Source organism: Perna viridis, chromosome 14 (assembly GCF_037379345.1).
Source record: "Perna viridis isolate PV_CMFRI_1.1 ecotype Kerala chromosome 14, ASM3737934v1, whole genome shotgun sequence".
In the NCBI taxonomy this organism is placed as follows: Eukaryota; Metazoa; Mollusca; class Bivalvia; order Mytilida; family Mytilidae; genus Perna; species Perna viridis.
The window spans coordinates 31,311,609-31,383,697 of NC_142458.1; the positions used below are offsets into that span (position 1 = coordinate 31,311,609).

Consider the following 72,089-nt stretch of genomic DNA (forward strand, 5'->3'; position numbering starts at 1 on the left):
TCAGTTCCTGAAATTTGGAAAATCACACAGTCAGTGACATTCAATGATACAATGTTATACTGTCATAGTGATGTATACCGTTAATCTTTCATCATTGATTAATTACCGTTATATTAGTGATTTGTAACAGACCATGTGCATGACAAATGATTTAAAAATTCCATAATGAAATAAAAGTATGATAAAGTAATCCTGTTATTGACAAAAGTAATCAAAGCACCGAAGGTGCTTAAACTTGGAAGTCGCCTTGCGTGCAACCTGCAAGATAGGTTACCGATGTTTATTTTTTAAGCAATGTGCTAGAGTGTCGGTCATGACTTGGACTAAGGTTTGAGAATGTTTTGGTGTTGAACCCATATTTCCCTTGCAACCTGCAGCAAAACAAAACAAAGCTGTACACAAATATCGTGAAAATAAAATTATTGCATTTGTTTACGTTCTTGAGACCTTAAACTTGAAAAAAAGCAGCTAATGATGTTGATTGTGACGCTTCTTGGTAAAATGATTTTCATTATAATACCATCCACGGGGCATAGTTAAAATCCAACACCACCCAAAGAGAGATAACTCCAATCAAATTGTATTGGCTTTTAACTAGACCGGTTCCCGGTCACAATATTCAGTAATCCCGGGAACCAGGATAGCTTTTAACTATCTTCTTTGAAATTACTATGCGACCAAGCGGCTAAAAATAGTTTGGCGTCTCGATTTACCAGTTCGACAATATTTTGCTGAAAATTAACGCTCAAAAATATTTGAAATATCATTCATTTGGATATCGGCGAAATATTTAAAGTTTAAAAGAGAATCACGCATTAACTTGAAGACAGCATTTCCGTCCGTGAAGTTATCTGCCGTGAAAATTGCAGTCCTGATAAGGACAGGTCAATTGTAAAATACATTTGTACCCTATTCTGCGATACATACATGTACATACATACATTCATTGAGACGCTAAACGCTCACCAAACGCACGATAAACGAACATTCCAAATGGGTACATACTGAAGTTTGTAACTTGTACCCTTATATCCGTACAAGTGTTCCCCGCACCCAAATACTGTTTTGTATACTTCGTCATTATTATCAATTTAGATCGAAGATCAGAATCGCCAGAGCCTTTAGATTAAGACGCATAAGAAACCATTTAATGCTTAGCTAGACTAAAAACCCTGCGAGATTATAAATAGTCATCGCTCACAGAAATAAAAAGAGCAATGCTGAGTGCTAATTGGAATGGTTGTCGTCAGAAATTCCGTGCAGGGCCTGCCGGATCCATATACTAGTATTTACAATAACGGGGCAGTTGTTCCGATCAAGAAACTTATATAAAGGAAGAGGTTCCCAGCGGTAGGCAAGGACTACACTCCCTGTTTCAGGCTAATATTTGTCGCTCATTTTTTGCTAAACTTTGAAAAAAAAGGTAGCACAACCCCCGAAACCACCCTGATCTATTACCCACTGCATCGTGTATTTTTATTACGGTTACTTCCCGTGACATCGGAAGTCCCGAGATGGCAAATAAAAATGAAACTTTGCTTATAGACGATGGCATAGGAATTTCGATAATACATTTCTCAGGAATGGTATTAGTCTGTGGTCTGGTGATATTGCTTTTTTGTAATGATAATTCTATTTGGCTATTCGGCCATGTGATATAATGGTAGAGCTGTAGGTGCTTCAGGGCCTTAGAAGTGCATGGCGAGTGTTTCCTGTACCAGACATAATTGTTGAAATTTTATTCTAAGACTTTGGTGTTTATGTTAATGTACGTGCATGTCTCTGGAATTAGGTGCCCAGAAACCAAGAGCTTTCACATGACATACAGGTGTCTATGTGATAACTTGTAAGACTTGAACTATATAGCTTATCAACCGAGAAATGTAGCCAGTTAAGAGGGACACGTATCTAAGGGCACGGTTTATTTCAATGATTGTGACTTAAGTTTAAATGATTTGACAGGCAGTTTCGACCTGAAGATCTTTTAATTAAATTATGAATTGAAAATTTAGAAACTGGGAAAAGCCAACTAGTAGTCTGTAGTTCAGTTATGCAGTATGTTTGGTGTTTTGTATTAATTCATCTAGGTGTTCCACGTAAACCATCATCGAACCTGAATATTTCACAAACTGCTACGATGCATCACGAATTTTGTTGTGTGTTTATTAAATGTCCTTCGATCGTAATCAGAATGGCGACTTTAAAAATAAATCAGTTAGTCCAATATTTAATCATTTACAACAATAAGCCTGTGTTTAGATACGTTTGAATTAGATCCCTGTACTATCCTTTTGTTCCTGCTTTTATCCCATATTTTTGCAATTAGACGGCTATTTGAGGCGTAAAAATTCAAGTGGTCGATATAAATTGATTCAGTACATGAGTACTTTGATTACTTGATATTTCCAGTTGAAAATTTGTACACATTTAAAATATGATATTATGACTACTAGAATCATTTTTTTTAAAGTTGTTTATCGAAAACTTGATTTTTTTTCGATTTTCAGTTTTCAAAAGTACCGAAATGTGTAACCCAAAATTCCCATAACGAAAATCAGTCCGGTATTTTTGTTATATGATAACATAAAATCGACAGAATATAAAAATATCATAAATGTTTTCAACAAGTTTTAATTTCATTTAAAGCATCATTTAGAACTTTAAGACCAAGTGTCAGTAAAAAATCTTTGGTACGGGCCGGTACGGGTACGGGTTACACATTTCGGGGTGTACACTCCCAGCATGCATTTAAACGCACGATAGAGGACTGCTGAAAAATAATATTATCAACAAATGAAAGTAGAAAAAAATAGAGAATTATTAAAGATATAAAGCATTATAACAGCCAAAAAAAGCTAAAAAAATAAAATAACAGTTGATTGAAGGAAATAATGAATGTACAAAAATAAACAAACGCTTCTATCGTGTGTTTATCGTGTATTTATAAGCGAACGCAAAATGAAGTGTATACAAACGATAAACGATGCACGAATGCTAAAATAGAAATGTGAAAGAATCAGGATGTGATACTATCTTTTCTAACTTCTATTTATTTTGATAAATTTTAGTTTGTTTGAAGTTTTTTAGAACTGTCAAATTGTGATGCAAATTTTTGGTCGTTCCCTCCGTGGGACTCGAACTCGAATTATATATATGTATATTCAATTTCATTGTGTAAATAATGGTTTGTAGTTTTGAATTAACAAAATTTAATTGCATCCTGTACTTTCAAAATTTTAAAATAATCTGGCAACTTAAAGTGGGTTTTCAAAATTCTATAGTTAATCGCTTTACGCGACTCGAAAAAAGTAGAGTACCTATCTTAGCTTGTATATATTGGTCTTGTAGTCGCTATTTCAGAGTACATATTAGGTTTTGAATATCAAAATTTATCTCATTTTCCCATACACATGAAAACCCTGTTTCATCAAACAATTTCTTTACATACTGCAACCAAATAAAACTATTATTATTATATCTAGTATACAGTTTAGAAGTAACTTACAAAATTTTATGTGAACTCTTTCAAGGATATCAGATTTTCGATAACCCCATATTTTGCACTCATAGAGAAATTTTGGTTTAATCATCCTATCGAACATGTCTAATTGGACTTTAATTGGTAATTTGTAGAATTATAACCAAGAGAAAACGGACAGCCGGACCCCTTGGACGTTTTTAGTGGAAACAGAATTTTATTGAACTTTAAGTGCTGGACATTGTTTATTTTATCGTTTTAAGATTTCCTTCGTATCTATAGTGTCTATAATAATTGATTGACATTTATTTATTTGTAATTGACTTTGGTCGCTTAATTGTTCTTTAATCACCTGTTAATCTTTATGTTTGTCATTGAGCTGAGAAACCGACCCAAGCAAATTTGCCAATATAGCAATTATCGCTAAATGATGTAATACCTAAAATATTCGGAATGTTGTGTTAGTGTTTTATGATCCTCTGTAAAAATATGGAATACGTTTTTTTTTTGTCTAGTTGAATCGAGGAGTCTGTCCCTGACTTCCAAACTGTACACCTGTATTTTCACCAGATGTAAATGAAGTTGTATATAGTGAACTAGGACTTTGCAATTACAGCATCTCATGCCGTAAACAGTCAATTCTAGACCATATGCATAAAGACTGTGTAACCCGCCAATTCAAAGGGTTATAAAATCATCCTAGTAATACCTTATACATTGTTTTTGATGATTTATTCGCTAATTGTTTTTTAGTCATCTCAAAATTACATGTTCTTGTAAAAGTGGTACCCAAATAATTAAAATCTGAAACAATCTCTATTCTATATATTTTTTTTATTTTACCAGCAGATATTTGTAGAGTAGACATTTGCTATGATTTCTCTGAATTAATGAACAGTAAAGATAAATTCATTCTTGTTGGGTTAGCTAAATTCTGTAAAATTGTAGTGTCAGTTTTCAAATGATGTTTACCTTCCCATTTATTCAGGGCAATTATCCGGGTGAGCGAGTCATGCTCTGTAGGGCCCCTAGTTTTCTATAAAACTTGTAAAATGCAACGGGAGTCTTCTGTATGTGCACGTTTCTCAGTGAAAATAAAGAAGCCGAAAGGACCGAATAAATCTAAACCAAAGCATTCTCTCGGAATGTTACATTCCAGTGAGAAAACGGCATAACCATAGATAAGTTAGAAGCATGCAAAGAACATATACAGACTGTAACAGTCTTACGTAGAAAGGGCGTGCTACACACCTGAATGGCTATCTATAAAAGAAGCGAAACACCGCGCCGATGAACTCGCTGAAATACTAAATGCCGACTGAATTAACCAATCATCACAGTATACAAACCTGGGCGCCTGAAATGTCTTTTTGACGTTTATTCTGTACACTTTTTGACGTTTTTGCGTTTGACGGCGTGATTCGAAGGGACTGTGAGGTAAGTTTTATCACATTGTAGCTTTATATTTACAATCATTCTCTTTGAAAATTTTCATGAACACCTGTTAGTGATTGACAGTAAACAAATTGCAACTTTAAACGTCAATAACTACGTTTCTTTTTGATTTAGAGCCAAATAAAAAGAACAGCACTTCAATCAATCACTAACAGGTGTTCATGAAAATTTTCAAAGAGAATGATTGTAAATATAAAGCTACAATGTGATAAAACTTACCTCACAGTCCCTTCGAATCACGCCGTCAAACGCAAAAACGTCAAAAAGTGTACAGAATAAACGTCAAAAAGACATTTCAGGCGCCCAGGTTTGTATGCTGTGATCATTGCGACGATTGTTACTCGTTATTAACTCGATCTCGTTCTCAAATACATCAAGCATTTATAAAATACGGAGACTCAACGGTTAAAACTCCGAGTACTACTAAGGGTTTTTTCAACGTCCTTGTCTACCCTGTCGGATCTCGCACGGACTCCGAGTAACTAACTAAGGTTTTTTTACGGCCTTGATTACCCTGTCGGGTCTCGCACAGACGACCCAATTTGGTGGGCGTTAAATAATTTTCCTATTTATTTAAATTAAATGTTTACGGACTCCGAGCTCAGCACATTACTATTTATATCTATGACGAAATCATATGATAATTGCAAAACCGTGTGTACATGTAAACAGATTAAAGTCACTTCCATTACAAAAATATTTCTTTCAACCCTGCCATTTATTCATGTTTTTGTTAATTTTATGTTTGTTCATGCATTATTTCTTATTTCTTATATTGTTGTACTAGCATGTCTCATGCTAGGCCTTTAGTGAAATACAGCATTTCTTTATATCTATTTCTATTTCAAAGTTACTTCTTCGAGTAATCATAATTAGTGCCGTCAATATATATTGAACTCGACAAAAGCCGAGTTAAGTCGTTCGTGGTAAACTGGTTACCCATTTTCTTTAACCAGTTCAGACTTTAAATGATAAGTCTAGAGGCATTCCGATAACTGTTTACATGTCGCCAACCAACAAGCACATTGTTTTGCTGAAATAACACACCACGAACAAACCTTAGAAAGAGTGGAGACCCGATGCTACGCAGCTAAATAACAGATATGGGTGTTAATTATCAACTTACGGCTTTAGTGGTTTTATTCGGCTTAACAGTTTGTCACGCTGCATGCACCAATAATGCGAGTAAGATTCTAAAATATATTAAATTAACGCAGCGATGGAAAAACGTTATGATTTTCTCCAGTTTTGAGTATTCCCACTGATCTGGACAGTGCAATGAATGTCTGTTTTAAGTACTGTATAAGAGCTGGGGCATCCAATACAATTTCGGAATCCCGGGTAACACTAACAGTGTCCAATTCCAACGCTTATGACGTGTTCTGCTCAATGATCTCAACAGTATGAATCCAGGTCCCATTCCCATAAATCCTGTTCACACTAATACTTATTTGCCTGATTACTTTTTGGCCTTGAGTCTGTTCATTCTATTCTATGGTTTAAGTAAGAATATCTTGCACATTTATTGGGATCCCGAATAACAGAGAAGTACATATATTTATTAAAACTTTTTGTTGTTGTTGCCCAGTCTATAAGGAAAGTTGAAGGCATATTTACAGTAATCATAATAGAAAAGTAGCTAAACACTGTGTGCTTTGTAATTTTTGTCGCAGCATATTATTACACTCCTCGAGGTGTAGGTTTTCCACACACATGATACTTGAACCCAAGGAAAACGCTCATCTAACGCGCAATAAACAAAAACTTCTATAATGTGTATATACAAATGCTCCTATAGTGCCTTTGAACGCACAATAAATGTAATTGTTAAATGATAATATCATGATTTTTTTTTCTTAACTTGTTGTCAATATAGTAACTAAACTTAGCTTTAAACATATTTTTATGATTTTAAATAGAGGAAGAATCTATAGATCACTGGCATTGAACTTGCCAGCACATGAAGAAATGAACTATATTTGAACTTGAAAAACATTTCATTTTGGTGATAATGAACTGCTATATGTCGTTTTATTGCTCATTTCTCAGAAAAAAAGGTGAATATGTGAGACTCCTACACCATTTGTGTCTGCGTTAAAAAGTTCAAACAATCTTGTCTTACATGTTGTAACTGCATAATGTTATTTGGGAAAAACTTTAAGATAACAGAACGTGTACATATGTATGACGTCACTGTATTCTGTTCCTATTATAATGCTCTCTGCTGACACCTGTTATTCTTTATACAGTAACTGATCACCAAATTCCTTAGAATTATGTGTTTCCAATATTGTCTTCCTTGCCTTTTCTTCAAATACTGTATAATCATTTATTTTCCTGGGGATAAAATTTCATGGTTTTGTGTAAGAAACTGATTTCATGGGGAAAAATTTTCGTGGATTCTCGATGAATTTAATTTTTTTTGTGAATGTATACTTCTGATTCAAACTCTCTGATTTGCCATGTCTTCTGTACAAACTGCACATTTCTTACTCTGTCTTGGCATTGTATATAGGATAGACTATTGAATTAAGTATTGTTTGCTGTTATCACTTTTTTATAGCCATTTTATTAATTAAATAATATGATGTTGTTTCCTTTCATCTCAGATATTTATGTTTCCTTCTGTTTCCAGTAATACACAAATCAGGAGTTTCACTAAAACAGTGACATGGGCACTGACACCATCACAATTAATAAAAACAATATTAAGATATATAAGTAGCTTATTTATTAAAGTTTTGACATCCATCTGTAAACAGTCAATCAAGGGGATCTAAACGATTACTGAGAATTGTTTTCACCTTTGTAAATGATCTTTGATCTACAGCTAATTAAATGACAAAGGGCTCGAGGACAGCTAAGTACTGCTGTTATTGTGCATTACACCTTCTACCACACATTTGGGTGAAGTAAATTATGGCCACATGTTTTGAGGGAATAAATAAGTGCATTTGAATTCAGAATAATGTTTTATTTGAAATTTAAATATATATTTGGAGATAAATTTTTGTGGGGACTTAGTTTTGTGGATTTGTTCTACCCACGAAATAAGCAAAATTAAATTCCCTTGGAAAATTTCTGCTTTTATGGTATTCTATACATATATTTATAAATATAGGGTGAACAGACCCCAATAATGAATGGACTTAGGACGAAAGGACCCAGGGCAAACACATAAGGCAAATGGACCGAATACCCAGTAGTACAGATTACAACTTTACCCATCAGTTATCATTTACATTAATTAAACATTAGTTTCTATATCTGGTAATTATTTTTGCTTGGCAGAGCCACACACACAGTAAAACCAATCATTTATTCACTAAACTGTATTAATCCTCTTTAGTCTTGAGTTTTCTCAGGCCCTGGAGCCAAACAGTTTTTCACTTGGATATTTTAATAAGTTTGACCCAACACATTATTTTTAGATTGCATTTTTTACACTTCATCATTTCAAGTCCTGTTTTTTGTTTACAGCTGAGATAGCAAACAACAGAGTAGAAATAAAGTTTTACAGACTTCAAGTCAGTGAGGTAAAATTACAATCATCAGAAACTATGAAGATGTGAGATAAGTACTGTCATTGATTTTATTGTTAATCAATTAATCAGTTTATCTTTGATTTTGGAAAATGTTAATTACTTGAAAATAATCAATTATTAGAGATAAATACCATAATTTGGAATATTTATATTAGAACTTTAATTTATATCTTTATCATTCATAACATTCTTAAATCAATAGACATTTTTACACTTGTTGACACCATTGACGAAAATAATATATTTTCCGGTTGTTTTTGTACTAAATTCTCCTTCAACTCAAAGACTTATGACATCACAACTTACAATTACATTGATTCATTGATGTCAAAAGATTATTCTCTGACAAATCTGGGGTCATTCTCTGACAAATCTGGGGTCGTTCTCTGACAAATCTGGGGTCATTCTCTGACAAATCTGGGGTCATTCTCAGCAAATTGACAAATGTGAATTGATTTATTTGATGTAAATTTTCTCAAAGCTTCTGTTATATCAAGATTGATATTTTTATATCTAAAAAGGTTTCTAGAGCTTATTACAAGGACCTTTTTTTGTGCAAATTTATATTGGTTTTATGAAGCTCCAGTTATAATTGATTAATTGTTTTGTTTCAATAATACATGTAGGTTATAAAAAAAAATTTTTGATTTCCAGACATTAGTCACCATTTTAAATCTATTGTCCAGCATTAAATTAAAAAAAAAAATATTTAGCAGATGAATTTTCAACTAGGCCATCTTTATCCTTAATGTGTTTACTGTATAAATAGATTTTATTATACCGATTGGGCAACAAACTGCCATGTCTATGAAGAGAAAAAATTAAGGTGACTTCAGTGTTTTTATTTAAAGAGCTCTTTAAAATGTTTCAATAAGGTCAAAGTATTAGGATGACTTCTTACACTAGACTGAATTATTGATTGCCTAAAAATAACCTTTTTGTAGTAATTTTTAATGTTTACCTAAAAACCAGAACAGACAGAAACTTTAAGTGTCATGCAGTCTTTGTAAGAATCAGGCAGTGGGTAAAACATGGTATGAAAAACCCCACAATTTTGAAAGTTTAATTTGACTATTTGCACCATCATAATCAAGAAAAAAAAAACAAGATATTCCATTTCACATTGGAAAATTTAGTTGAAATTTCATTGAAATGCACTGAAACTTTATCATTTCAAGGGTAGATAACTCTGTCAAAAACCTCCTTTTTCTAACATTTTACTGAAAAATTTCTGAGCAAATCCAGTGATGCTGATCTCAAATAATGGTAATGTCAAATAAAGAATGCATCCTAGTGTGAAATTTTATTTTCAGGGTTTTCAACCTGCATGTTTCAGATTTTTCCAATTTTGTCGGATTCTTACAAAAATTTACACTTAATTGATAAAATGATCTTATGCTGTGGCCCCAAAATTGTCCAAAAATATAAATATTTTTCTGCTTGATAGGGAAATCAAAGAGAAATAGGATTTGAATAGTAATGAATAAAGCCTTGTATAATGACCAGTCAAAGAAAATAGATGTTAAATCAAGAGAAATAGGATTTTAAATGGTACACATAATAAAAAAAAAAAATCTTGGATAATGACAAAGAAAATACACACACCCTGATAGGGTAAACATGTTCTACTTTTTTAGATATAACTGCCATGTTGAACTTAGAATGTCACATTGAAGGTAGATAAAGAAGGTAAACTAGAAATGGTGAATAGTTTATCAAGTGATATAACAACCAGATGTCTAAATGTTTCAAGTAAGGTATTTACCAATCTAACTAGAACTAACCACATAATTATACAGGAATGTAGTGAACAAAATACAATAACTAGTTTAAATCAGATTTGGTATTCAAGCTCTTGAGAGTCTGTACATGTAATATAGAATTAAAAATAAAATTAAAATATATATTTGCAGTGGGACAGTGGATTAATGGAATCTAAATTCCATGCTTTGTTAGCTGAAGGTGCTAATAACTACTGTCAAAATAATCTGGCAGCATGTGGATTGGATAATTTAGGTTCAAGGTAAGTAAATTTACAATCAATATATAGTATTGACATTCAAGGTCCAGGATTTCAGGTTGGTGTGTTATAAAGAAAGAATAAATGAAAGTTTGCTTGGTAATGATGTGTTAAGTTTTTTTTTGTATAATTTTGGTGTGGTTGGGCAAGTGATGGATTTTCCATCTATAAATCTACACTTTAGATGTTTAAAAAGTAACTCAGGATTCTAGCAGAAATCAAAAGAATGTAATCCAGGGACAAAGACCAGACATGGAAAATAGACAAACATGACAAAGAACATAAAGTAACCAAAATCATATATACAAAGTAACAGAAGTAAAAGAGAAACTCAGACTCAATTAAAAACTCTGAGCATGGACTGGGTGCACCAGTAGGCTAAGCGTCTTCTGCTCATCTAGAAACACCTGCCGAATTGCTTATAAAATGTCAACTCTAGGGTAGACAAAAGAGTGAAGGAAAACTATGACACATTAAACAAATCATTCTCAGGGTGCAGATGGATACACCGTAACGAACTAATATCTCCTGAAGAAACATTATTGGATCACCTTTTTAATCCCCTTTACAGGAGGAACATAGTTATTGTCTTTTCTTTTCATCACTCCTTTTGTTATTTCTTTGGTCTTCAACTTTTTCATTTCAAAATGTTTTTCTGTAATTACGTTTGTATTGATCCATTCCATTATTTTGACAGAAGCTGTATATACAGATGTCATGTAGTGTGATATGATTCAGACATCAGCTTCCTAGTTGATTTCATTGTTTATATTTTGCACACATTTTTACTGGTATTAGGATTAGGGGGTGGGGTTATTTATTGAGCTTTGCTTTCAGATTTCCTTGTTATATCAGGATTACATTGTTGATCATTTACCCTGAAAGCAAACCTCTTGTCCTGTGACAAAAAAAAAACATTTTTGAAATGTTGTGGTTGGCCATTTTCCTTGCTGTCTGTTTACACATTTTGTAAAATTATTTTTCAACATCTATATAGCAAGGGAAATGTTTTTATATTTGATATATTAATTTTGCATCGTAAATTGCAATGTGTTTTCAAGGGTTCCCTCACATTTACTTCCTATGTTCTATTAAAAATATAGAAATTGTCATATTTGTTAATTACAAGTAGAAAAATGCATAAAATAACAGCTATTGAAGTTTTAGGCTCTTTTTCAGTGCAAGAAAACATTTTTTTGTCTCTACCTCTAAAGTTGTTTTAATTATAGAGGCCATGTATTATGGTGGGAACAACAGGATTGATTGGCTGCTATGATTGGAGTCATACAAATGTATATTTTGGATGTAATAAGTTGCTTAGATGTTCAGAGTACTATTTAAACAGAGTTCAAGTCTTTTTAATTGTGAAATGTGCAATATTAACTTGTTCTCCAACTTTTATTTCTATATTTGTTTCAGTTTCAAGGATGCTAACATAGGCAAGGTAGATAACTCTCCTGTGGATGATGAAAAAGATATGTTGTATGAGTTTTACATTGAATACCCAACAGGATCCAGTGTCAGTACCTCCAGCTCGTTACAGTGTGTTCTGTCCTCAACTGTTGTCAAAGGTATGTTTCTTTATAAATATTCAAATGTCATTCAGTGGGTGAAACATGGTATAAAAAAAATCAGCCATTTTGAAAGTTTAATTTGACTAATTGCATTATTAGAATAAAGAAAGAAAGACAAAATTTTCCTTTTCACTTAATGAGTGGATGGTATACTGTATGCACCTAATTTTTGCTGGGTTCTTATTTTGGCATATTTTAGCACTCTGTCATAAAACGGCAAAATAAATTCTGCAAAATATGTTTTCTGGGCTTAATTACTCAAACTTAGTGCAACTTTTAGCATGCTCCAAAATAAAAAAAAAAAAAAACACAAATTATTTCATATACCATTTTGCCCCAAAACTACTAAAATTTACAATAAGTATTGAAATCATTCCATTTGTTAGTCCATCTAAATGTATTGCAATAATTTGACTGCGTATGGATGATTGATTTGATTTGTTATATTTGCTACTTTATATGGGTGGGTTATGCATTGTTAGCCATTTCTGTAACTGTCCAATATCAACTTTTTTCAACTTTGTAAGCCAAACTTCAGGGGCAAACCCAGAAAGGAGTAAATTCAATTATGCTAGTTTTGACTCTGCTTATAGTGATTATTTTAGCTCATCCTTGAAAAAGGTAGATTGCCATATTTTTGTATTGAAAAGATGACTTTGCCAAGCTTATTTTCAGAGCCAAATTTGATATAAACTGAATTTACCCCTTTATAAGAGGGGGGGGTCTGACCAAGAACATTTAAAAGGGAGTTTGACATTGTAATTTTCTCCCCTTTGCCAAAATTTTGCATGAAAATGACAAAATTTGTCAGCAATTAGGGGGGAGGGGACTCCAAGCACAATCGTCATCCTTCACTTTCTTGTCAAGTTTAAGAAATTGTGGCAAAAATACCTCTGGAAATAAAATCCATGTACATAGCCAAAGCAAGAAAACAGGATATAGAGGCTACCTACATTCAGTTTCTACATGATGTTGGCTACAGAATGCAAAACTCATAGTCAGGAAAACAAGACAAAACATTAAAAACTACAGCACTTGCAATATGAACCCCCTTAAAAAACAGGAATAACATCTGGTTCTCAAGAATTTAAATTTTTAACATTGACAATCTTTTACAGCCATTGTCAAGCAGGTGAGAGATGAGGGAAACTACATCTCAGCACTTGGATGTGACAAATGCCATATTACGTATATTGGTGATGATTTTTATGGAATTCCTCCAGCATCACTAGAGAATAAGATCATCATCCCCATTGCTTTTGCTGTTTTGATTATTGTTATTATTGTTGCTGTTTGTCTGAAATCATGGGAGTAAGTATTCATTAACTATAGTTTTATGTTTGTCAGTCTGTTCACGTGCTTTGGATATTATCTTATTTGATGGAAGAAAGTCCCTTGAAAGACTTCATGAAAACAGCAATACTAGTCCTGACTAGTTTCATTAATCCTCTGGTGATTAAAATTAAATTTGGAAATAACATAAGTTTCTTCAAAAAAGGTGCCCAAAAAATGTTTGAGCCAAGGTGTTGACTTTCAAGGACGCTTACCCTACCGGTGCACCTGGTTCATGCTCCCAGTTTTTAGTGGAGTCCGAGTTGCTCATTTACTTTTGTTACTTTGTATGTATGATTTTAGTTACTTTATGTTCTTTGTTGTATATGTCTGTTTTCCATGTCTGGTCTTTGTCCCTGGATTACATTCTTTTGATTACTGCTATAGCCTTGGTTCCCTTGATTACTCTTTCAAGATAGCATTTTTTTTAAATTCCCAGAAACTACTTGTAACAGGTGATTATCACTTTTTCTGTCTGTTTGTTCACATTTCTATCTTAAAATGCTCATAGAAGGATTTTAATGAAATTTTATAGGAAAGTTGGATTACAAAATGGGAAAATCAAAGGAAGTGCAGCATCTAAAGGCTAAACAGCTCGAAGGATTTTTATGAAATTTTATAGAATAGTTGGGCACCATATGTAGACGTGCATGGAGGATATAATTATTGTCAGAATAATTCAAATGAGTTTTTTCCCTTTGATCATGAAAACTAAGCGTAAAAGTTTTAGCATGTATCAGTAATCTGAACCTTTGTTTTTTTATCTTGTTTACAGATTTTTCTTTATCTTTTGTCCATGACGAGATATACAAAATCTGTAGAAACATTGGAAGTGATTGTGATGTCACATTTAACTTTATTGGTTATTTTAGGGAATTTGAATTGGCTAGAATCCATTAAGAATTGCTAAATCCATATGCCCACATGCATACATTTTTTTCAGTCATAAACTTCTTCAAATATTGAAAGGCATGAATAATTAAAGAAAGACCGAAAGACGATTTTTTATAAATAAAGAAGATAGCTGTAACAGATTTTGAAATAGCTTCGGTGGCTGTGCATAAGTAAACTAAAGGTATATACTAGGCATCACCTAAAGATACATTTCCCATATTTGGAGGTGCCTGAATGTTCTTACAGAGAATCTTGGTCATGTTTGGTAGAATTTTAAATGAAAATGATGTAACATTCCAACAGTGTATAGTTAACAGATTTTTATGTGCTGAAAATAGTCCCAAATATGAATGTACATTAAATGAATAAATATGCCATGTCAAAGTGGATTACTACTAAAGCAGAAAAAAATATTTACTCTTATTTTGATACTGACATTATCATGTGAAATATCACAACTTTGGCTGATTATCTTCTCAAGATATTCTACTTGATATTATAAGTAATAATATCAAAAGTAACAATTATTATATAATTATCAAATGTATTTGTGTTGAATTACGTACAATATTTGCCATAGGATATAAAACCACAATAAATAAACCAAGCAATGTGTCTCTGTTGCCCAACACAACACGGACATAAAGATACTGGTGACCGTGCAGATGTACATGTACTTGACTCAATAGATGCAACTCCTTGAAAAGCGCTGAACAGATTTGGTTCAAATTTTGTAGAATCTTTAGTCTCCATATTTAGTTGATTATTTCGGACCGCAATTTTGAATCAACAAATTTTATAGGAGGTATGGGACTTAATTGAATCTGTACATGCTACACTGTATAAACAAATCGTGGACACAACTCTTCCAATATCACTCAACATATTTTGTTTAAACTGTGTAGGATTGTTAGTTACTGTATGTAGTTGATCATTATATGCTGGTTTTTTGATTTGAGAAATGTTACCTGACTTGTTGAATTTTAAGATGATACATTTTAGGAACACATTGTGGATGCAATCCTTTAAAACCACTCAATGGATTTTATTCAATTTTTTTAGAATTGCAAGTCACCATATTGCCCTGCATTTTAATTTGAACAATGTAACAGGAGTTATCAGACTTTTTTTTATGTGTACATGCTACACTATTGGAACACTTTGTGGATGCAACTCATTGGAGACTGCTATATGGATTTTGTTAAAATTTTGCTGGATCGATAGTCATAAAACATGTAAAATGCAGTTGATTATATTGCACTGCCATTTTGACAAGACAAATTTTACAAGAGTTATAGGAAGTAGTTGAATGTGTATATAACATATTATAGAAGAACATTGAGGATGCAACTCCTCAGAAAACACTCAACAGATTTTGTATCTTATTGCACTGTGATTTCAATTATACAAATTTTACAGGAATAGTGGGAATTTTGCACTTCATCTTTTTTTCGTGGCAGTAGGAGACAAATTGCTACGCTTCACCAGTGTTCTACCAATAATTTTTAAAGAGCACAGTGCTTACTTGGCATAGACAGCTCTTTTGACCTTCCTCCAAAATTATAGCATAGTGCCCATAGTACATTCTAACTGAAACAAATTGCTGATAGCACATTGCTAAGAAATCTTAGCACTGCAAAATAGAGCACTATAATGGGAGAACACTGTTCACAATCTTGTTGTTTATGATGTCTGCTTTCATTACAGAAAAAGGAGGGAAAAGGAAAGGAAATCAGCCATGAACAATATGCCAAAGAAGAAGAAAAGTCCATTAGAACCAGAGTATGTGATTTCTGGAGAGCCACAAAAAGTCACACCCCCTGTTGATGATAGAATGTAAGTTTCATTGTTTACTTTGTTTTGCAAATTAGCCATGTGTTGCTGAGCATTGGATAAAACATCATAGGACTAATACAAGTAAAATTAAAAAAAACTCATCTTTTTATGACAGATTTTGAATGAAATGTCTTTAGAATTTTATTGTTTTTGCTAAAAAAGATTTTCTAAAATTGTCCTGCAGTAAATTATCTATATATTAGATCACAAAATTTTATGCAATCAAAACTACTCAGCCATTTCACTAATACTGAAATATAACCTCTAATGCAGAAGGGAAAATTTCTTTTTGATTTTTTTGCTGGAATTGTAGTGATACACAGACCAAAGGAATTCCATTCACCAGGTGGCACTAAAATTTTAGTTAGATATCAGTGGAAATGATAACCATAACACAAGAAATAAAAACAAATGAAAAGATAAATTCTGAACTGATTCTTCAGACTAGTGCATATAAGGTTTTTTCTCCATGTGACCAGGAGCAGAGTAGTTTTGATTGAACTTAGTGTGAACTTTCTACATTTTTTTCCTGTTCAGATCATTCATGCATGTAGATTTAAATCAAAATTGATTTTCATGACTGACCATTCCACTTATCATGATGGTAATCAATTCAAATCTCAACATTGTTTTTAAAAAATTGTGACACATGTTTGAATTTGTTAAAAATTCATGTAAATGAAAGCATCTGCTTAGGCATGATTAGAAATAACTGTTTAAAAGCAATCCACATTAAAACACAATTCATAGACCTCCACATTACAGGTTACATTTTTGATTTTTGTCTTTTTCAATCCTAGGCTGTTTTCCATGTTGTCCTTCACATATATAAAAAATTGTGTAGCAATTTATTTCCTCTGTATAGACAAACTTGGTTTTCTCTAATGCTCAGAGTTGCACCATTTGATGTCTACTTTCACTTTCACTTTCTGTAGTACTAATACATGTATCTACACAATGTACTGAGTTTGCTTCCATATTGCTTTAAATGCATTACTCTTACAACATTGTATTGAAAAATTAAACTTGCAGGTGTAAACTTATGCGTGGAACTGGTTCAAATCAGAGGTCATAGGGAAAACCAAGTTTAGACTCATCTCTTGAACAGTTTAGCTCTAAAAAAATAAGCAACCAAAATTAGTCCAACTGTGTGCTAAGCACAACATGTCTTTTACTTTTTTGGTTCTTAGGTCATAAAACTGGACATTTAAAAAAAAATGAAAACTTTCTATTATTGCCCCTCTCCAATTTCACAGTCCGCTTTAAAATTTAATGATGGTTTTATTTTTAAATATCAAACATATGTACAAAAAAGATCAAATACAGTTTGGTTAGCATTAGGATTAGGATTAGGAAACAAGCATTAAGTTTTTATCAATCCATCTCCAGAAATTTTTATTTTTGCAGCCAGAACTAAATTATTAAATAGAAATATAAATGGGTGATATCTGAATTGTAACTATTGTGTTTCAGATATTAGTTGGGGATATGTTGGTATTCATGTCGTGTATTTGTTTGTGAAACATACTCCTTCGATGCACATGGTTTAATTTGGAGATTTGTTTCACCACTATAACTCTTTCAAAGAACAGTATAATGTATACATTAGTGTGTATTTCCATCTGTCAGTGTAAATGTGTTTAGGTTTCTTTTATTTTGTAAGCTTAGCTTGTTTACATTTTACTCCATAATAAAGTATTAAGTAATAGTCTTTGTAAGAATCATGCAAATTCTGTAATATGTGATGCACCTAAGATAAAAAGCTACACATTTGTTTTGTTATAAAGTTGCTTCTTAGTTCTGTATGATGAAATGTATAATAATCATCCCAATCTGTCTGCTCTTAGGAGATAATCTATTTTTTATGTTATTTACAGAGTTATCTCTCATAGTTTTGAATTCTACAGTACATTCTATATACATTTTTTATCTTCTAAGAACAAGGATTATATGAAAGCCACATGTTTACTATAACATTTTGAACAAAATATCTAAAAGAATATGTAGGCTTTCCAACAATGAATCACATTTGCATGATTCTTATCTGGAGTACTACTTAAACTCTAAAGTAAAAAGCTAACAAGTCTTTGTATGTACATAGGGGATATTTCATGATTTTAGGAAGTAGTTCCTATTTAAATTCCAAAGTTTTCTCTTGTGAAGATGAATTGTAACTACTGTATTCTGCCTTCCTTTGCCCTTATAAGAGACTGTCCATGTAGAAACCAGATAGATATTAGTGGCACAGGGTAAATTTTATACTACCAATTTGTTTGTTATATTATAATGTTAAACTCATTGTGATGACCGAAAGAACAAGATATTTTCTATATTGAAAGTGGATGACTTGAAATATATGTTTTAAGTTCCCTTTCAAATCAACTAAATTATGAGTTGATCAAAGAGTTTTTCCCCTTTATTCTAAAGTTTGTAGTCCTTTATATGCAATTTACTTCAATTTTTCATTCTAGTATTTACACTGCCTCGGTATTCCATGGACACTCTCCTAATGTGATATCTTAAGATAAAGATTTATGTTTATTTAAGTAGCAGTCTTTCTAAAAATCAGACAAGAGTTGATTCATGCATGTCGAAAACCCACCAATTCAGTTTTATTTTTTGTTCAGAAACTGTTATAGATCACATAACCAGACTTAGTTTTTTTGTTTGTGGGTTGTGCTTTTGAGATAAAATTTATATAGATTGTACATGAAATTAGTACTTTGCAAGAGTTATTGTTCTTGATTTGGTTTCATTTGGTTGATTTTAGTGGGAAGTTAAAGTGTAGTTTTCTCAAAAGTACAGATCTAAATACAGAAAGGACTATTGTCACATAAAAATATAGCATGTGTTGACCAAAAAAACATCATCTGATCCATGAGGTTTTCTTTACCATGAATCACCTTACCACAGGCAGTGTCTAAATTTTATATGGACAGGTACTTAAATACTTGTTTATTTAACTATTGATTTCCTTGTATATTGTAAATTATAGAACATTTTACAATCTGACAGTATTATTATTTGATAAAATTACAGTTGTGTAGTTATTTTATAAATATATATCTACACTAATATCTTACTTGAACCATAATTACTGTTTCTTATTTATAAATTTTACCAACACAATTACTACCAGCCTTCCCTAATAACTTCAACTAACACACGAAAAGTAAACAAGAACAAGCTGTTTTTTAAGCTGTAGTTTATATGTTGCCTAGCACGTGTTTAAACTAATGTTCTCATGATTTTGCTACAGGAACCAAACAAAAACAAGGTAAGATTTTGAATTATTAGAAATAATTTACAGTATCTGAACTGACTACTTATTCATTATATTCAATGAACATTGGATGATGTTGGGTATTTTAAGTGACTTTAAATACGGGATAGGCTACCGTAAACATACTAATTTCGCAGTATATTGATTTTTGCTGTTTTGGCAGTACACAGAAAATCACAAATATTTACTATCAACATTTCTAACACTATATAATGCTTATTATTTTTTTTTAAATCGTGAAAATTGATACTCGCCAATATGTTCATTCGGCAGAATCTGTGAAAAAGAAGCAATTTTGAAAGTTAAAAAGTTTACTTTATTTAAAAATAGTAAAAATATATTGGTTTGTTCACGTCTAGTACTTGGTGAACATGAAACAAAATATAGAAATGATACCTGTAAGTAGACCAGTTAATTAGAAAAAAAAACATCGCTTTAGGAATCGAACGTTTGACCGAAGATTTGTTTTAGTCAGCTATGGACAGAAAATAATTACAATGTAGATTTCAAAAAAATGTATTTTGAGCTCAACTGATCATAGGCCATGTGAGCTATTGCCATCACTTGCCGTCGTCGTTAACAATTTTTTCAAAACTCTTTTCCTCTGACATAACTTATGTAATTGAAACCAAACTTGATATGAATGTTCCTCGGGGTATCCTGCATATAACTTGTGTGGGGATTTTTGATTCGTCAAAAAACATGGCTGCTGTAACTAAAAATAGGACATAGGTGTCAGACAGTAGTTTTTCGCATATATTTCCAATATTGTTAAATTTAGTCAAATCCTGACACGAGTAAATGTGTTCAGCATGATAAGTGAAAACAATATTTTCGCACTTGTGTGAAAATACATTTTTAACTTAACATAAAATTTCCCCTTTCTTGACAAAAATGGTGTGTACCTAAAATGTTTCCTGTTATAGAATAGTCATGTGATATCAAATAGAATAGTAATGTGATATTAAATAGAATAGTAATGTGATATTAAAAATTATTTGCTGACTATTAGAGATCTATTGACCGTTGGTAGCAATCAGTTCAGATACTGTAGTTTTTAGATAGGCTAGATTAATGTATAATAGATAACAAAGCAGTGAACATTAGGAACTATTCTTGAGTTTGAATAATAAACGTTTTTGACTAATTGAACGGTTCTTGGAAAGGAGAAATATTAGTCAAGAAAGAGATGGAGGAAAAGACTGCATAGGGTGCAGACATTGATCAGTAAATAGTCAAGCTAAGAATCATGCAACATTTGATTCATGGTTGGAAAGCCTGCATATTTTTATTTTTGATATTTTGTTTAAAACATTATAGTAAGAAGAAATTAACATGAAGCTTTTTTATAAAACAGTTGGTCCTAGGATGTATGAATTAAACAGAATCTATTGTAGAATTCAAAGTTAAGGGGACAACTACAATAAAATACAGTAGAAATTATTGAAATTTCGATGAGAATTTTCTCAGGAGACCAGACTGATTGGAATGAAACATTATACGTTTCATCGTATAGGCCCATAAAGAAACTGAATAACACAAGTAAAAGTGTAACGTATTTTGGGTGTTTCACTTATTTCAGAACTTGCACGATTTTAACAAAGACTACTGAAATGAACAAGTGAATCTTAATAACATTTTAAAAAAACTGTTTTATATATTTTCAATAGAGTTTTTGTCCAGTCTAATGAGTCACTCTTTACAAAGTGAGAATTTTATTGTGAGATATATCTAGTGTTGCTTTGACTTTAATTTGTGTTGGTTGTTTTTGGTAGACTGAGCGCACTGGGTTCCATATTATATCGTGATTCATTTACATTTTGATCTTCAAATATATAATGCTTTACTAGTCCATTTCCAATATATAGCAGGTTAATGGTAAATCAAATATTCAGTAGACCACACTAGCTTAATTCAGTCCAGTTTAGGTTTAAATACGCTATTTATAAAATTAACAAAGACTGCAATAGACTACACTCCATAACAACTCATCAAAGTGTCATAATTGATTGCTATATAATTTTAGTTTCTGTATTTACTACTGAAACTAGTTTTTTTACGACAAACGTGATGTCTTTTAATACAGAATTGTCAACCTCTCCTTCATCTGTAGAAACATCTGCGTATGGAGTGTTCATATCACAACTCATACGTTATGTAAGAGCTTGCCGAAACTACGCAAGCTTTTTGTTTCGCGTTAGAATCTAACAAATAGGCTTCTGAAACAGGGTTATGTTGCTACAAGATTGAAATCATCATTTCAGAAGTTTTATGGTCGTCATCATGAACTCGTGGATCGGTATGGTGTATCCATCTGCACCATTAAAACTGATTTATTCAACGTGTCATAGTTTTCCTTTCATCGTTTGTCTACCCCGGACTTGACTTTTTATGAGCAATTCGGCGGGTGTTTCTAGAAAAGCAGAGGACGCTTACCCTACTGATGCACCTGGTCCATGCTCCCAGTTTTTAGTGGAGTCTAAGTTGCTCATTTGCTTTTGTTACTTTGTATGTATGATTTTAGTTACTTTATGTTCTTTGTTGTGTATGTCTGTTTTCCATGTCGGGTCTTTGTCCCTGGATTACATTCTTATGATTACCCTATAACCTTGGTTCCGTTGATTACTCTCTTACATTTTAACTTTGAATTTTAAAATGAAAATCTAGTTTTATATCTCGGCAAACGTGTCGAGGTTATATATAACACACCATTGGAAAGTTGCGTGTCCGCCCTTTTTAGAGGTATCAGTTGTTAAATTCTGTCACTGACTGAATGGAACAATTGATAGGTCTAATTTTAATTAGATTGATGTCTGTCAATCCCTTGACCGTTTCCAGATAACCTTTAAACAGCTCAGAGGGATCTTTTTCATACTTTATAAAGTTATCGAGTATCTTAAAAAAACAGTCAAGTTATTTACACAAAAGTTATGGCCAATTGTTTTGCAACGTGGCAGGATATCATTCAGTGTCCTATTAGACGCCCTATTTTTTCCCAACGCATCATTCACTTCCGGGAATAAGATATTCTCTACCATATACCAGTACATTCTGTACTTGTTTGCTGATTAAGCATGTTACATACTTGATCCTACTTTTTAAAAATCATCTATTAATTTTAAATGCATGTTGATATTGTAGTGCAATGCTACTTAAATAATACATTTTCTTATTTACCAGTTTGTTAGAGTTCTATGGAAAAAAGAATAAAAAAATATTGAATATGAACACGGTGAAGGGAGGCTGTTTCCATCTCGATTCATACTGATAATTTAGTAAATTGGCTTAGGGAAAGCATTACTCAATCTGCTCATTATATATATATTTTTTCCATCTCCTGCTTCTGAGCCAGGTAGACTCATACAACAGTTTCACACTTAATTTTTACTTATTGTCAAAATCTTTTTTTAAAAGAACATCGAATATTTATAGTATCTGAGCATTTGTGGTCAATATGGAACTTGAGTTGTTGCAATAGTTTGGAAGAGTTATGCCTACACTATTTTTCACTCATACATGTAATTGGAAATCAAATGAACAGTTTGGAAAATATTAAAATGATGTTACGCCTCCTTTTGATTGAATCAGTTACTATGAATATTGCACATGCCAGACTTTGATATATTCACCTTATCCAATCTTGTTATATACTGCTTTGTAATGTCTTTCAATGCATAAGTTTGATACATTTTGATGGAAAAAATTAACAATTACTAGTAATGGTAAATTGAGACAACACATGATGTAAAGTACTACAGAAGATAATGTTGACGCCGTTACCATGACTACTCTCTGAATATCATTTATTGACTTCTTAATTTACAAAAAGTCTTAAATGTTTTAAACACAATAAATATTTCATTATGACGTCATGACTGATAATCTATTTAACTGTCATGACTTTTTTTGTGAATTGAAGATTTTATTAATAAACGGTACTATTGTTATTGAAGAAGCGCTAAAGAAACATATATATAAATATTTACATTATTAATTCATATTCAGCACACCGTTTGGTCTACACTTATTTCAAAGGTAACAAGGGAAACAAAGTTTTTAAATAACAATATAGCACAGTCATCGTCGGCAGACATATAGTTGAAATTTTGTTGCAATTATTTGTTGGAAATAATAACAGAAAAAAAAACAAGTTCTTTCGGATCGATTGATTTAGAAAGTTCTTGTCCTTAAACAGATAGGAAATCAAACTGCACTTTATTAGAATTCGTTTATTACTAGTATGCTTATAATGTGTATATCCATGTCTAAATACAAATGCACTTCAAAACACAATAGCACATAGCAAAAATCAAATAAAAAAAATCGGAACCACTCACTAAATCATTTGAAATTTTTTTTGGGTTTCTTGGTGTAATGTAGATCTCACCGTGTTGTATTAAACAGTCATAGGTATGTACCCTAAAAGATTGATAGCTGCTTATAATGCTTGCAATGCATGTCTCTTGTCTTTCATTTAATGCACTGCTAAATGTTCATATTTTGATGGACCTATACAGATGAAATGTCGTAGATATAATTTGCATGTTTTATCTGTAGCATGTTGAGTATTGAATGAATCTGTGGAATACAGATTTTAGTTAGTGGAGGCAACTATATTTATGTAGAGCATGTTCTAGTTTTTTTTTTCATAGGACTCAATTTGGATGGAAATATTTTACATTTTCACTAAAGAGTAATGCGTTAATGCAATTAATTCTGTCGACACGTATGACATTGTATTATTTGTAGACGATGCATTTACGTAATTGACAATTTTAATGAAAAGACTTTTTCGGTTTTGACAACTCATGTAATGTATGCATTTACATTTAACTTAATACTAAAATTTAAGGAATAGTGTACTGCTGATTGATTGATTGATTGATTGTTGGGGTTTAACGTCCGAGCAGCAATATTTCAGCTATATTCAGACGATGAACATGAAATTGTTGATAAAATGAACATGAAATGATAAATGGAAAAAAAGGTGGGACACAAGGAGAATGGGGTCGACAAATTTTGATTGCCACTGGAAAAAGGGGGGATGGGTAAGGTCGGGCAATTTAGCCTCCTGTGGCGGAGCGCAAAGGTTCCTACTCCTATCGAATACCACAGCAGGGTTCTTTAACGTGCGAGGAACGTGGCATCTTTCCCAACACGGTGCACCACAATGGTTTGCGGTCAGGTTTTCCGTATTATAGCCTGACAACCCCAGCATGTAACACGCCAGGGATATCCCCATTCAACCACCTGGGGCACACATCCCAGTTGCTCTGTGGGCAGAGCGCCTAGCCCCCGGCTAGGTTTCTGAGCACTATTTAGTCGCTTTATACGACAAGCTTAGCGCTGCTGCAGGCCTATTCTTTTAACGTCCGGACCTGCACGGGGCGTGAACTGCTGAGATTAGTGATGGATATTTTTCCAATGTCGTAAATAGGAGAGGGATAGCTAGACAATTAACATTGAAGTATGGAGAGCAGTAACAATAATAAATGATGCAGTTGTAACCTGTAAGACGACCAAGTTGAACAAATTGATATTTTTAGGAAATAAAAGACCTAATGCCTTTTACAGTTTTACATCAACTAGGATGATTTTTTTCATAATGTAAGACGCGAAGACAATGAACTAAAAAAGATCCTTGCTTTGTATGATATTTGGTATTACTAGTTGACTTCCTGTCAAATGGAAATTGGGCTCTAAGTGCTTCTAAGGTCAGAAATAAGATTCGCAATGACTATTGTTTTGAGGATTCGACCTCTATTACTTTCGACTTGTTTTTATGACATTGGGAAAAAAGAACCACTCCTGACTTGCCAAACACTCGTTTAATTCGGTTTACCCTTCAGTAAAGATATACATATGATAAGCACAAATTTACAAGATTTAACTGTCATACTTTTTTAAATACTTATTTTTCGAAAGAATGATCGTTTAATTTTAAAACAAAAATGGACAACTGGTCGACAGTAAAAATGATATTCACGATACAACCCTTCATGATTATTGTTAAGTGCTGTCGAATCCTTCAATGCATTGTTTTCAAGTATGTTTATATGCATGACAGTCTGCACATTATGTACCAGTAGCGTACTATTCAAAATTGTACTTTAGTTTAGCTTGCTTTTATAGGACATTTTCGCAGATGGTGTTCAAATATATATATATTGAATAGACTGTCGTTTATCTATATGATCTTTTATCCATTTTGACATTTTTATACCGTTCACAATATTTTGCTATAAATACCAGAGTCTGATATAGTGATACAAATGTTCTTCATTAAGTGTACGTATTTGTAAGAGTCAGGGAAAAAAACAACTAAACAAACAAAACATGCATGTCAAAAACCCTCCGATCTTACGATATGATTTCACTTAAGGATGATTTCTCTTTATTAAAATACCGCTGTTTGATCTTTGTATCACTGGATTCGTTCACCGATATTTAAATTGAATGGTAGTATTTAAATGAGATGTTTTTTACAGAATTGTATGTCATTAAAATGATCATTATTACTCTATATACCAAAATGACATGGAAAGTCTCCCACTTCCTTGATTCCTTGATGTTTTACGCACTGCCTGATTGTTAACGAGATTGGTACTTAAATGTACTTACAAGGGTAGAACTTCCAGTTATTACCGTCGACTGTTAATATTTTAATGCAAGATCATTTATGTCTGTATTTAATTCAATTGAAAATTGTTTTATTTTTGGGAAATCATAAAAAAATTATGATTATAATTTTCGATGTTTGAGGGTTTTTTTTCTTTTTTATCTATGATCCACATAAGTTTCTTGATTATTAAGAATGTTTGTTGCTCATGTTCATCCATTTTTGTCAGATTTTTGAACTATTCTGGTTTTATCCATTTCTTGGCATACATGTTATTTTTTATACAGAGAAACTAAATCCTTAATTAAAGGATCTTGTATATTTTGTATGTACAATTCATGTTTATATGTACATATGGTCGCAATTCCGATTGATATTGATACACGTGCAAAGATTACACGTCTATCGTGTTACACTTTTACCTGTATTTTTCATACGAAACGATGATACATATTAAGTATATAAATAACTTGTCTCATTTTTACAGGAAGGACAACATGTACAGTGGCTCGACAACTGCTACTCCTAAGAAAAATTTAGAAAGATCTGGTGGAGCTAGCAATGATAGCGGACTGGAAGTCGAAACATATGAAACCAAAAACCGTGTGAGACACCAGGCTCTTGATCCATTAACTGGTGATGGAGAGGAAAAGAAGAAAAAGAGGAAGAAGGAAAAGAAAAGGTCAAAGAGGTCGAAGGTCGATGGAGTTCAAAATGAAGGTTACATGGCAGAAGATGAAGGGGCAGGGAAATTTGAAATGAAAACTGATCTCTGAAGTAGATAACTTCATCAAATATTTATTATTGACGGTGAATTTGACAGGCATATCTATTATTGTTCTGTATTTTAGTAGGAATGGAATGACTTCAGGGATATAAAAACTACTTGTATTTACAAGTTTAGTCAATAGCGAATCAATGTTATAACTGTTAGTTGCGTACTTAATACTTATTTTTTTAACTAACAGGATTTCAAAACGTTTTTTGTTTCCGAAAAAAAAACTTTTGATTTATTAATTATGCTATTACGATGAGGGTGTTATTACTATATTTTGTCATTTGATATTATTTAAAGTTTTTGTTGGAACACTTGTTAATTTGAATTTTTGTTTATAACTCCATGCCTTACTCAAATATCAGGAATCTATTTCTCCCGATCATTTGTAAATATAATAACAACGAATAAACTTCACAGTGGATGTTTAAGACGTTATACAATAGAAAGAAACAAAACCAAGAAAATACGAAGAAATAAATGCTTTCCTATGGGATATTGATAAATGCTTTCCTATGGGATATTGATAAATGCTTTCCTATGGGATATTGAATTTTGCTTTCCTGTGGGATATTGAATTTTGAACAGGGCATAGATTCATATATTGATTTGTGTACTTGTTGGTTATGAGTTTTATTATTCATTAGTCTGAGCATTCAAAATAATTCTGAAATCACCATAATAACTTCATGGCACATTTGTAAATATACAACGATGGCGCCTGTAATTTTACAATGTACGATGGAAATGGTATTAGACAATTTCTCGGAAATTAACAGAGAAAAAGGAAAGTATACAATCAAGATTTTTCATTCACTTGTTCAAACAATACATGTAAATCTTTTCGTTGTTGATAAGTATGGTTGATAATTATGTAAGTAGTTATTTTGTGATGTATGGTCACGTGTTTTATCGAGTCCAATATAGTGTGTTGTGTATCAATTATATGAAAATTTCTTTTGTTCATGTACATTTACATGAGTCTACACTGTATTTTTTTTGTTGTGGAAAAGAAATTTAAGGTATTCTCATAACGCTTATAGAGATGTTTACCTGAACTTCTCAGTTGCAGTATGTTAAGCAATTTCACGATTTAGAAAAGGTTTTGTTACTTACGCCAGCCGAAATCGGAAGTGTATAAAACTTGAGTACACTTAAGTTCCATCATCATAAACAAATTCTGTTATATATTTTGTGTTCTTTTTATTGTAATGTTATAATTTTATTCCATGTATTTATGATTGTGATTTTTTTCTAATTGAATTACTTTTTCACTACACTATATTTCAACATTCCGTCCAAAAAGGTTGCTTATAAGACACAAACATTTTCTTCCTTTTTGCTTTTGATCCACCTGTATATCAAATAGAAGGTAAAAGCCTCATATAAACCATATATTAGGAATGTTGTTTTGTGAATTGCAAGTATGTTTTGACAGGAATTGGCAAGTCTGCTTGCTACACTTTTTCATACCAATTCTGGTTATCCCATTTTTGCTTAGCAGTTTTATTTCCCAAGAAATGTTTCTTCTTACATGTAATAGGTCACATCTGATCTTATCATACATTTAACGGAAATCTTTGGTAAAAATTTGAATGAACAACCCATTCAGTTTGTTATTTAATGAAGAGTTAACTTTATAAGTAATCTCAGCAAATAAATGGATATAAAAAAAAAGTTATTTTTACTTATTTTCTTTAGAGCTATGCTGTGTAATATTTCATGATTAATTTGATAAAACCTTTAATTACATAGCAGAAGTAGTCCAAACATTTATACAAAAAATGCTGTGTTAGAAAAAACTACTCCTTTTCCTTGTAATATATTATTGTTGTTAAAGCCACTTTTGAAGAATGCTCTTTATATTGATTTTATTTGTTAGAACATTTTTATGTGTTTTTTCTACCACAGTTTTTATTGTCTTTTCAGTAAATAAAGCATGTTTTTCCTTTATGTTTAGCTTCTTTCGACATTTTCGACCGGTACAAAAAGAACATAGTGGACCAATATTCGTATTTTAGGCATATCCTATAATATTGGTGGCACTGGCTTAATTTTATTAAACTGAAATTTTAGTTCCAATGTAACGTGTATATCATCTACATGTCAAATGTTATAAAATCTATTTCATATCGACAAAGGATGGCTCAGAAATGATTTTAAAGTTCCATAACAAAGCAACAAAAATTTGCTCAAATCAAAGAGTTACCTTCCCTTTCTGCAATGAATTTCAATATTTTTTTTATTTAACTTATTTCACTTTAATAGTTGCACTTAATAAAAATAACAACTTACAACCTAGAGAAAGTATGCCTTTGTGGTATAAATGGATAAAATTTTGTTGAAAACACAATTTCACATGTGCCACCCTCTGCTTGGTTTTTTGTATGGACTCCTTCTTAATATCATCCAATCGCCATCTTATATGTACTAAAAAGACGTTAGCTATACACAAACACTAATACATTTTGTACACTAATAATTTACAACTACACCACACGAAGAATATACTATAAGCTTAAAAATAAAGTATTTGATGAATAAAATAAGAACAATCTATACCATGAGGGGAGTGGCTGGTAAGGTCAAACATGTTACATCAAGATGTACATCAGACGAATAAAACGTACGATACAAAATATTATCATGTACTAGTAGATCCATGGGCAGTACACTGCGATAGACTGAGGTTCTCATTGCCCAGTTTCCTTTTCTTGTACGACAAGAAACTGTTTGATACACGTGTATCGAATTTTAAAGGAGTAATCAAGGGAAGCAAGATTCTTGCAGAAATGCAAAAAATGTAATCCAAGGATAAAATCAAGGTATGTGAAAAAATTCTGTCTTAATACTGTACGTGTCGGTTAGAAGTTAAAGGGAAAGACCACCTTTGCATTAAGTTGGGTTCTTGTGATAAATCATACCCACGTAAACAAAAATAAATAACCATTAATGCAAAATGCGCTTTCGTAAAATGCTCAAGACTACGCAAAGTTCGCAATCTTTGAAATATATGTGGATAACCATCGTGCAAAACTATCCTATCTGAAGGACAATCATGAGCAGACTATCGGTTTTTACCGATAACTTCCGATTGGCTCGTGACGTCACTAAGTCGGTTTGGTACTGAAACAAGCACTGCAAATAATATGTAAACAAGTAATATTCCGTAAAATTTCTACGATCCTGTATATCTAATCTCCGAAACATGTTGTCTTGTCAAGCTTACGGTTACTCGAATGAAGACAGAGAAATATTCTAAAAGTTTTTTGACGGCAACACAAACATTCCTCTGAATAACAGTTAGATTTTCCTCATGCATACTCTAGTCTTCTAGCTGCAAATCCCGTTGTTCGTCAAAGTTGTCTGACATTTGCTTACATGTTGTGCCTCAATCTCTTCTTCTGTTTATTTTGTGTTGAAATTTTAGGGGAAAAGTCCCAAATTTGCGATTTCATCGGACATCGTAATCAATTACCTATTTACTTTCACTTTACAAACCGTCTTCGTGACGTCACAGCTCAACCGATCAGGATGGCGCCCATAGGCGTGGGAAATTCAAATTCCCTATTAATAAATCGCGATTAAGGAGTTAAGAAAAGGAACTTATGTTGTTTCAATTTAATTTTCATGAACATTTAACAGAATAATTTCGATATTTATGACTTGCACAGTAACATGGTCTTTTCCTTCAATACACCCATGACCTTGCCCAATTCATTTTATATATTAAAACGAACAGAAAAGACCCCACTGAAACTTTAATAAATTTTAGTACTACGGAAGGATAAGTATTTCTTGTTACTTGCAAGTTGAAGACTTGTGTGAAAAAAATACTTTCTAAAAATTGCAGATACGGTCATGTGAGAAACAAATACTTAATATCGGTCGATACATTTGTATACAGGTAAATAATAATAATAATAAACTCTGTTTATGTCATGTCATCATGCCATTAACGTTTAACATGTTTACGCTCACCCGTCCAAATGCTCTAGTTAAAAAAATAATTCCAGAGAATTATGAAAACCTTTGCCCATTTCCATGATACTTACACTCTACAATGGAATGGTAAGGATGTCACGAATTAATTTTGGCGTCAGTGTGTCTAATTTGAAGTCACATGCACTTTTAGATATACAATGTGGTTCGTAAAATTTTGCTCCTGCTGATTTTTAAATATCTCTTGTTTAAATAGAAGCTTTGATTTGAGATGGGAGGCCTGGAGCACTGCTGTTGTTAATGGTCCATTGGAATGCGCTCTTTAATATTGCATATAGACATCTAGTATTTTCCGGTCTATCAGTTTTTTTTTTAAGTTTTGGGGCTTATTCTTTTGGAAATGAAATGAATTCCCGTTTTCGGATCTCGGATGAAAAAAAAATCCTAGTGATACTGTGGTGAACTTTGTTCTATCTATATTAATAGAATAGGGATAGATATGGTGAAACGCAACACATGCACCATCGTATGACCCCTATAAACATAGCACATACGTACAGAGATCATCTTTAACACTTCTTCAAGATAAACTACAAAGTCAAACAATGACACGAAGACATATGAATGATCTCCTGACTGTGGACAACCTCGTGTCTACGGTTGGGTTAAACTAGTTTTAATTGGCCTTAACCATCCACCTTTATTCTTCCCCTTTTAATGTAAGGTCAGAAATTAACTGAAATAACAAATAAATACACCATTGAATTCAATCAGTAATATATTAGTATCCGATTCTCCTTCATGGAACACCTAAGCATACGACAAAATGGTTGGTTTTCAAGTGGGGTTGCGATTAGGGGTCGAATATCTGTTTTTGTGAAGACACGGTTCAAAGCATAGACAATGATTTGAAAATCGTACTCGTTACGAACAAATCTATCAAAGACAGATAATCCATCGGATTTTGTTTAAAAAAATGCTTTATTTACTATATTTCCATCATAACTTACTAGGTGGGCAACACCATTTTTAATTAAGAACCTGCAGGTGCTATTATATTTTTGTATCATTTTTTTTTTGTAATGGTGAAAAAAACTCAGTAAATCTTTTAGAAGTTTGTGCAAAAGCTTTTCTGTGAGGATACTGTAATGTTTATTGTAATTTGACACAATAAACCAGACGTGAAATATAAGTACCGTAGGAATATCATCACGTAGGAATATCATCACCTAAGAATAAGTACAGTAGGAACATCATCACCTGGGAATGTCATCACCGTAGGAATATCACCACCAAGGAATATCATTACCGTAGGAATATCATCACCGTAGGAATATCATCACCGTAGGAATATCAACAACGTAGGAATATCATCACCAAGGAATATCAATACCGTAGGAATATCATCACCGTAGGAATACCATAGGAATATCATCACCGTATGAATATCATCACCTAGGAGTATCATCACCGTAGGAATATCATAACCTAGGAATTGAAAATTAAATATAGGAAATCAAATCGTCTTTTTTGTCATTTATTTTTGTATGAAAGCTGTCATTTTCTAGTGTTATATCTAGTAAACAATTAACTTGTACTCTTTATGCTATTTCTTTTGGGTCGATATCTTGAAGATAGTTTTCGAAGTGAGAATTATAGGATCATAAAATCATCAATATATGTTTAATATCATTAAATTCACACACCATTTCATGGTTTGATTGATATTTAAAGAGTTTAATCATTAAGTAAGTATTCTCCATATATTCCATATTCCTTATACCACATAAAAATTAACTGAAAGGGAAAACGAAAGAAAACAAAAAGGCCAGAAATTCTTGATTTTGGACAGGGGCTAAAAAACCGGCGTAGCTAAAGTACTTTGGCATGATTTTTGGTACTCCAAAAACAGTTAACACCATTACCTCCATTACAAGTATCACAATAAATAATGGCTTATAATAGTAAATGTAGACTTTAACAATTCAGAAAAATTAGTAATAAAACAATTGCTAGAAGGATGAAATAAAATGTGATTTGAAAGGATTTTTATGATTTTTTTGGTATCCGGTATAAGGTTGGAACGGTCACATGATCAGTGTAACTTGTAGTACACAACAAAGCAGCTGATTTATTATGTTCTTTAGTTACTTCACCCTCTTTAGTATACGTGAATTGGAAAATTCTCGAGTAAGTTACGAAATGCTTCTGTATAATACAATGTCCGATTTCATGGTTTTTTGTTACAAAACTTTAAACAAAATACAAAAATTGCGTGGTTACATGTTTTCAGACACAAACTAAAAAAGTAAAACGTCATCAAAGAATGATATTTTGAAAGCATGATAAAGTGTTTTGTTGATTTCTTGTATAATCAAAGAGTAACCAAGGGAACCAAGGTTCTAGCGGTAATCAAAGAGTAATCAAGGAAACCAAATTTCTAGCGGTAATCAAAGAGTAATCAAGGGAACCAAGGTTATAGTGGTAATCAAAATCATGTAATCCAGGGACAAATACCAGACATGGAAAATAGACATACACAACAAAGAACACAAAATAACTAAAATAATACATACAAAGCAAAAAAAGCAAATGAGCAACTCGGACTCCATTGAAAACTTAGAGCATGAACCAGTGTACCGGTAGGGTAAGCGTCCTCTGTTTTTCTAGAAACACCCACCGAGTTGTCAAGTCTGGGAGAGACGACAGAGGAAAGGAAAACTATGACAAATCAGTTTTCATGGCGCAGATGGATACCCCTAACGATCCACGAGTTCATGATGACGACCATAAAACTTCTGTAGTGATGACTTCAATCTTGTAGCAACATAAACCTGTTCCAAAAGCCTACTTGTTCGAAGTATACCGTAATACAAATAGTCTGCGTAGTTTCTGCAAGCTCTTGCATAACGTATGAGTTGTGATATAAACACTCCATACGCAGGTGCTGAAGGGATGTTGTCACAGATGAAAGGAAAGTTGCCGATTCTGAATGAAAAGTCATCACGTTCGTCGGAAAGTTTGGTCAATAGTTTTCTCTTACCATCGATTTCTAAGTGTAGGTCAAAATATGAGGCTGACTTCACAGTGTCTGAAGTATCCTTTATCACCAGTTCTATGTGGTAGATGCGATGTGTCAAATCCCCGAAATTAGGATTGTTTAAAGATGATACATCAACTATTTAGTGGAAGCTGAAATTAAAAGATCTAGCTAAACGATATTTGTTTGGGAACAGATCAGCTATAAAGTCAGCCTCATAAGAGTGACGGAATAGGTCAGCAAGTAGAGGAACACAATTTATTTCCATTGAAATGCCGACCTTTTGTTGAAAAATGCGTCCACCACACTAGACAAAAAATCTTGTCGATTAAAAATTCTAGCATTTTAAAAACATCTTCTTGGAAGATGATTTGGAATTATCTTACAAAGCATAAGGAATCTCTGTCAAAAACTATATTTGTATCTAGGTGTACCATCTTTTTTGGAAAAACAACGATGTATTATGTTTTTAAGTCGGGATTTTAATTTAGTATGGGGAATATAAGTATTCAGTGTTTAAAGAATCTTAGGTTTTAATGCTATTATATTCTGATAAAAGTCTTAAACTGATGGTCTCCAGAAAGATCGTTATTATCTGTTCTCTTGATGCTTTTTGTAGCTTTGTTGTTTTAAAAAAGAGAGGAATCTGTGTTCTGGCATCGGTTCTGGCTTTATCGAAATTTTCCCCTCCTCTATTTGCTTTGCATGCTCCTTACAATCCATAAAACGTGATCGGAGTAAATACCTATCGCTGAAATCAAATTCGTTTAGTGTTATTTATTTATTTATTTATTTTTTGGTCATTCCAGTGACTGAAATTTATTAAGGAAAAACAAGACTAATCATTATCAATGCTTTATGCAAACTTCGTGGAATTCATTGACGTTCATATAGTAATAAATTATTTAAAATGTTCTGTTTCTATTCATTACTTGTCGCAGTTTCTGGCAAATATCACGAAATCATGCAACCATTTAAGAATAGAATATTAAAAAGTTGAAATTAGAAGCAATTAACATGGAGCTAAACCTTTCAAACTAATTTGTTAATTATAAGGACGAGACTATCATATCAAGCTTCATACTGGTTCTTGATGGTCTGCATTCCACACAAAAACTGATGGAACTTTTGTTGTACATATTGACAGCTTTAAATGGTATTCTGTGGTTTGTTTGTGCAGACTTAGAATTAGGCATTATTCAAAAAGAGACATTATATGGTGAACCTAAAATACTGACTCTAGACAAGTGTGGCATGAAATCATGCGCACGCCGCTGCTTATATCACAAGTCCTGCTTTGCGTTTAACTATTACACAAAGACATTGGTATGCGATCTTTTGAATAATGACGGCACCTCAAGTCACTCTAGTTTATCTGAAACTATTGCATCGGATATCTCTACTTGGAAGTTGGTAAGATCAATTTATATTTTGACTACTGTATTAACCGAAAACGCACTTTGATTTGCTTCTGTTTGTAATAACATTTTCTTAAAGGTAAGTCTGATACATTTTTTGTATGCTGAGTTGACGTATTATAATCATGTTGCAGAGGCAAATATTTGCAGGAATTTTGTAAGGAACATCAGGTATACCAATGTTTACACGCCACTGATAAGCTAGCCGTCGATAGCAGCCCACACTGACGTCTAGAAGTCAGTGAGGTTCATGCTATTGGTGTGGGTCCAAACAAACTCTTTTTTGTAAATTTGAAATTTGCAAATCTGAACATGCTGATGTCAGCCCCATACCTTTGTTTTACACCTAGAGATCGCTATTTACCAAATTATACGACAAACGCGATGACTGTTCATTCCGTATTGTCAAATTTCCTTCCATCTGTGGCACTATCCCTGCAGCACTTGTGCATGAGTTTTCATATCACAACCCGTACGTTATGACAAAGCTTGCGGTAACTACGAAGACTTTTTTGTATTGCGTTAGAATTCTTGCAATTAGGCTTCTAGTTCATGTTTATGATTCTACAAGTGTGAAGTCACCACTTTGGTTTTTGTCCTTGGATTACATTCTTTTGATTTCCGCTAGAAAATGTGTTCCTTTGATTATTCTTCCGCTTTTTTCTTTATATTTTACGTGCAGAAAATAAAAATAATAATACATAATATATCTGTATATACTGGGGCGCTTAGGGTTTGAAATATAACACATACGTTCTGTGTAACGAATTACTGCTTCCAATGCACAGTTACGAAATTATATTACTTCACAATAGTAAACTTCCCCTTTTTACATTCCACAATTGATCAATTCCTGTCGAGTCTTTGATCTGTGCACGGATTTTATTAAACGCGGATATTGTCAAATAATATTTTGAATCATTGGTAGAATTTCTTTAATATCATCACTACAGAGGTTTACGGTCGACATTACAATTTGATCACCGATATAAAGTTTCAACCTCCCAGATGAGACATATTTTAAATTAGATTAGACGTCTTACCAAATTGACCGTCCAAAGAACTTGACACCTTCTAGCCGTAGTAAAGTCATTCTTTTAATTACAAGTCGAATTTACTACGGTTCTCTTTTACAATTATCAATCGCACTTCATGAGAGAGAAATCAAGGGAACCAAGGTCATAGCGGTTATCAAAAGAATGTAATCCAGGGACAAAGACCATACATGGAAAACAGACATACACAACAAAGAACATAAAGTAACTAAAATCATACATACAAAGTAAAAAAAGCAATTGAGCAACTCGGACTCCACAAAAACTGGGAGCATGGACCAGGTGCACCGGTAGGGTAAGCGTCATCTGCTTTTCTAGAAACATCCGCCGAGTTTCTCATAAAAAATACATATGTTCCTAAGTAATGGACGTAGAAAATAATAACAGTGATAATACCTATACTGCTACCACTCCCTCCAAAAAAGAGATTGTAGAAAACCACAAATCTGTGCTATCCTCTTTTGGTCTCTCTACCAAAGACGATGATTGTGATTTACCGTCTATGTACTGGATTCCTAAACTTCACAAGAATCCATACAACATACAAACAACGTTTCATAGCTGGATCTTCAAAATGTACCACCAAACCTCTTTCAAAACTTTTAACGTCTATACTCACAACTGTCAAAGAGGGTCTGCGGTCCTACCACAACACTTGTTACTCCCGTAGTGGTATTAATTCAATGTGGATCCCGAAAAATTCGAAAGATCTTTTGGAGACAATCAGTTCAAGACTATTATCTGAATATAATAGCATTAAAACCTATGATTTTTCAACACTGTATACTTTATTCCCCATACTGAATTAAAATCCCGACTTAAAAACATTTTACATCGTTGTTTTTCCAAAAAAGATGGTACACCTAGATACAAATATATAGTTCTTGGTAGAGATTCCTCATACTTTGTAAGAAATAATTCCAAATCATCTTCCAAATATAAAGAGAAAGATGTTTACAAAATGCTGGAATTTTTAATGGATAACATATTTGTCCAGTGTGATGGACGTGTTTTTCAACAAATGGTCGGCATTCCAATGGGAACAAATTGTGTTCCTTTACTTGCTGACCTATTTCTTTACTCTTATGAGACTGACTTTATAGCTGATTTGATCAGAAAGAAAGAATATCGTTTGGCTAGATCTTTAAATCTCAGTTTCCGCTATATAGATGACGTACTATCTTTAAACAATCCTAATTTCGGGGATTTGATACATCGTATCAACCCAAAAGAACTTGAGATAAAGGATACTACAGATACTGTGAAGTCAGCCTCATATCTTGACCTACACTTAGAAATCGATCGTAAAGGAAAACTATTGACCAAACATTACGACAAACGTGATGACTTCATTCAGAATTGTCAACTTTCCTTTCATCTGTGGCAACATCCAATCGGCTCCTGCGTATGGAGTGTTCATATCACAACTCATACGCTATGCCAGAGCTTGCCGAAACTACGTAGACTTTTTGTATCGCGCTAGAACTCTAACAAATAGGCTTCTGGAACAGGGTTATGTTGCTACAAGATTGAAGTCATCACTACAGAAGTTTTATGGTCATGATCATGAACTCGTGGATCGTTATGATGTATCCATCAGCACCATGAACACTGATTTATTCAACGGGTCATAGTTTGCCTTTCCTCGTTTGTCTTCCCCGGACTTGACTTTTTATGAGCAACTCGGCGGGTGTTTCTAGAAAAGTAGAGGACGCTTACCCTACCGGTGCACCTGGTCCATGCTCCTAGTTTTTAGTGGAGTCCGAGTTGCTCATTTACTTTTGTTACTTTGTATGTATGATTTTAGTTTCTTTATGTTCTTTGTTGTGTGTGTCTGTTTTCCATGTCTGGTCTTTGTCCCTGGATTACATTTTTTTGATTACCGCTATAACCTTGGTTCCCTTGATTACTCTTTGACTTGTGCGTATGTGTCATATACATATAAAGATGTATTTTACAATGTTTCAGTGATAAATTTAATGTATTATTAAAACTATAAATGAAAACATTCCATTAAGGAATGTCCTAGATATTGACTTTAGCTGAACCTAAAAAACATCAAAAACAAAACGAAACAACAAGGAAAAAAACAATACCAAAAACGAAATCAGAGAAAACATGGAAATTCGCAATATTTTGGGTATTGATAGCCCTCAAGTAGGTCTAAAATCTCATACCAGTCCCAAGATGGACTAATAAACATTGGTCGACCACCGACTACGTAGTTGGTACACAAATGGTAAGTGGCCTTTTTCATATTTTCTCACCGAGAAAGGAATATTCGGAAACTCTAAATATTTTGTGAATTGATTATCCTTAAGTTGGATTCACTAATGGATCTTAATCCCAACATCCAAATTTTAAATTGTATATCAATAATAAGGGGTTCCATTTTTGATATGTTCTCATCGAAAAGGGAAGATAGAGAAATTTACTATATTTTGGGAATTATAAATCTTTAGGTAAACTTAAATACCAAACTAGTCCCTCGATGGGCTAGTAGACCTTGGCCCAACCACCGACTTCGTGTTTAAATGACTCGTGTTCTTTTTCCTCATGATACATCTTTAAGGTTTTCCGATAATTTGTTCTATATTTTTTTCTTTCCTGTCTAAGGTTCTACAAATATTGCTGATTTAGCTGCACAACCAGATAGAAAGGAGCAATTTACTTTTAAATGAATAATTATTAAAAAGTAATTTTTTTTCGAGATTCTCAAAAATTCAGTTATTATTTCATTGCAATGCACCTATAATAAAGATTTCAAGGGCAGATAACTCAGTCAATAACCTAAATAAACTATTTCACCACAAGTAAGTCACGTACATACACGGACACTATATAGTACCAATACATGTACCTTGTACACTGGATATGCCTATTAATATCGATTCGAATTCAATAATGTTAATTTAGCATGGAAGGTTTGATTTACCAATACAATAAAATAAATCTTTATTAGCGGCTTTTGATTGCACACTTTAATATTTACATATGTCATTCTCAACAAGACTTAATTTTTTGGGCCCATTGTTCATTACTCAGTTATAATATCAGAATAAATAAATAACGTAAATGAAATAGTCCAACAATATCGATGGAATAACTGTACAAAATCACGTAAATAAGTACATTATTAGTACAGTCAATTTAATAAAATGTTAACGGTCGCAAGTTAAGTTTCTCATATATAATTCAATGTTATAATTAGTAAGAACAGTTTGAACAACGTAAAGAAAGAACAAAAATTACATTGTTGATTAATGGAGACGTTTGTTATCAACAAAACCATTCTTACGTAGACACTTTCTTTAATTTAATTTTAATTATACACGAAACGAATCACGCGTGTTGAGAGCATTTTATTTTTTCAAATTATTAACAAAACGAACTGTTCAAACGATGCGTTTATGTTTTAAATTCTTAATGGAAGACAAATTCCGTATCATTAACTCATTCTATATCTTTGAATAATGAAATGAAACCCACGATAATTAAGAGTGAGACTTGCAAGTATATTTCCCGTTCTTCTGTGGAGACACTTCAAATGAGCCATTTCAAATACTTAACGACAACTTTATTGATGATGCACCATCATGTTGCTACTGGAACATGTAATAATGTAATAAAAAGACAAATACTGTGAAATAAAAGTAATAAAAAAGATAAAAAATACATCATATCTGCGCCTAAGCGTTACGTCATTATTGTAAAATTTATGCTTCAGGTTTGTTTCATTTTATTGCACTGGAAATCCTGAACGATTGATTTATATTTAGACTTTATTCGTTAATTAAATTTTTCAGTGAAATGAAATTTCATAAGACGAGCAGCAGTATAGCTCTTTTTGGAGTAAATATTCAACATTGCCCAATACTTACCTCTAACAAACACTTTTTTTATGTTGAGATAAAGATATATTATTAACAGGAACAAGAACTTGACTCACCGGTAGATTGGGTAAAAGTAGTCTTTGGTACAACGTAATATTCACAACCAAAAACACTGCATTAATGATCGATTTAAAGCAGTATTTAGAGGCGTAGTAGGGCAAAATGTCTCTCCTATCTGAATGAGAAATATGTTGTTGTCCCTACAAACAATGCGTCTCACAACATTGCTTTTGTATGTAGATCGCATTACTACGAATGAATATCATCTCCGGGCATCTGATGTCACGAGGCGGTAACCATAGGTAATACATCAGGATGGTTTCAGGGGTTATATACGACCCTTTTGTTAACAGATTGGCAAAAGGGCAAACGTGAGCGGCACCTAATAGCCTGGAACAGGACGTGACTGTATTCCCTGCCTGGAACCTATTTCTTTATAAAAGTTTCTTGATCGGAACCACTGCCACATTTTTATAAATACTTAGTGTATGGATCCGCCAGAGCCTGCATTAAATATCTGAAAACAGTTCTTCCCATTGGTACTCAGCATACCTCTTTATATTTCGTTTCTATGAACGATGACTATTTATAATCTCATAGGGTTTTCATGTCTAGTTAAACATCAAAAGGTTTATTATGCGTCTACAGGGATTTATATATTTAACATCTTGGCGTCTTTAACTAAGACTAAAACATTTATATGCAATTTGAAGATATCGACAGTGAACGATTGGTATAAACAGGTTAGATGTCTACTACTATTAACTGAATCATTGTCAATTCAAACCAAATTATTCAGCATATTTAGGTCGCAGTAAAAGTTATTTATTGTGTTTGTTGATTTGCGTATATAGCATCGAATTAATTAGGATGTATTTGAAATACATATAAAGTGGACGTAACTATCTGCATTTGAACCATAATGAGGTAAGCCAATGGGACTGTTTTCCTGCGGTAGTGCAAGATAATTGCAGATGCTGATAGGTTTAACAAATCTAAAGGCTCTGGCGACTGCTATATCAATTCTGATCTTCGATCTAAATTGATAACAGTAAAAACAAACAGTTTAGTTGACGCTAATACATGTACGCCTCCGTGGCACATTCATTTACTTGACATCTGCCTTTACAAAAGGTCTATGAAATATCCCACTATTTATCTAGTAAAAGTAGACAAGTGAGTGCAAAATTATATGAGTTACATATATCACAATATACATTTTAAAAAAACTTGTAATAATACTCGTTTCAATTTGCCCATGCATTATAAAATTGAATGTTTGAACTTATTAACAGCAAAACACAGTCATCCTAATCATCTGGGGTGTAAGCGGGTTGTTTCTATGGTTTACAAGCTATTCTTTTTTGAAGCGTTTGAAGTGGTAGATTCGATGAAATACCAAGATCAATTTTGTTTTAAATGAACGTGTGTATATTGGTGTCAGTCAGAAGCCTGTACACGGGAGTATATAGGTGAAAGATGTCTTTTCTTATATGATATAATTATTGACCTGTACTGAATTAGAAGGGACTTCGTGTGTGAACATGTACCTGTATAATGAATTGTCAATGTGTCGCTGATGCACATTTATATGTCAACAAAGACATAATATTACAATGTTTCTATAGTATTCTCTATCATATTACACATATGTTTTATTTCTAGCCCCGTGCAAGTCCGGGTGTCAAACGAATAAGACTGCAGCAGCGCTAAGCGTGTCGTAAAAGGCGACTAAATACATGTAGTGCTCAGGACCGCAGCCGGGGGATAGGGCGCGCTGTCCATAGATCTACGGGATTGTGTACCCCTGGCCTGTTACATGCTGGGGTTGTCTGGCTATAATACGGATAATCTGACCGCAAACCTTAGTGGTGCACCTTGTTGGGAAAGATGCCACGTTCCTCGCACGTTAAGGAACCTTTGCGCTCCGCCACAGGACGCTCAGTTGCTCACCCTACCCACCCCCGCTATTTCTAGTGACAATTAAAAATTTGTCGACCCTATTATCCTTTTGTCCCATCCTTTTTTTCATTTCGCCATTATAATCATTTGATGTTCATTTTATCATCCATGTGCATCGCCTAAATATAGCTGAAATATTGCTGATTGGGCGTTAAACCCCAATTATCAACTATTTATTTCTAATCTTAAGACGATCCTTACTGGCCCGGTGTTAATCCTAATATCATAAAAATTCTAATCAGGGTCTTTATTATTCCCTAAATTAATTAAGTTTTCAAAATTAACCATATATTACATGTATTTAGACATCCATTTGGTAGTTTAGCCGAACGTTTATATGTGACACGCGTGTGTATTGCGACTAGGTTGACATTACACAAAAACTGAATAGAATTATTCATGTAATATACTAGCGGTATATAGGTATATATAGTTCATATTTGGTATCAAGGTACTATTATTGAATCTAGTACTGCCTAAGTGAACCGAGGGCGAGAAGGTGAATAAAAACCTTAAAAACATGTAGATACGCTTGTAACAAATGATTTTAAGAAAACTAATAGGGTTCCGATTTGAATGAAGATTTAAGGCTCTCCCCGTACTCCAAAAATACATGTATAAAACTTACGCGCCATTTTAATTGTTCTTTATCATTCTATTAAAAGAAAAACAGCTCGAGTATAAACGTTGGAACCTTAACAATTAATTATTTTCTTTGTGTGAGATTTGCATCGGAGGCACGTTCTATATGCATAGCATGTATCGTATAATTCACATGTATAATTAATCAGCGCGCTGGGGTTTGCAATATGCAGCAGATAAATCACGCACAGAGTACAGTCAAACCTATATTAATTGATCCTGCAATGGAGAAAAAATTTGTGGTCACATATAAGACATATGGTATATATTCAAGTGATTAGATTGCACTACATAAAAATGTACGCGTAAGGAAAATACATTTTAAACACGCTCATCTGTTGACCTACTCTCAAACAGATAAAGTGGAGGACACGTTGGGTCTGGGAGATGGTCAAGGAGAAATTAAGGGGGACGGGGGTAAACACAGGGAAAAGGGGACGGTTATATTTGGCAATGAAAAACACCCATTTATATACATATGAATATATATATATATGCAATGCATTTTTGTAACCTATTTATATACCCTTGAGACGTTTAGGTCTCCCGCACGCACGCTAAACGCTCACCAAACGCACGATAAACGAACGCTTCTATCGTGCTTTAAAACGAACGCTCCTATCGTGCGTTTAAACAAACGCTCTCAGCGTGCGTTTAAATGCACGATAAACGAACGCTCCCAGCATTGTAAATTTAAATGCACGATAGACGAAAGATAATAATTTTGACAGATAATGAAGACAGAAAAAGATAGAAAATTAATGAAATTACAAAAAATAATAACAGCAAAAAATATAAAAATAACAGTTAAATCAAGGAAATAATCAAAGTAGAAAAAAATGAACGAACGCTTCTATCGTGCGTTTAAACGAACGCTTCTAACGTGCGTTTAAACGAACGCAAAACGATGTGTAAACGCACGATAAACGATGAACGAACACTAAATAGGAAACGTAAACGTCTCAAGAAGGTATATATATATGGCATTTACATGTATCTTCATATAACAGCAGGATGATGGTAATAACATAATTATGAAAACCCGAGGGGAACCTTTTAATTAGTTAAAAAATAATTTAAATACGGCATGATATTGCCTGTTTCAGACAAACTACACTTTTATGAAGCCCCTGCCTCTAGTATTTGAAAACGGTTAATATAAGTGAAAGGGACTGCATGTGTCTTACCAAAAGAGGTTTTATTTGACGAAGGGGTAAAACTTTGTAAATGAGGTAAAGTAGGTCATTGTATGTGTATTTTGTTATGGAAGCTTTATTTTTAATTTTTATCCATCAATACCTTCAGAAAGAAATATTGTCCTTTGCTGCTAACACCTTTTGTTTATAAACATCTGGATTATCTAAGATAGGTTTGGCCCCTTTAGACATAACATTGACATTATGTTTGTACTGGTTGCTTTCTTGTGAAGCCTATAGTTCACACTCTCTTCGATCTTTGTCATCTAATCATCGGATATCTTCTGCAAAAAAATGTTTGGAAGATGGAAAATCTTGAATCCATCAAATGAGTCATGCTGCTGAGTAAGTCTGGTTTGATACCAGAAGTAGCACATTCAACTTCAGCAACTATAGCATTGCAAACTAGAATATATGTCGACTTCGGTGTCAATGCTGACTAAACGACTGTTGCGTAGAAAATAAAGATAAAATTCCACACGTTTGGCGGGATCACGCGACAGAATGTACTTATTCCGATAAGTGCCACACATTTAGTAATGATAATTTGTAATCAATGATAAGTATACCTAATTCATTTGCAGTTAAATGATGTATGTTATCCAAATCCATGTCAGGAAAACGAAGAATGCACACAAACGGAGAATGAATATTTCTGTCGAAAAGATGGTAAATATCATGTCTAACGTTCAGTTTTTACTTTGATTTGTATAACAAAATCTGTATTGCTACGTCGTCCACGTCTTCCATACTCAAGACCTTCAGGAAGCCAAAATGTATTAAAAAAAAAACTCTTTCCAAGACGAATTTCACTGAATTTTCCTGTTAAGAAAAATAATTTTACATTTTGACTCACAGTTTTGCATGATTTTGTATCGTCAAATTAATCTACCGAGAGGGAAAAACCTGGCCAACATATGATATTTGATTTTCTTGTATTCAGTTATTAGTACTTCCTGTTTATTTGATTATAATTTTAATGAGATGTTATAATTTAATGAGATGTTACGCCTTGAAACAAGTGTACACCTATTGAATTCTGCAATATTGATATGGCTGATATTATTTTTCATTTATTATGTGTTACCCATATTGTCTCACCATACCAGTAATAAGTGTAATCAAAGCAACCAAGATTTTAGCGGAAATCAATAGAATATAATTCAGTAGACTAGACATGAAAAACAGACACATGCACCGAAGACTAAAGACTCGGAGCACGGACCAGGTGCATCAGTAGGGTAACCGTACTCTGCTTTTCTAGAAACACACGCCGAGTTCGGACTCCACTAAAAACTGAGAGCGTGGACCATGTTTTAAGTAGAAGGGCATTTTTCAGAAATTGCAGTCAAGTTAAATTAGGGGTCGTATACATAACATTCCTCATGTTCGATTCTAATGCTTTGATCAAATAATTTTCAGACAAATGGAATGTAAATGAATATTTATACGTTTATTATCCTTTTAATATCCAGACATTTTTGTAAAGGCGAAGTATGTTTAAATAGAGGAACGTGTAGTAGCGTATTGATATCATTTGTGTGTAGATGTGCTGACGGGTTAAAGGGGAGTTCTGCCAAAGCATGTTAAGTTCCTAAAAAAGTCGATAAGTGCAACTTTTGTTTAATTAATTTAATATATGGTATATCGGCAATCTCAAGCACAAGATTGAATTATGACGGTTTCCCTGACAAAAAGGATATTTTGCCTCTATTTTAGGTTTACAAAAAATGCTTAAATTTCATTAATAGTAGATGAATGATAAGGGAGCTAAATCGGTAAGAGAAACATTGTTGTTATTCAAATTCATAGTTTAGTGGTGAGTACAAGGTAAATGATTGAAATTACTTATACTCATGGGAAAGATATATAAAATTTAAACTATCACACTTCGTGTAACATACTAAGAAATTTTAGAAAGACATTCTGTGTGGATTTTTGCACGAGACACAGATATACGGATCAGCCCGTGCTTTAAAAATAAATACGAGTTATTTTCGGAATTTGCACATGATGAAAAACAAACTTTTCGATATCATGGGGTACATGATGATATTTCTAAATAAATCATGCATAAAACAAAAGAAAAAAGTAACCGAATATTTGCTGCATTAAGCTTCAGCATGTGATTCCCAACCTTGTAACCATAATGGTACATGCAAAGCTCTGTCCGACCTTCCTGGTTATTCATGCAGCTGTACAAAAGGTTATCATGGAAGAGACTGTGAGCGTGAGTATTCTTACTACTTGCATAGAATTAAATTTGATTTGTAACAAGCTTTCTGATTGTTTGTTTAGAAATGAATTTTCCAATAGGTTATACTCAACAACTTGGTTTGGGCAAGTTTACACTCTTTAAGTGTACAAAAAAACCAAAAAACCAAAAAACAAAACAAAAACAACAAAAACAACAAAAACAAAAACCAAAACAACACATAAAAAATACAGAAGAAAACAAAAATCCGGTGATGTTTTCCTGAATGGAAATCAATTATATGAATTCCATATTAACCGTATGATAATCTGCTGGCTCTATTTGATTATATATTCTTTGTTTTCTCTGAACGTAGATACTCCATGTTACTCCATACCATGCAAGAACAGTGGCACCTGTACCGTGAATGGCGAAAGCTTTAATTGTACTTGCACAAATGCTTACTTTGGGACGATCTGTACAGGTATTTATTATGTAAAGTTTGAAATATGTGTCAACGAAATAAAAGAAAATATTTTTAGCTTCTATATTCAAAACTTATCATAAAAAAGGCTGACTTTAAGAAAAATGAAATAAACATTTTTTACATTCGCTTCGAAACGTGAGATAGACTGTCTATTGCAGAGACTTAATAACTCTGAGCAAGTAAATATTTTAGTACTACTTGTTCTTAATGCACAATTCGAAGATGGGCCCTCTACTATGTTGAATTAAAAATGCGTTTATAAGTAACGGCTTCAGATTTTAAGCGTTTAAATTATCTTAAGTTTAACAACAATTTAAATTGTTGGCTAAAATGAAGACTGTTATGACCATGCACAGTAATATATAACATAAATAATGTCCAATTTTGCTTTACTGTCATATTTTGACCATATCAACACTTGAAATGTCATTTAAAAACACATTGCATCTAACTCAACACAAAAATGTGTTGAAGTATACAGTTTTAAAAGATCAGAGCAAATCTAGTGTTGACTAGGACACTTAATATTTAATCCAACGTTTTTATGCATTGAGTGGACATATTTTGTCTACCTCAATACAAAAGTTACAGAACGACAGAATAATGTAGTTGCAATACCGTGGTTTAAATGAAGAGGAATCCTCGGGAAAGCAATGTATCAATCAATAAGTTCATGGTGACGACCATTAACATTTTCAAATGCCTCATATTTTTGCGGCATTTTCATGCCTCTCTAGGTTTTGAGTATAACATTCTGGTTAAACAAACGTCTGAAGATTCATTGATTATTTCGATGAACTTCTGTATATGACTACGGATGACACAAACGTTAGGTGTAATACGAGTTTATACACTATGTAGCTAACAATACGATAATAAAATAAAATGAAATAAAATATATGGTATGTTTATCGGAGCTTTAAAATCCGAGTCTAATGCAAGCTTATAATAGGACGAAAGATAAATTCAGGAAAAACTTATAACGATAGATATGATTTCAAACAATTCATAAGAAAATATGACAATTACTGGATACAGTTAGCAACCAGGAAATAACACAAACGTACATAATATTATAAAAAAAACCACGCATTAAATAAGATGCTCCAGAAGTATGAGCAATTCAAGTCTAAAAGAGGCTTCATCTGTACTAAGTTTGATATTTTCTCATCGCAAGAATTATCACTACCTTGAATAGCATGAATAAGCCAAGTTGATTGTCAAATATGAATACTCAAAAGAATTTTCTACAATTGACATGTGGATCCCAATAGACCATGTAGTATAAAGGCTATATTCAAGTATACTACTAACCTTACTTATTAAAACAAAACTATGTCCTTTTTCTGTAGAAAGTATATGCGACACGAAGACAAGACCCTGTGGAATGTATGGATACTGCGAACCGCTGTCACGTACTTCCTACAGATGTGTCTGTAACGTAGGATTTTATGGAGATATCTGCCAATGTAATTTTGTCATAATGTAATATTTGTGATGAGACATTATAGCTTACAAACTGTCCATTTACGCCATATACCATTCTCTTTTCCATATTCCCATTGGAAAATCCCCTTCCAGATTCCCCATTCAAAAACCCCCTTCCACATTCCCCATTGGGATATCCCTTTCCTTCCATATTTTTTAAAAACCAATTATGATTATTTACAATTTCAAATTGAAATCTATATGTTCACATTCTTTAAACTTTCTATTTTTTATTCTTAAAGAAGTTTAATATACTGTTACATCAATAAATATTTAAAAAAAAATAAAATTCCTATCCACCCCTTTACACAGTCACATTCCCATTTCCCCTTGTATATGGTAATGCACAAAAAAATGACAATCAAACGGGTCATTCAGATCACTTGAAAAAGACGAGATTCATTTTAAAATATACAATTTAATAATTTCGTGCATGTTTTGAAATTGATTAGTGATGTACCATCAGCAAAAGGATGTTCTCTATGGATGTTCGGCAATTTTTTTTCAGATTTGCAGACTCCTTTGGTGAAATATATTTTGACCAGGTATCCCATTTTCCCCCCATAATTTCATAAAATTACACAGTAAAATGTCATCGGAGAACTTTCTATGAAATCCTTGTTATTATATCAGGGATATATTAGATAAAACCTATTTAGACAAAACATGTGAAAGATAAAAAAAAATCCCTTTCCTGCCAAAATACCAATCATATATATTGCACTACAGGATCTCAATCTAAAAAGAAATGTAAACAAAGAGAACTCGAACTGAAACTTTCAAGATAAAAAATCGAAATCCATCACGACGAGGTTCTAAAATGTGCAATACAAATGTGCAATACAAAGAATGAAGTCTCAGTGGTAAAGTATTTTGAAATTTATGATTCTGCAAATTTTGATAATCATGATATAAAAAAATGTTATATAATTTGGTTCAGACAAGTCTGACCACTTGTTTGGTGGATACCTTCGCGTAACTTTAGTCCACCATCTCTAGCATCGACCCACTTGTTATCAAAAACAGAAATACCAATCATATATATTACACATTTCAATTTACTGTACACATTTCATGGAGTAACATCTTTTTATCAGCATTATAAGAAAACATACAGGAGAATATTAACCCAAAATTTAATAGTATACAAGAAGAACTAAAAACTAACGAAACATCGTTTTAATTTTTCTCAACAATAATAGAGACCCTGTTAGATAATACTTGTTTTTCGTTACAGATTCCCCTTGCTCCTCTACTCCTTGTCACAACAAAGGAACGTGTACAGTGACAAGTTATTTATATAACTGTTCATGCCCTTCTCCTTTTTTTGGATCAAATTGCCAATGTAAGTTCTAAACAAAATTTAACGGCAGATCATGCCTTAGATATTAGAAAGTTTCATCAATATCAAATATAAAAAAATAATCTAACTGTTGTTTTTATAAATTCCGCAGACAGTGCCGATATAATATAATACTATGTTATGATTTGAGATGTGCACATTATTCAAACTGTTGCGGTGGTCAATAAAAGGACAACAGACACCTATACACAATAGGTAATTGAAACTATGTAAATGAGTGGAGCGTATCAAATGAAACTAAGAATTTGTATTTTAAACGTTTGTAATTCACATCTTGTCTCAAACCAGATACCGACAGATCACTGTATGACATTGCCATCGCCAAGGAGATAGATAAGCAGAAAAAAAAACGACAAATAGTTAGCAAAATAGTTTCTTTTCTTTGTACAGATGTTAATTGTACAACAGCAACTTGTAAATATGGTACATGTCACAACGGCCATGATGTTTGTGTTTGTAATCCAGGCTATACGGGGATTATGTGTGACAGTATGTAGAATTGTTAACTATACATTATGTTTATATAAACTGGGAACTTTATAACTGCATAGGTAAACTCTCATTTACGTCTACACTGCTCCAACTGATCAAATTGATAGAGGGAAGATAATGTAAACATATGGAAGGGTCTGAAAATTACCCAACGATGTTAGAACTGTCAAATTTGCGATGAAAATTCTTTATCATTCCCTCCGCGGGACTCGAACTCGTATATATCATTCTTAATTGTATAACATAAAGTTTAATATGACACATAACCATCCAGTTACATATACAAGTTTTGAAAAAAAATATTGGTTTTATCTTTTCTTAACAATCCTCGTTTTTATCAATTTAGATCGAACATCAGGATTGATATAGCAGTCGCCAGAACCTTACGTTATGTAATATATATAGTATCTGCAATTATTTTACACTACTGCAGGAAACTAGTCCCATTGGCACACGTCCTTCAGGTTCAAATGCAGAGAGTTCATGTGATCTCCTTGTTAGCTCACCTGGATGAAAACCATGTAAAGTATTGCCATCACTTGGCGTCCGTCGTCGTCGTCGTTAACAATTTTTCAGAACTCTTCTCCTCTGATAGTACTTGACCAATTAGAATCAAATTTTGTATAAATGTTTCTTGGATATCCTGCATAGAACTGATGGCCGCTGTTACAAATAAAGACCATAGGGGTCAGAAAATAATTTTCTGTTATTCAAAACCGTTAGATTTAGCAAAGTTTTGACATGGGGTAAAATGTTCAGCATGATAAGATCTATCTGTGGTCAAGTTTTCATTTAAATATGTTAGACCATGTTGGAGTTGTTTTTTTTTCAGTTTTCAGCCAATATAATAAAAAAAAATTTAATAGATAGAATAAAACTGTTAACTGCTGAAAGGAGATCCTAATGATAAGTCCATCCAAAGTCTCTTGAGTCAACATTGTTGGACAACTCCTTGTTAAGTGTATTGCCCTTGACAGACAATCTTTAACCAGGAGATCATTTTAGTTCCTGAGAGCCTGTTGTTACATTTATGTATGTAATTTTGATATATAAAACATAATTCTATGTTATGTTCGCCAATAAACAAACCGAATATTCAACTTTTATTGCAAACTGAATGTGCTGATTAGTTTGGGTTGTATAACAACTAATCAAAAATAGACCTCTAACATCTTATCAGTACATGTTTACCCGAGTAAACCAATCGTTCACTGTCGATATAATCAAGTTGCCTATACATTTTTAAACGTATGATAAATCATTTGACCTTTAGCTAGAAAAAAAAACCCTGCGAGATTATGAATAGTTATCATTCAAAGAAATGAAATATACTAGTAAATAGGAATGCTGAGTACCAATTGCAAGAGCTGTCTTCAGATATTTCATGCAGGTCCAGGCGGATCCAAATTTTTACCAAAAGGGGAGAGTGATTCAAGAAACGTATATAATGAAAGGGGTTCCGGGCTATTATGTGCGCCTCGTGACATCGGAAGCCCAGATATAACAAAGAAAAACGAAAATTGGCTTAGAAGATGGCATAGAAATTTCAATAATACATTTCTCAGGAATGGTCAATCTGTAGTCAGGTAATGTTACTTTTTGAGTAAGCATTCTATGAATCTATTTTTGTCATGTGTTATGATAATAGGCCTGTTGTTGTTCTATGGGTTAACAATGTATGGCTAGTGTATAATGCACTAGACATAATTGTTGAAATTATATACTAAGACTTTGGAGTTTATGATACAAATGAACTGTACATCAGTCGCTGGAACTAGGTTCCAAGAAAGTAAGCGTTCTTAATTGACACATAGATGTCCATGTATATGCGATAACTTCTTTCACTTAATATATTAAGCGTAGAAAGTGAGAAGAGGGGCATGTATCTAAGAACATGATTTATTTTAGTAGTTTGTAGTTCAATTATACAGTATGTCGGAGAGTTTGTGTTTATTCTAGGTGTTTTATGTAAATCGACATCTAGTTCGAGTATTACGCAAACTGACGATCTGCTTTGATGCATCTTGAATTTTGGTGTATGTGTGTGTGTGTGTGTTTTAATTATTTGACCATTTACAACCGTAAGCTAGTGTTAAAACACGTTTGAATTCGATAATCATTTTGTCCTTTTATACCCTATTTTTGCAAATATTTAACGATTTTTAGGTGTACAAATTCTCAAGATATAAAGTACATTCAGTACATAAGAACTTTGATTTAAATCGTTTTTTTCTCAATAAAATATCAGCAGAATAGAAAAAGAAGAACAAAATATTTTTTGAAAGTGTTTAATAAGAAAATTGTTAAAATTAATAAGAAAACAAAAATAGATAATTGGTAGATGCAAGGTATAAACTTAATAAAAAATGATGTCATTTCACCTTTTTCCACCAATATTGTGTTATTCAGAAAACATACATATGTGGTATACGCTGCAAATTTCCATTCTGTATAATTATTTGAATATAACGGGGAACATTGTTAGTAGCTTGGTCTATCAATGCAAGTAATAAACAATACGTTATTCAATACAAAATGTGTTTTTGATGTTTAAAGGGAGTACTGAACTGATAATTTCTAGGCAAAATCAAAAGTAAGGTCTGCATTACAAATGGCATCATCAATGTAAAACTAGAAAGTGGGGAACCATTGCAACTGTTTTGATTTGGAATAGTTATTTCCGAAAAAAATGATGGATTGAGCCAGGTTTTATAGCACGCTAAACCCCCGCGTTGATTATGGCCGATTATTTTCGGTATATTACAACTCAATCAACAAGATTTTCTCTTGGTTGTTGTATAAAAACTAACAGACTTTTAGTAGCCCTCCAGGTAAGAATAATGCATAATTTGATTCATGATTGAAAAGATTACATATTTTTATTTTTTATATTTTGCTTAAAATGTCATAGTAAACAGAAATTGACAAAAGGCTTTTAATATTACCCGTGCTCTTACATGTCTAAAAAGAAATAAGTTATATAGAATGCACTCTAGAATTCAAAATTAAGGGAGACAACTCTGTAAATGACATTCAAATACAATAGAAATTGCTGGATTATTAATGTAGATTATCTCATAAGAGCAAGCAGATTGGAATTAAGCATTATAAATTTCATCATATAGACCTATGACGCAATTAAATAACAAAACTAAAATATTTGTAGCCTTTTTTTTTTAGGTGTATCACATATTACAGAATTTACATGTCTCTTACAAAGACTGCTAATTAAGAGCAATTCTATGTAACCACAAAAGAATCCACAAATTAATGAGAAATGACATCTCTCAGATTTTTCTCATTTTCCTACTAAATATTTCCATTGGAATAGTAAATACTTTGAGCAGTATAATGTTTTTTTTTGATAAATATTTTATGTTACCATAGCAACGATATTTGTTTTGTCCATTTATATTTATGTAGCAAAATTAAAAGAAAAAACCCACAATTTTTGCAATATTTCATTACATTATTCTGTTCAAATAGCTAAATGAATCATTAAAATGATAATTTCAATGAAAACATATATGTTTAAATATAAAATGTAAGAACATACACAGTGTTCATAATTATAACAATTACTGAAATAGGCCATTTTGGTCATTTTACGATTGTTTGCTGGAACTGCTCCTGCGTATGGAGTGTTCATATGCCAACTCATACGTTATGCCAGAGCTTGCCGAAACCACGCAGACTTTTTACGTCCTGTTGTCACCACAATATTAAAACGGTCAATCAAAAAGGTCTTTTGATATTCATTGAACCGTTTTCTTTTTTTTCTGTCTGATTTGATGCACCAATCTTGGGTAAGTGTTGTGTTGCTTTCCTTATCTGAACAATTTGTTCTTATAATGTAGTCTTTTGTAAGGACTTGATCATCAGATAGTATTTAAACATACTCCGTTTTTAGTATGTCAGCTTTTTTTTTCAAACATTCCGACTGAAAGACACATTCATCAAATATTGCATGGTCTTTCAGTTCTGAGTTAAAGAGTAATCAAGGGAACCAAGGTTATAGCGGTAATCAAAAGAATGTAATCCAGGGACAAAGATCAGACATGGAAAACAGACATACCCAACAAAGAACATAAAGTTACCAAAATCATACATACAAAGTAACAAAAGTAAATGAGCAACTCGGACTCCACTAAAAACTGGGAGCATGGACTAGGTGCACCGGTAGGGTAAGCGTCTTCTGCTTTTCTAGAAACACCCGCCGAGTTGCTCGCAAAAGGTCAAGTCCCGGGTAGACAAACGAGGAAAGGAAAATTATGACTTGTTGAATAAATCAGTTTTCATGGTGCTGATGGATACACCATAAAGATCCACGAGTTCATGATGACGACCATAAAACTTCTGTAGTGATGACTTCAATCTTGTAGCAACATAACCCTGTTCCAGAAGCCTATTTGTTAGAGTTCTAGCGCGATACAAAAATTCACGATGTACAGCCTTCATTGGAACAGGTCACTATATGTATGTCTATTCCGTGGTTTTGTTGAGAAGATGGGTGAATAATGCTGTGGAAATCGACCACTTCTTTCGAAGTCTCAACTACTTTCAGAGATGGTTGATTAAGTGCCTCATGCCGGGAATGTTGTATCAATTTGCCTGAAAAAATGTTGTTTCCAAATTAATCAATGTAATATGAAAATACAAGAGATAATTTAAATTAAAATTTGTTTTTTTGAGAAAGAAATATATCTCAAACTGTCTTGCTCATTTCTAAATTCAAAGGGTCATAAATCCCACATAAACCAGTGAATCAATATTTCCAGGTTATAAACAAAACTTCATATGACATCCTTGCTACATACCAAGTTTGGTAAATTTCTGTTAAGTAGTGTATGAGGGTTTCGCTGACAAACTTTGTGACTGACAGACTGACAAGTAAAAAAAATAATGTCTCCCCGCCAAAGCAGGAGGCAAAGTTAATTACCGTCATGCTATCTAGAAAGGATAACATGTTGACTTGACGTCATGTGGAAGCTGAAAACTACCACAGATGTACCCATGAACAGGTAAACATGAGTTGCTACGATTCACTAGTTGAATATCTAATATCATTAAATTTGGTCCTCCATTTAAGACTTATACATACTTGTACATTTATCAATTTGAATGAATTTTCATTACCTGGCCCAATTTTGTAATATTTCCATACTCTAATTCCAGATTCATTAAACTAACAATTGTTCAGGCAGCAAATTTTCACTTAGTCATACATGTAGTTCACAATTAACTGACTTGTTTAGGTGTACATTCGATCTGAGCTTGGTCTATCAGTTTAAGTCAGTTTAAGCCCTATCAACTTGGCAAATATTAGTGCCAGAGTGATATACAAGTGTAACCTTGCATAATAACATGTCTAGTGAAGTTTGTCATCATAAGCTTTTATTTTATGGTTTAGTGATTTGTGAAATTATTTAAGAGGGTTTACATCCATGACAGCATACATTAATAAAAATCTTCAATATGTATAAACACTGTGCAAAGTTTGAATGGTACATGTTTAATACTTTATGAGTTATGGATTACACATTATAAGCACCATAAGCAGCATAACTTAGAAAACAATGGCTTAGTTCAAAATGGCAAAAATAACATTTCTTCCAAGCTTCTCCAAACTATGATGTGCAAATCTTCAATATGTATGTAAACACCATGCAAAGTTGATTGGTTTTTGAGTAAGAGATTACACAAAGTATGTACCCCGTTGGTGACACAGGTAAAAATATGGTAGTATTTTCAATCTAACCTACATGTAGCAGTGGAACATACTTGTACAAGGTCATGTATCCAATCCCCATCAAACTGCAAAAGTAAATTGTGCCTGGTTTTGTACATGGACTTATACAACTGTATCACTGACACTTCTTTAGGATGACCATTAGACTCTGTCATGTATGAGGGGACTTGAAATATTAATTTGAGTCAATTAGTTATTTTCAAAACTTCGATAAATCATTCACAACTTTTTTTCTCATACACACAAACACAAAAAAGTAAAATTCATTCGTACATGTATAATAAGGACTCTTTTCATGTGCTGAACATAAAGGCATACATTATCTGGGGTAGGAACACCGCCCTCCCTGTTAGAGACCAATGTATATGAACTTCAGAGAAATGAACACACTCTTGAAATGGTAGATACATGCATATGTATGTTCGTATACAAAATTTTACAACATGATTTATTTAGTCTGGCAAAACTATGTGTCTGTTATACTATGGAGTACATTTTGTACTGTGTAAGCCCTAAAAATACACCCTGAACCCAATTTACACGTACATGTTCATTTTTGTAGGAAAAGGAGTATAATATGGTAATACCCATAGATGTACATGTATATCAGATAAAAATAATTTTTACATGTATTTGTTCCAAACAAAATCAGAATATTTATTTTTGAAAAGTCTGATGAAAATGAAGCAGATCAGAATATTTTCATGCTGGGGATGACCATTTGATTCTTAGGGGTGACTGGCATTTTTTAGGTAAGATAATTTATTTTCAGTAATCATGGTAATTGCTACAATGTTTTCGGTCAGACATTTATTTCTGGCAATTTTTTTTGTAATCAGGTGAAAAGGAATCTGGACAACATTGAGAGTATTTATCTTTTTTTTATTTTCTACCGCAGGCCAGATTTTTTTTATTTTCAGAAAATATTTATTTTTTAAATTTGCCATTGCCAGCCTCTTCCCACCATAAATTGATGTACACACCACATGTGCCGATTTGTTGTGTAGTCTGTTTGATTACCATTCCAGCCCATCTTGAAACTTTACCTGGGGCTTTCTTATTCATACATTTTATCTGAAAAAACATATGGTCCTTTGATTTTTTTGACACAGAAAGGTCCATCTGATCTACAATTAGTACATGTAAGCTGGGATCCTCTATCGGGTCTTATTACTTCCAGATGTATGTGTTTAATTCTAATGTTGAAGAGACCTTTAATTTAATATTGAAATAGCATAGCTAAGACTACTTACAAGTTCTAATAGGAAGAACAATGCCGTAATTATCTCGAATAAATCCAAACAAATCCAGTCCCTTGTCCGTTTCGATCGTCTCGTTGGTAAAATGTTACATGCAGACGAAACATTAGCTTCAGGATGAGTGCTCAGATGCTGGGGTATTTCGCAATATAACTTTCTTTGCAATATATATGCAAAATGCGATGAACACATTTTCAAAGGACTTTCAAACAAATGAATGCGGCAAAATGCCGCATTCAGTAAATATTATTTTGATGTCTTCCTCAAAATACCTTTTCAATGTAATAAACTCCCCTGAACACACTACAGAATCAAAAAGATAGTTAAAATTACAAGTCATTCTATTTTGTAAACAAACATCTTATAGCTTTCTTTTCAGAGAATGAACTAGATAAAAGGAAAGATAACTCTTATTGGAAACGTATGAATAGGCAATAAACATAGGAAAATATTTAAATATGTTGTACCCTAAAATGTGAGAAAAATACATTTTTTTGTTAATTTTATCTATTAATGTGAAAAAAGGGGTCAGTTTAGTGTTTAAGTGAAGCTTTGTGGCAGCTTGCCAGTGATGTAGGTCACACTACACCATTTGATTTGTTTCCAATATATTTTTATTTAAAAAAAAAATAAGATTATTTTTTTTACACATATTAAATATTCTGAAACCAAGATATCAGAAATGTTCTTCTTAGTTGCATTTAGAAATAAAACATGTTTCAACTTAGTGTGATTTCGACTCTAAATGCAATTGAAAATGATCCAAGGACAGCCTTAATACAGAAATATAAATTAATAAATCAATTCCTTTCGTTATTTTGTTAATTATATCAAGATCATAATTGAATACCAAAATAATGGCAGATAAACAGATTTGGATGATTTTTTATTGAACAATACAGATATAACAAATTTAACAAACTCTGGGAAGACCATACAGAACTCTTGCTGTTGCTATGGTGACACGATCTTTGTATAGCAAAGCATACCATTTTTAACCATTCATTTGATACACCTTCATTGTGCAATATTTAATTACAAACTTGCAGTTTCTGGTTAATTTTGATGGTTACATAGAATAGGTCTTAATATGTTAATGTGTCATGTTATTTCAGTGGTACGTGTGGTGGGCAGATATCTCGTAATCTACCGTAATGATGCTTATTTAACACAAGGTCCCTATGACGTTGGCTATGGTAACATCGCCGTTGTACGAATAACTGCTCTAGGTACACAGAGCAAGAAAGATCTTCTTCAGGTAATATACTAAGAACACTTGAATAGAAAATAGGAAAATTTAGTGGTATTTTATTTTGGGTGAACCAGTCGTGTTAAATCTTATAAGGACATTTACTTGTGAAGTGGTTATAGAAGTCAAGGAAATGCTTTGTCACTTTGAATGAAATGAAAATTATCTGCATGCAAATCTTCATAATTTGTGTCGCATGCTTGTCGAATTTAGAATTACCTATTAAATCATTTCACAGACCTGGGGAGACGAATAACAAATTAAAAAAAAATCATATTGCAATGTTCATTTCTTGCTTTTGCTATTCTAATGTCGTACAATTGTCACGATGCCATTAAAAAAAAACCTTCTTTGTTTCTTTCTGTAGATATTTGATGGACAGAATGTGAAAGCTCCCCTTCTGGCAACGAGAAGTGGAACGAATGTTGGTTGTGACGTTATTGCCAGTGGACGGTATGTTTTAATTTTGTGGACGACGGATGGTTCTGTGAATACAGGTTCCGGATGGACTTTTTATATTTACAGAAAGATAACGATATGATCCATCGAAGGCCACTTGATGTTGTCAACGTTTTGTTTAAATAATGCATGGGGCATGGGCTATAGGCTAAAAACCACTAATTCCACTTCCCATAGGCGTCTATGCTAATTTCACAATATTCAATGGCTTCTCTGGACTTTACCTTAACTTTAACCTGCAGAGGACTATATATCAGCATGATTCTACATATGTCAGCTCACAATCCTCAGAATGGCATGTGGGGTTAGCAGACTTGCAGTGCAGTACTGGTCACCGGAAGTGAAGGGTCTATAAATAGCATGGGAAATCCCAGTGTTTTCACAAGTCAGGGGTATATTTAAAAATCATTATGGAGATTAGGCTTCACATCACAAGAAGCAAAATGCACCTATAAAATGTACAGAAATGTTTTTCTTTTCAGAAACTGTTTAAATTTTTTAAATAAGGTGAGAACTTTTTTCACAGCACTATGAGGAACAGGGGTAATTTCTGCGTAGGACTATTTTTGCGTACGTTCCGAATGCTCATTGGTTGAATTGGTGGTCTGTAACCTAGAGAGTCACTTTTTGTTTTAGAAAAAATAAATAACTATACAGGTATCTTTCTACACACATACTGAATGCATTTGCAAAGTTTCAGTGAAATGTGACAAGCACTTTTTTTAAATATTTGATTTTTAAATATAGGGTAACCAAGTTGTGCGAGGAAAAAAGTGACAATATTCTACCATACTTAAATGCATTAAATATTTGCAAAGAACTTTTTCTGACTTTTCAAATAAAAAATATCAATCACAACTTGTTTTTTAACAATATTAATGAAGAGATAGTTTTAAAAGTAATCATTTTCTGAGAAATTGGTCTATTTTTAAAAATTTATTTCTGACATGCCTCCCCCTTTTTCTTGATCACATGTCAAAAATCCTAAATCTTTAAATTTTCACAAAAGGTGATATATTTGGCTTAAAATTTGTAAATACAGTGTTTTCACATTAAAACATGACCAGTAAAGGGCACTTAAAGCAAAAAAAGTACTCAATAATGGATTTTCCATGTTGCCATAGGGGAATGCTTATATGGCCTTAACCGCAGTCATGGAAGTGAGTTTTTCCTCATTTCTAACCTAATTTTTGCTCAAATCTACACAAAACTTGATTTCAAGTGCTTATTACCACCATATTTAGGTAAATATAGCCCTCAAAGTTTAATATTAGATATTTTTACTAAATTTTCTACACTTTTTACAAGATAGGACATAAAAAATCAGTCAAAAAGACCAATTTTCCATAATTTGGACCTATAACTTAAAAAAATGCATATTTTGAAGGAATTTTGTAGTGTATTCCTCTCATGGCAAAGTTAACAAGATCTTCTAGTAGTTTAAAGCTATTTCAAGAAACTTTTCATTTTGCCATGGCTTCAGCTTAAGGCTAAAAACCACTAATTCCACTTCCCATAGGCTTCTATGCTAATTTCACAATATTCAATGGCTTCTCTGGACTTTACCTTAACTTTAACCTGCAGAGGACTATATATCAGCATGATTCTACATATGTCAGCTCACAATCCTCAGAATGGCATGTGGGGTTAGCAGACTTGCAGTGCAGTACTGGTCACAGGAAGTGAAGGGTCTATAAATAGCATGGGAAATCCCAGTGTTTTCACAAGTCAGGGGTATATTTAAAAATCATTATGGAGATTAGGCTTCACATCACAAGAAGCAAAATGCACCTATAAAATGTACAGAAATGTTTTTCCTTTCAGAAACTGTTTAAATTTTTTAAATAAGATGAGAACTTTTTTCACAGCACTATGAGGAACAGGGGTAATTTCTGCGTAGGACTATTTTTGCGTACGTTCGAAATGCTCATTGGTTGAATTGGTGGTCTGTAACCTAGAGAGTCACTTTTTGTTTTAGAAAAAATAAATAACTATACAGGTATCTTCCTACACACATACTGAATGCATTTGCAAAGTTTCAGTGAAATGTGACAAGCACTTTTTTAAATATTTGATTTTTAAATATAGGGTAACCAAGTTGTGCGAGGAAAAAAGTGACAATATTCTACCATACTTAAATGCATTAAATATTTGCAAAGAACTTTTTCTGACTTTTCAAATAAAAAATATCAATCACAACTTGTTTTTTAACAATATTAATGAAGAGATAGTTTTAAAAGTAATCATTTTCTGAGAAATTGGTCTATTTTTAAAAATTTATTTCTGACATGCCTCCCCCTTTTTCTTGATCACATGTCAAAAATCCTAAATCTTTAAATTTTCACAAAAGGTGATATATTTGGCTTTAAATTTGTAAATACAGTGTTTTCACATTAAAACATGACCAGTAAAGGGCACTTAAAGCAAAAAAAGTACTCAATAATGGATTTTCCATGTTGCCATAGGGGAATGCTTATAGGCTAAAAACCACTAATTCCACTTTCCATAGGCTTCTATGCTAATTTCACAATATTCAATGGCTTCTCTGGACTTTACCTTAACTTTAACCTGCAGAGGACTATATATCAGCATGATTCTACATATGTCAGCTCACAATCCTCAGAATGGCATGTGGGGTTAGCAGACTTGCAGTGCAGTACTGGTCACAGGAAGTGAAGGGTCTATAAATAGCATGGGAAATCCCAGTGTTTTCACAAGTCAGGGGTATATTTAAAAATCATTATGGAGATTAGGCTTCACATCACAAGAAGCAAAATGCACCTATAAAATGTACAGAAATGTTTTTCCTTTCAGAAACTGTTTCAATTTTTTAAATAAGATGAGAACTTTTTTCACAGCACTATGAGGAGCAGGGGTAATTTCTGCGTAGGACTATTTTTGCGTACGTTCGAAATGCTCATTGGTTGAATTGGTGGTCTGTAACCTATAAGGCATTGGACAATGGGACATTAGTAATGGTGCAATGAATGGGGGCATTATAAATAGATATGGGGGCGGTATACACAGTAATTGGAATTTTGAATGAATAAGTCACACGTTCATAAAGAATATTTTTTGTCTTTAAATATTGTTGTAACACTAATGTGTATTCGGAATCATACATCATAAGGTGTAATCAATGATCATTAGGGAAGACAAGGATAACTGGAATAGTCAGGTGTTTACCCCATCAAAATGATATTAGGTTAACGATATCCATGTTTTATATGGTTCACTTTGTTAAGCCAGTAAACATTGCATTTGTAATATGTTCTTAATTAACTGACGCTAGTGAAATGAATAGTTATTTTTCAGTTTAATACAAATTTGCATTTATGACATAACTTGACGACACATAATGATTTGTTGACCGTTTGTTCTACAATATCACAGATTTTCCTGTTCATTAAATTGTATAACTGTTTTGAGTATGATTTGATGATTGTTATGCCTATATGAGTGATGGGAGCTATGTGTACCCGAACTATGACTTTATATTCCATACATAAATTACATTCTTACTCGATTGCATATTGTAGTTTGAATGTCTATTTAGGATAAAAAATAAAAAATAAAATTAAAAAAAAGTATACACAATCAACAAACAACAACAATCACAAAAACAATACAAAACAATGCAAAACAAATAAAAAAAGAACAAAATGGAGCAAATGAAATTTAATATGAAGAACAAAACGATGTATTGTCGTATCTGTAAATTTTGTATATATAGTAAAATGTTATTGATGTAGATTTTAAGGCATGGCTAAAACATCGGATTGTTTTTGTAGGTCCCAACAACATCATGATATAAAATATGAAACTGATTATAACACTGGCAAAACAAGAGAATTTTAATAAGGCGCCCCTTCTAACAACATATAACACTTTAATAAGTTACTTACATATTAAAAACACACCGACACATTTAAGGCTATAAACCACTAATTCCACTTCCCATAGGCTACCATGCTAATTTCACAATATTCAATGGCTTCTCTGGACTTTACCTTAACTTTAACCTGCAGAGGACTATATATCAGCATGATTCTACATATGTCAGCTCACAATCCTCAGAATGGCATGTGGGGTTAGCAGACTTGCAGTGCAGTACTGGTCACAGGAAGTGAAGGGTCTATAAATAGCATGGGAAATCCCAGTGTTTTCACAAGTCAGGGGTATATTTAAAAATCATTATGGAGATTAGGCTTCACATCACAAGAAGCAAAATGCACCTATAAAATGTACAGAAATGTTTTTCCTTTCAGAAACTGTTTAATTTTTTTTAAATAAGATGAGAACTTTTTTCACAGCACTATGAGGAGCAGGGGTAATTTCTGCGTAGGACTATTTTTGCGTACGTTCGAAATGCTCATTGGTTGAATTGGTGGTCTGTAACCTATAAGGCATTGGACAATGGGACATTAGTAATGGTGCAATGAATGGGGGGCATTATAAATAGATATGGGGGCGGTATACACAGTAATTGGAATTTTGAATGAATAAGTCACACGTTCATAAAGAATATTTTTTGTCTTTAAATATTGTTGTAACACTAATGTGTATTCGGAATCATACATCATAAGGTGTAATCAATGATCATTAGGGAAGACAAGGATAACTGGAATAGTCAGGTGTTTACCCCATCAAAATGATATTAGGTTAACGATATCCATGTTTTATATGGTTCACTTTGTTAAGCCAGTAAACATTGCATTTGTAATATGTTCTTAATTAACTGACGCTAGTGAAATGAATAGTTATTTTTCAGTTTAATACAAATTTGCATTTATGACATAACTTGACGACACATAATGATTTGTTGACCGTTTGTTCTACAATATCACAGATTTTCCTGTTCATTAAATTGTATAACTGTTTTGAGTATGATTTGATGATTGTTATGCCTATATGAGTGATGGGAGCTATGTGTACCCGAACTATGACTTTATATTCCATACATAAATTACATTCTTACTCGATTGCATATTGTAGTTTGAATGTCTATTTAGGATAAAAAATAAAAAATAAAATTAAAAAAAAGTATACACAATCAACAAACAACAACAATCACAAAAACAATACAAAACAATGCAAAACAAATAAAAAAAGAACAAAATGGAGCAAATGAAATTTAATATGAAGAACAAAACGATGTATTGTCGTATCTGTAAATTTTGTATATATAGTAAAATGTTATTGATGTAGATTTTAAGGCATGGCTAAAACATCGGATTGTTTTTGTAGGTCCCAACAACATCATGATATAAAATATGAAACTGATTATAACACTGGCAAAACAAGAGAATTTTAATAAGGCGCCCCTTCTAACAACATATAACACTTTAATAAGTTACTTACATATTAAAAACACACCGACACATTTAAGGCTATAAATCACTAATTCCACTTCCCATAGGCTACCATGCTAATTTCACAATATTCAAAGGCTTCTCTGGACGTTATCTTAACTTTAACCTGCAGAGGACTTATATCAGAATGATTCTACATATGTCAGCTCACAACCCTCAGAATGGCATGTGGGGTTAGCAGACTTGCAGTGCAGTACTGGTCACAGGAAGTGAAGGGTCTATAAATAGCATGGGAAATCCCAGTGTTTTCACAAGATATGGGTATATTTAGAAATCATTATGGAGATTAGGCTTCACATCACAAGAAGCAAAATGCACCTATAAAATGTACAGAAATGTTTTTCCTTTCAGAAACTGTTTAAATATTTTACATAAAATGAGAACTTTTTTCACAGCTCTATGAGGAACAGGGGTAATTTCTGCGTAGGACTATTTTTGCGTACGTTTAAAATGCTCATTGGTTGAATTGATGGTCTGTAACCTATATGCCGTATTTATATCTCAGTGACCCCAGCACGTCATAATGTGATGTTCCACTGAAGCGTTCAAAACTTTATCGTCGAGCAAGGTCACAATTTTGTCCTTGAAGAGAATGTTTTGATCAAAGAGCATCTTCGGAAATATGAGTTCTTAAACCAATGGTATTGAATCACAATTGTAATGAAAGAAAGTAAAGCGAAAACTTAAGCATAATCAAAATAAGCGCTGTTTAATGGTGAATTTTTTTTTTTTTTTTTGGGGGGGGGGAGGGGAGGGGAGAATTCAATCATTGATGGAAGGAAGGTTCGTACAGTCAGATTGTAAATATTTGTATCATTCTTCAACTTCAAAACTCTTTGGACCACAGGTATGGTTAAAATAGTGATCATCACATGACAAATATTTCGTAAAACTCATAAGCTGTGTCTATTCAAAAATATGATGAAACTAGTCATTTTAGAATCGAAATAAATCACAGAGACTCCAAGAATCGAACTCATCTTCTTCATATATCGAAGAAGATGTTGTCAAAATGCGTGAAATGTTTTTTATTGGCAAAATACAGTGTGTTGGATTTTTATTTAATTTATAGACGATCGGCATTCCATGGCGAACACACTGTTCTTCGCTGCTAGCTTACACTTTCTTTTTCTCTTACGATGATGACGTCATAGCTGGTCTTATCCAACAGAAATTTCATTGTTGTCAAATCGTTAAATATGGCATTTTTCTTTTATACATTGATTCGCAAATAGTATATTTAGTCAGTGAATACCGTATGGCCATTCGAAGTAGTTAAATGTTCGTTACCTCGCATCTGGTGGACTTTTTCATTAACAGTTATCCACCAATAGCTTTCATTTTTATACGCCATACTAAAAGCATTTTGCGGCAAGACATGGTTTGTGTCCTTGTTGTTGCATGATCTATAAAACACCGTAGTTCTCAACCCCACATTGAAAGAATTGAGATTTATATTACATACGATGCAGAAATTAGTTTCTTCTTTTTTGTTTTAACAACTATTCTATTCACGGTCGTCAGATTTTAATTGAAGAGTTCAGGCCAAAGTAATTAACCCGCTGTATGTTCTACTGGCCTTTGTATGTCTTGTGTCATTTTCACTTTCAATTTACTTTAATGATGCTATATTGTACATTGGGGCAACCTGTACCTGTATATAAAATTATTCTGTCTTGTGCTGTGTGGTTTTCTTGTCTTTCGTTGAAGTCCAATGTTTGGCTTTGAGCTGATAGTTAGTGACCTCTTTCAAGGGGAGACAATTGTCTGGAAACCCCCCAAGGGGGGGAAATTGTCAGAAAAAAAAACCGATTTGTGGAAATGTCTTGCGAATTGAAGTTTTTTCAAGAAAAAAAGATTACACTGACCCCCAGTTTTCTTTTGAAATATGAAAGAATGTCGTAACCCTATATGAATTTATAAGAAATTTTATTAGTTCTCGATAGTTTTGCCAAAAAGCGAAAGTCCCTTCAGAATATATATAATTTTTTGTAATTGATGCCTTGATTAAAGCTCAGTCATCTCGAAATCAAGTTCGGTGACCTTCGTGTTTACATTAAAATTTTAAAATCATAATCATTTAAAATCCTAGGAAAATATTTGAACTCCTATATAATGTATAATCTACCACAAATACCTTCAAATTGGCTTTCTTACCCTACCAGTGCACCTGGTTCATGCTCCCAGCTTTTAGTGGAGTCCTAGTTGCTCATTTACTTTTTGTTTTTTTGTATGTTTTATTTTAGTTACTTATGTTCTATGTTGTAAATCTGTTTTCCATGTCTGGTCATTACCCCTTAGTTACAATCTTTTGATTTCCGCTAGAATCTCGGTTCCTTTGATTACTCACTTTTAAGTGACCTTGGGATTCGACAAAAAGAACAGAATGAAATTTGATTTTCATTTAGAATTCAACACTCGATTTATACTGTAAAATGAATCAAAATTGTATATTTTCGCCAAATCCATCAATAAGAGATACAGTTTCACCTTTAAATCGTCTGAAATTCCTTTAAAGACGAGTTTGTTACAGTTAAAATGTCTATACTTTTTAACTACTAAAGAAAACGCTCGAACCATGGGGTTGATCATAAGAATTTGATCTTTAACAAGGTCAATCAACATAAAATATTTTCCATCATACATTAAAATAAATCGCAGTTTTAATTTGGCTAGAAAAATGCTAAAAAATGCAAAAAGTACAATAGAGAAAAAATATCCGAAAGTACCCATTTTTGTCGTCTCTGTTAGGAATCAATGAGCATTTTTTTTACAAGTTGTGCTTAAAACAATAACATCGTAATGGTTTTCGAGAGTGGTACGTAAGATATAAATAGGTCTAATACATAAAAAAATTATCTTACGTTTCGACGTGTAACTGAGCGATTGAGTTGAAAGTTGAATATCTGTAAAAAATCAAATACTAAAATAAAAATACTTCACCTTTTGTTGGAAATTTTAGAATGTTTAGTAATATATTGCAAAATGTGATTTATAAAAGTTGACATAATTAAGCATCTAAAATTCATAGTTCAATACATTCTGCAACGGGAGGGGTGTCAGTTTTTAGTGACTCACGGACTAAAAATTTACCTTTATTTTATACAGCAAAAACTTATTTGCAAACGAAATTACATTTTAAAGTCTCTTTCAAGGAATATTTGTAGAAATGTGTATGCAAGTGTCATCAAAAACTACTTATATCTCATAATGCAGACTCAAAATTATAATTTAAATAACCACGTATATACATATCGAACCATCTATTTGTAAAATGTGTCTTTAATCCTGCATCATGCACAATTCACAGGCAAACATGATGTATTTACTTATTTATTTTTTTGTTTGTTAATTCGTGACTGTCATAAAAGTCATTATCAAATAGGGGAAACGCTCTATCGAAAAGGTTTCTTTGTTTTTAAGATATATTGTGTCAAGGCTACTGAAAATGCCCATAATTAATCTTTTGTTTCATAAAATATTACAGAACTGTTAGAATTTCCAATATTAACAGGATATTTGAACAAATACTGCAACATAGATACTCTGTTCCTGAGTATAATTAACAAAATATGGACATTTCGAATAAGTCTTTGTAATACGTATTTCATCCGAATTAGCATTTAAGTGTCGATTGCATGTTGCAAGAACCAAAAATCGATTACAGAACAGGTTGCATCCAGGATTTCAAGATCAATAAGTTGTTTTTTATAACAAGCTGATCGTGTAATTATAGAAATTTCGCAGTAAAGTTGTTGTTCTGACAATAAGACAATATTGCACGAGTAGATTCAGGGCTTGCTCAATAAACATTATAATATTTGATATACTATATAATAAAACCTCATTTTATGTGTATATTGTCTTAATGGGGACTTTGAACAACAATGACTTAATCAGAAACAAGAATCTCGTTATCTAGATGTACTGTCTATAGTCATTACTCACGAAATTAATATAAATAGTATTCTTGTGCTAAAAGAGTAATCAAGGTAATCAAGATTCTTGCGGCAATTAAAAGAATGCAATGCAGGACAAAGAAGAAACTTACTTATTATATCCAACGAAAAGCTGCGGAGCTTTGATGTTTTGTTCCCGTCAAGTATCAGTCCGTACGTTCGTACCTTCATCCGTCTGTGCGTCCATCATAACGTCTTGTGGCCAAGGTAACGCCCCTGTATATACCGATTTACTTCAAACTGTAGTGAATGATTAGTAGCAATAATATCTATGACGTTGTTTTACATATATCGGTCAGTGGGCAATAATTTATTTGGATACATATATGTACTGGAAGTGTGTAAATGTTTGCGCATTATGTATTCTGAGCGTGCTCGTTAAATTTCGTTAAGTTGGCTCCCTTTTAGATGGACAAACATACAACTACGACAATTTTTATTGGAAGCTAAACCAATTCAAGAAAAAAGAGGTGAGGGCCACTGGCTACCTCACTAGGATTAAAGCAGGTCGTGCAATACGACAGGGGTCCATTTGGGGCTAGGGCGTTTTTTATTGGAAGCAGAAAAGCAAGGCAACATTGAGCATAATGAATGCAAATGTAGGCCATATATCTTTTTACTCTTCACTTGGATATTCATTGGAAAAATTGTTAATGCTTCAAGATTTTACATACATCGGTCAGTGGGCAATAATCTATTTGGATACATATATGTACTGGAAGTGTGTAAATGTTTGCGCATTAGGTATTCTGAGCGTGCTCGTTAAATTTCGTTAAGTTGGCTCCCTTTTAGATGGACAAACATACAACTACGACAATCTTTATTGGAAGCTAAACCAATGCAAGAAAAAAGAGGTGAGGGCCACTGGCTACCTCACTAGGATTAAAGCAGGTCGTGCAATACGACAGGGGTCCATTTGGGACTAGGGCGTATTCTATTGGAAGCAGAAAAGCAAGGCAACATTGAGCATAATGAATGCAAATGTAGGCCATATATCTTTTTACTCTTCACTTGGATATTCATTGGAAAAATTGTTAATGCTTCAAGATTTTAGAGGCTAATTATTAATGCCTATTCTTAAAATTTATTCATTTTTTAGCCGAGGTTGCTTTAATTACTTTTTAATGATATTCATTATGATGATTGCCTAATGTGTCAGAAAGGCTTATCAAACATTGTATGTGGCATGCCAAAACACTTAGAGGTATTTCAAGACATTCTTGTTACCTGATACAACCTCAACAAGAGCAGATTGTATGAGCTACATGAGTATGGAACCCCGTACGTCACAGATGGTGAGTTTTCCTGAAAGCAATTTGTAAATAGGAGTGGCTGCATTTAAATCTGACTCTACCAACATATATCAAAGACTCCCATTTTCCCATTTTTCATGATGATGAATTAAAATACGACAGATTATAAAAGCCACCAAGCCACAAAATGTGTAACTGAAAACACGCTCGAGTATGTACAGAAAATAGTCGACATCTCAGCTTACGTATACCAGCACACCTTGTCAATGGTTTACATCTTACAACATGACAATTTATACTGATGTTGAATTTATATTTGTTACACACAGTCCACAAAAATTTAGCTGTCTGTCAATCGTAGGTAATTTACATGATAGCTCAACAATAGTCCATGGTAAATTAAAATTTTAAAGGCATATGATCCTAGAAAAATCTATAAACTCTTGATCTACCACAAATACCTTCATATTGTCTCTCTTTTACCCCCCCAAAAAAAACAAAAAAAAAAAAAAAACTATTTATATCAATTTCGTGAGTAATAACTATAAACAGCACTTCTCGATTACGAGATCAACATTCTTGTTTCTGATTGAGTCATACTTGGCCAAAATCCCCAAAAAGACATTATACACATTATGTGGGGTTTTATTATATAGCATATCTAATGTAATAATTCTGAATGTGCCGTGATCTCAAAGCACCTTTTACCTGAATCCGCACGCACGTGCAATATTGCCTTTTTTCAGAACAACTGTTTTACTGAAAAATTTCAGTAATTACAAGAACAGCTTGTTATAAAAACAAACTTACAGATCTGAAAGACCTGAATGTCATATGCCCTGGATTTGACTTCCGCTATATATGCAATCGAAAGGCACTTAAATGGTAATTCGGGCGAAACATGCATTTCAAAGACTTATTCGAAATTTTCATATTTTGTTAATTTTATTCAGGAAAGAGTATCTCTGTTGCAGCATTTGTTCAAACATTCTGTTCATATTGAAAATTCTAACAGTTATGTAATATCTTATGAAATAAAATGTAAGTTTTTGGCTTTTTAAAATGAAGTAACCTTTTATTATATATATTTGCATTTGATTTGTGCACGATGAAGGGTGAATGATACATTTTACAGACAGATGGTTCGATATGTATGTACGTGATTATTTTCATTATAAATTTGAGTCTGCATTGTGAGATATAACTAGTTATTGATAGCACTTGCATATATATATATTTCCACAAGTAATTCTTGAAAGGGAACTTTAAAATGAAATTTCGTTCACAAATAAGTTTTTGCTGTATAAAATAAAAATGAATTTTCAGTCCATAGGCAATATAGGGAAACACTGACCCCCTTCACTTTGAAGAATCAATGACAATTTGACTTTTATAAATCAGATATTTGCAAAATGTTACTGAAAATTCTAAAATTTCTAACAAAGTAAGGGTCAAGTGTTTCATTTTAATATTTAATTTTTGGACAGATAGTCATCCAAACAATTTACATATTCATAGCACAACTTGTAATTTTTGACAAGGAAAACAAACTGGGCATTTTTGGATTTTTTTTCTATTATACTATGTTGCAATGTTAGTATTTTTCTTTCCAATTTAGGACTGAGATTGTTTTTTTCAAAGTATGGTGGAAAAATATTTCATATAGATTTCCTTTTACAAGATCAAGTTCTAATGATCAACCTCACGCTTCTAGAATTTTCTTTAGTAATTTAACAGTATAGACTGTTCACTGTTTCAAACTCTCCATGAATAGAACTTGAGACAATTTGAAGGTGCATCTGTTCCTTTTATTTATAAATTTGTCGGTATGTAAAATTTTCGATTCATTGTACAGTATTACCCGAGGGTTGAATTAGTACCTTTTTTTATTGTCTTTTTTTAAAATAAATATCCAAAGTGACCTAAATTCACGGCAATGATATATTTGGAATTTAACACGTTACAGGAATTGCCGGTTGACAAACATGGCAAACATTGTTCTATAGACAATAAAAAAAAGACAAGCTATTATCGAATGGTCCACGTGAATTTATATCAAGGGTGTACGTCAGCTTTGATTGTTAGTTTTTAAATTTAGCTTTATTTAAACTTGTACCTAAAATTGTAGGGAATTCAAGTTTTACTTACAAAGTCGATATCCTCGTTCCATTGTTATCTATACAGTATCAATGTATTTTGTGTAAGGTCAGTCGAATTATTTTATCATATTTAAGACAGTATTATCTTCATTTACTTCAAGTGCTTATCGGAAACATATTCAATCTACGTTATCAGTTCATTAAGGGTTTATTTACAACAATTCACGCTTCTAAAAAAAAACTTGAAAATTTGTTTATTACTTCAAGTATATTCAAACACTTATCTTACAAAACCAATCATTTGTCAAATTTTAAGTAGTTGTTATAATGAAATAATTGATTTTCTGTGGTATGATATATTAATTGTCAAGTGATCGATCGTCAAGTATCATCCATATATAAAATAATTTAAAATTTTAATAACATTTTCAAAAAATACATGATGTTCTTCTAATCTGTACATAACAGTACTTATTCGTTGCTGCTGAGAAATTTTGATGATTTCATATATTGCATAAAACGATGAAAACTCTGGACATTTTGCTTTATATTTTAAATATTTCATACGCAGTGTTTTACGTTTGTGCAATTATCGAACAAGGCATTAGTTACGAAGGGATTTACAATGATGTTCCAAAGTTTTTAACGCTAGACAACTATGGTCGAAATGCATGTGCCCGGCGTTGCTTATACCACAAATCCTGCTA

The 72,089-nt window shown here is 32.7% G+C and overlaps 1 protein-coding gene across 4 annotated transcripts; it reads left to right on the forward strand.

Annotated features, from left to right (window-relative positions):
• The first annotated feature begins 5,902 nt into the window (after positions 1–5,902).
• Positions 5,903–28,764, forward strand: LOC148598988 (uncharacterized). Of its 4 annotated transcripts, none has more exons than XM_088560486.1 (9): positions 5,903–6,118; positions 8,414–8,469; positions 10,392–10,501; positions 11,918–12,069; positions 13,191–13,383; positions 16,006–16,134; positions 19,394–19,411; positions 21,088–21,123; positions 26,524–28,764. In XM_088560486.1, exons 1-9 carry the CDS (start codon positions 6,037–6,039, stop codon positions 26,810–26,812), a joined length of 1,065 nt encoding a protein of 354 aa, XP_088416612.1. In that variant the 5' UTR covers positions 5,903–6,036; the 3' UTR covers positions 26,813–28,764. The 4 variants fall into 4 exon arrangements, with proteins under 4 accessions (XP_088416612.1, XP_088416613.1, XP_088416614.1 ...); XM_088560487.1 differs by lacking the exon at positions 21,088–21,123 and adding an exon at positions 23,798–23,827; XM_088560488.1 differs by lacking the exon at positions 21,088–21,123.
• Positions 28,765–72,089: the final 43,325 nt, after the last annotated feature.

What these genes read in the sequence shown, in the direction of transcription:
- LOC148598988 (XM_088560486.1), top strand. Translation starts at nt 6,037, where the DNA reads ATGGGTGTTAATTATCAACTTACGGCTTTAGTGGTTTTATTCGGCTTA. An exon ending in GTTTGTCTGAAATCATGGGA is followed by an intron (nt 13,384 to 16,005) that starts GTAAGTATTCAT and finishes CTTTCATTACAG; the next exon opens with AAAAAGGAGGGAAAAGGAAA. An exon ending in AATGAGTCACTCTTTACAAA is followed by an intron (nt 21,124 to 26,523) that starts GTGAGAATTTTA and finishes TCATTTTTACAG; the next exon opens with GAAGGACAACATGTACAGTG.